At 42.1% G+C, this 63,437-nt stretch overlaps 1 protein-coding gene across 2 annotated transcripts; it reads left to right on the forward strand.

Moving 5' to 3' along the window:
* Positions 1–7,058: 7,058 nt before the first annotated feature.
* HECA (hdc homolog, cell cycle regulator) lies at positions 7,059–53,757 on the forward strand. Of its 2 annotated transcripts, XR_007128080.1 has the most exons (5): positions 7,059–7,627; positions 39,329–40,369; positions 45,930–46,084; positions 50,032–50,411; positions 51,656–53,757. XR_007128080.1 is itself a non-coding variant. In XM_047733258.1 (4 exons), exons 1-4 carry the CDS (start codon positions 7,357–7,359, stop codon positions 50,194–50,196), a joined length of 1,632 nt encoding a protein of 543 aa, XP_047589214.1. In that variant the 5' UTR covers positions 7,059–7,356; the 3' UTR covers positions 50,197–53,757. The 2 variants fall into 2 exon arrangements, 1 of the variants encoding a protein (XP_047589214.1); XM_047733258.1 differs by having other exon boundaries at positions 50,032–53,757.
* Positions 53,758–63,437: the final 9,680 nt, after the last annotated feature.

Raw genomic sequence — 63,437 nt, forward strand, 5'->3', positions numbered from 1 at the left:
CAGCAAGGAGCCCGATGTGGGACTCGATCCCAGGACGCTGGGATCATGACCTGAGCCGAAGGCAGCCGCTTAACCAACTGAGCCACCCAGGCGTCCCTGAAACAGTTTAAATAAAGATTATTTTGCAGGAGTTATTTTAGATGCATGAAATTGACTCATCCAAGATCACCAAAGATTAATTAGTTGAAACAGTAATTTAGAAAGGAAGAACCAGAATAAGTGCAGACCTTTCCTCTCTTCTTGTCTTATTAGCAAATAACAGTTGTATATATTTACAATGTACAAAGACCAACGTTTTGACATATGTATATACTGTGAAATGATTACCACAATCCCCCCTCATCTTATAAAATAAATCTGAAGCCCTTAGGAATTAGAATTTGGATTGCAAGCAATGCATTCACTTACCTGTAGTAGGCAGCTTCTAGGATGGTTTTCACTGACCTCCATACCCTGGTATTTATGCCCTTGTAAAACCCCCTCCCTCTGAGCGTGCGCTGAACCTGGTGACTAGCCTCTTGCTTCTTGCTTCTGATATTAGGTTACAGAAGAGACCGTCTTCTGTCTTGCTTATCCTTCTCCTGCTCACTTGTATGAAGCCAGCGGCTCTCTGTAGAGGCTCATATGATAAGGAACTAAGGGAGGCCTCTGGCCAGCTACCCTGAGGAACTGAATCTGGCCAACAACCTCAGGAGTGAGTCTGGACATGGATTCTCCCTGAGCTGAGTTTTGACATAACTGCAGTCTTATGAGAGATCTGAGCCTGAGGACCCAGCTAAACCATGCCTAGATTTCTGACACAGAAATTGTGAGATAATACATGTGTGTTGTTCTGAGCTGCTACGTTGCAGGGTAATTTGTAAGGCAGCAATAGATAATTAGTGCAGAATTAAAAGAGGTACTTTTTTAAAGGTTTTATTTATTTGAGAGAGAGAGAGAATGAGAGAGAGCACGAGAAGGGGAAGAGGCAGGCTGAGGGAGAAGCCAGCTGGGAGCCCAATGCCGGTCTCAATCCTGGTACTCCAGGATCATGACCTGAGCCGAAGGCAGTCGCTTCACCAACTGAGCCACCCAGGCACCATAGAAGAGGCACTTAGAGAGGGCCAGTGTTGTATTATCCAAGTCAAACCTTGCAGGTAGCCAAAAGAAGGACTAAAATGCTGTGGTTAAATTGTGCTTTTGAATGACAGCATAGAAAAATACTGATTTAATTGGGAAAGAACCTGGAGGATCCTGAAGATGAAATCTAGGTGATACAAATCTGAATTTTCAGTGCTACTTCCAGGGGAGATATCAGAAATACAAGGTGTAGAAATTGATAATTGCCTGGACACTGTGATTGCTGAAGAAGCTATTGCTATGATAGGGTCCCTTGCTATAAAAGCTTGCCTCAAACACAGCCACCCGTTTTGGTTTAAATATTTTAGCTACAGGGAAAGGATGTTATGTCTGCCCAAGCATAGTAGTGTTGGTTTAGAAGCCTTCCTCCCTCCCCGCTTTTTTTCTTGAGGTCTGGTTTGGATTATTTCTTTTGGGTGTCCTTCTATGTGTTCTTGAATTCCACAGCTGTGAATCAAACACTAGTGCTAGGTGCTGATTTAGGCACTAAGGATTCTTATTTTATTTTATTTTTAAGATTTTATTTTTAAGTAATCCCCACATCCAGCACAGGCCTCGAACTCACAACCATGAGATCAAGAGTCTCACACTCCACCAACTGAGCCAGCAAGGGGACCATGCACTGAGGATTCCATGGAAAAATCCTCACTCTCTTGAAACTTCCATACTAGTGAGGAAAGACAGAAAGTAACAAAGCAAATAAAAGTAATTAGGTAGTATCAGGAAAAAGAAGGAAGGGAGAGAGAGAAGGAGGGTGAGTTCTAGCTTCTGTACCAGTTATCAAGGTCTGGACTATAACCAGCTGTATGTCCATTGCTGCACTTTGCCCACTGTGATCTGCTTTCCAACTGTACCCAAGAACACCAGAGTCTCTATGGCTTCCTCTCTTCCCTCCGCAAGTGCTATAGTCATTCTTGCTTTCATGTCCTTTTATTATTAATTTATTTTTTAACTTTATTTATTTATTTTTTAGTAATCTCTACACCCAACGTGTGGCTCAAACTCACAGTCCCTGAGATCAAGAGTCACATACTCTTCCAACTAAACCAGCCAGGTGCCCCTGCTCTCTTGCCCTTTTAAAAGACTGATCTTCATGGCTTCCCCATGAAGACTTCTTTGATAATTTTGCCTCTATTAACACCTCTGTCTTCTGGGGATCTGAGGAGACCATTACCCCTCTAAAATAAAAGGTACCAAAACAAAACAAAACAAAACACAACTTACCTATCTTTTTTGTTTTCTTTGTTTCAGGTTAATAGTTGATTTTTACTTTTTCCTTTGTGTGTGTATGTGTGTGTGTTTTAAAGATTTTATTTATTTTTGGGAGAGAGAGATAGAGAAAGAGAGTGCATGAACAGTGAGGAAGGGCAGAGGGAGAAGCAGACTTCCTGCTGAGCAGGGAACCCAATGTGGGGCTCAATCCCAGGACCCCGAGATCATGACCTGAGCTGAAGGCAGAGGCTCAACCAACTGAGCCACCCAGGCACCCATCTTTTGTGTTTGTTGTTTTGTTGTACATCCCTCCTCTTCACAAACAGAATTTCAGGTTTTTGAGTTTGGTGAGTTTTTACACTAAAACTCAATATATAAGTATGTATGGAATATGCAAGCAAAACAATCTTGATGGTAGCTTCGTTAGAAGAAATATGAAAGATAAAAGATACGATGTCGGTCTTTGCAGAATTTAATATATATTTGGAGAGAGAAAACGCTCTTCCTTAGGTGGGAAAACCATGGAAAGACAGCTCATATAAATCAAATACTTCATGGTATGTTATGGCAAGTGGCTTCCAAATATTTTTGGGTTGCAACCACAATGAGAAATGGATTATACAACATGACTCTCTATGTATATACGTATCTGCATGTGTACATATAAATGGAATTTTACAAAAATAATATGTTTTACAGAACAATACTTAATTTCTATATGGAATATATTCTGATGTTTCCTCTTCTGTTCCAGTTTTCAAAAAATGCTGGTGGAAACCCTCTGAACTGATCTCACAAAGAACAAGCCCCCCATTTTGGAAAACATCGGTATAGCCAGGTTGTGGAAACACAGAGGTGTAAAGTAAAAGATTATTGAATGGTATGAGTCCAGGGATGTTGTCCTGGAAAAGATAATTGATATATCTCTTGAAAGGAGTGCCTTATTTAAATTACTGGGATCCACGACAGTGTTGATGCTGAGTTGGGACAATATGAGCAAAGAAGGCACAGAGGTTAGAGTAAGATGCAAGTTCAGGGATTTGAAGAACAGAATTCTGGTCTTCTATATGACTGCTTTTGTAGATTATGGAAATAATATAAAAGTCAAACTAAAGGCCTAGAAACAGATTATGGGATACATATTTGAGAAAAATATTACTATTGATAATTGGGAAAGTTTAATAGGAGAGCAGATATATGGCATTTAATAATTCATACCATTATTTGCATTAGTATTCCCTTTTGTAAAAATTCTTTATAATCAGAATTATTACCATTCCTCAAAGTAAACCTCTGGGCATAGGAAAAACTATTTCTAGAAGAAGAAACTGGTGCATACAGATAATAGGAATTGTTCAAGGTATGTTTACTTGAAGTGACTTTAGTAGATCAGGCTAATTCTAGCCCAAAGGACTTAGTTGACCCCAAGAGTTTAGAAGACAGGTATACATGTCAAGCAAAAATGGAAACAGAACAAGAACATTGAAACAATGACCACTTATTCTGATGCAGTCTGAAGATTGGCTTGTCTCTTTTCTCGGGGGTATAAATTGTTTACCCTTGGTGACCTGGATTGTTGCTGTGTTTTACTCAGTTTTGAGAAGAGCTGGATATGGAGTGGGTGATGAACTTTGGGGGAAGGAAACATTGGGTATAGGTATACTTTTTTTTATTTTTTAAAGATTTTATTTATTTACTTGACAGGTAGAGATCACAAGCAGGCAGAGAGGCAGGCAGAGAGAGAGAGAGAGAGAGAGAGAGAGAGGGAAGCAGGCTCCCCGCTGAGCAGAAAGCCTGATGCAGGGCTCGATCCCAGAACTCTGAGATCATGACCTGAGCCGAAAGCAGCAGCTTTAACCCACTGAGCCACCCAGGTGCCCCTAGGTATACTTTTTTAAAAAATTTATTTCAATGTGCATGGGTTGATCAGAGAAATTAAAAAAGGGAAGCCAGGTGTGGATGTACAGAGCATAGGGGCTCCCATGGTTTCCTAGAGTTCTTCATATTTCTTTCTAGAAGTATCTGAGGGGAGGGCTTTGTGTCACCCTCCATCTTTTGCTCTTTAGATAGGCTTTCTCCTTTTCTCTCTCCTTCAGAAATGGTGCGAAAAGAGAAAGATAAAAGGGTTAGGATTCCAAGGAAATTCCACATGTTGTATGGAAGTAGGAAATGGAGTCCCTAAATTTATTTAAAAATTTTGTTCCTAATATCTTCATTTTAGTACTTTTTTTTCCAGAATAAAATTGCAACTGTTGCCTCTGCATCAAATTTGGCTAAGGCTAAAAATAGATGAGCAAGGTTAAGCGTGGAAGAAGTGGCCAAGCATCTCCTTCCTCCTTTTGATTTTGTTTTAGTTTGAATGAGAAGGAGGTGGCTTACACAATGAACAAGAACAACAACTGGCTGGATGACTGTGTGCTTTGAGCCAATTATGATATTTTTGTGGGAAAGCTTCCAGTTCTTAAGTCTCAGTTATGTAGAGGTGGGAGGCAGCTGGTGTGAATATCTGTCTGTAGGGTACATGTATACTTACTCTGATCCAGTATGGCATGACAGCAACGTGCTTATTCAAGAAAATAGTTATCTCAATTTTCTTGTATTCTAACATAAAACTTCTTCATTCTCGCCACTCAAAATAAAATAAAAAAAAAAAGGCCAAAGTCAAGGTCACCAAAATACTGTGAGATTGCTCAGCCACCTTCAGTGAAGGACCCTAGTAATGAAATTAACCTGCATCCGAACTGGCCACATTAACTCATTATCTCTGTCCCCAGCTTCTCCCTCCTCCCTCCTGAAGTCTCCATTTAATCAACCGCTGGCAGCATTTCCTCTAGTTTTCAGAATTTTTTGACTTCACAGGTCCAGGTGGTGATCAAATCCTGCTACATACACCTTCAAAGCATTTGTCCATTCATTTATTCATGTACTTTTCATGCATTTAATAAATACTTACTGTGTACGATGCACTGTGTTAAGGACCAAGGATATAGTGATCACTAAGATAGACACAATTTCTGCCATCATAGGGCTGGTAGTACAGCGGGGCCCCAGACAGACGAGTAAACAGGCATTTTCAATACCTTTCTGTGCAAGCTGTTTTGCTGGGGAAGATACTGAGAACATAGGGGCCAAATCTGGCCTTGGGCTATCAGAGGAGACTTCCTAGATAATTGACGATTTTGTTGAGACTTCAAGGTTCAGAAAAATGTAGCCAGAAGAATGTAGGCATCCTCCATTCAACAGATTTGTACTGACTGCTTTCTGTGGGTCAGGCTTTCTGAGACTCTTAAGAGTTAGGTAAAAAGATAGACTCAATCCCTGCTCTTCTAGTGCTTAGAGGAAGTCAGGTTAGGGTAGAAATATACGTAAAAATATAGGAATAAAGTATCTATCTAATGTAACCATCAATATATACTAGGGAATTAAATGGTTCATCATTTTCCTGCTGAAAAGTCTAACAAGCAATTGCTCCTAAGTATCTACCATTCCTCCTTGCAGCTCCAAGCTCTGCTATGGGCTCTGTTCCTAGTCAGAATCCCTCCGTTAGGTGAGAAGCACAGGGAGGGTTCTCTTCTTTGTGCCTTCCAACACAGCCACCAAGCCTTTACTGGAGAGCTGGGTTAATTAAAAAAGATTACACTATAGGAGGGGAAAAACTGTAAATTGTCAGCTAAAATACTTTTTCCTTTATAGTTCATGAAAAAAGAATCTAATTTATACACTCAACAAATACAAGCTAGCTGTTGTTTCCTGAGGTGCCCAAGACTGATAAAATCTACTACTTATGAAGTTTCATGTGAGTAAGAAGGAGATGGATAGGAAATAAGTAAACACGTATATTGACAACTTAATGAGAGATGGATGAGACAAATAAACAGTGATACTTCTGATAGCTCCTCCGGGAAGGGGTTTCTGTTATAACATCCTGAAGGAAATGCGCTTGATTTGGAACCTGAGGTTTGGGAAGGAGCTGGTCTGTGAAAAGACAATAAAGTTGCAGAAATGCGAGCCCATGTAAAACTCTCCCCACGGGTCTTTCTCCTGCCCTCATGTCTTTGCCTCTTTTCACAGGTGTCACGTTCTAACCTTAGCCTGCTCACAACGCAGCCATCTCTTTTTCAGTACAGCTCAGCCCTATCCATGGGGGTTGGGTTTTCCCCTCACCCGCTTCGTGATCACAGGCAACGTTTAGTTTTATCCCTGGATGGTGGGTCCTGATTGTATGAACTACTTTCACCACCACACTGTACCGGGTTCTCATTCAGGGACTCTGCTGTTCGTTTCCATTGTCTGGGAACTCAATCTTGCATCTGTAATTACGGAACCTAGAACTGATGTTGAAGGGGAAGGTGTTTTGATGGATTACTAATCCAAAATCCTTTGTTTTCATTTCTTGTTCTAATTACCCTCCTATTTTTCCGGACCATATTGTTCTAAGACTTGATCACTGTGAAGGTCAGGAGGCGACGGAATAACTACTTGAGACGCTCCCGAATTGGCTTAGAGGGCGACTTCACGTAGCTCGCTTCGCAGATGCCCAGCAGCTCCGCAAGCCCGCGGTGAGGGCGCCAGGGTGACGTCACTCGAAAGTGGCCGGCTCAGCGCGAACGTGACGTCACGCGGGCGGGCCAGTCCGCCGTGAGGTCACCTGGTGGGCGCGGCCAGGCCGAATCCCCAGTGTCGTCACGGGCCGGGGCGGGGCCAGAGCGTGTCAGCGGAGCCGAATCAAAACAAGCTGGAGACCCGCCTTTTCCCTCCGGCTCGGGAGCGTCTCGCTCGCGTCCCGAGCCCGCGGCGCTCGCGCGGCTGCGAGCCTCGGGTGGCCGCGCGCCCGCTCCAGGAAGCCGGAGAGGGCGCGGCGGCCGGGATGGCGCGGCGCGGGCCGCGCGGCTAGACGGGCGCCGGAGGAGCCGCCGGCCCGCGCCCTCCATTCTCTGCCTCCCGGAGCCCGCTCCGCGCGGCCCGGGAGCGGCCGTGCGGCGGGGAGTCGCCTTCGCTGACGCCGGGCACCTGGACGTTCGCGAGATGCCCAACCCCAAAAACAGCAAAGGCGGCCGCAAAAACAAGCGCGCCAACAGCAGCGGGGACGAGCAGGAAAATGGAGCCGGGGCCCTGGCAGCGGCGGGCGCGGCGGGCGCGGCGGCCGGGGGGGGCCTGGCGGCGGCGGCCGGCTGCGGAGTGGCGGCGGCGGGAGCGCAGGGCACCGGGGGCGCGGCGGGCACCGGAGGCGCGGGGACTGGCGCCGCCAACGCCGCTGTCGCCGCGGGGGCTGCAGCCGCGGGCGACGCCAAGAACGGTAAGACGGGGCTGGCGGGGCGAGCGCCAACTTCCTCCCCGACGGGGACGACGCGGTGGCGGGGCGCGGGCGGTGCGTGGACAATGCGAGAGTCAGGAAGTGCTCACCCCGCCTCTCCGCCCCGCGGCGGCTGCCCCTTCCCGGTCCCCACGCCTGGCGGCGGCGGCGACAACGATTCCGCGGCCCCTTCCTGGGCTATCTGCCGCTCCCGGGTCGCGCGCCCGGGGTCGGCTGCGCCTCCGACTCCTCCTCCGACTCCGAGGGGCGCCGGGTGCTTGGCGGCCGCCGTGCTCCCCTCGGGCCCTGCGGGTCCTGGCCGGACTAAGTGTGTGCCCCGGGCCGTGGGGGAAGGGCGGGGGAAGAAGAGAGCTGCCCAAGTTGAGAAGAAGGATCCGATTGGAAACTTAGACACCAGTTCATTCTTCCCCGTGTCCCCCTCAGCTCCCCGTCTTTCCTTCCGAATGAGGAAGAGCCTTAAATCCCTGCAGATCCGGGCTTGCTGCGGCAACTGCCACAGGTGAAGAGGCCCCGAAACATTTTTACTATAGGGCGTGTGCGTGCGTGCGTGCGTGTGTGTGTGTGTGTGTGTGCTGGCGCGCGCGTTCTTTAATTCTCTTGCTCGCTTGAGGAAGGAAGAGAATCTGAACTTGACTTCCGTTCTCAGACCCGAGATTAAAAAAAATGGACCTCTGTATGATTCTGTTTCACAGTTTTAGAAGGAAGCCAACTAATCTTAGGCAGTGCCTGAATGCACCTTTGGAGGGGCACGTAGGGAAGAGTGGACAGGATTGCCGTTGTCACTGCACAGGCATGGCTTTCGTTAAACGGAGCCCGGCAAACACTTCTTTCTTGGACAGTTCTTGGAATTCCTCTGTTCAGGCGGTTTTTCAGGGAAGGGAATAGAGGTATATTTAATGAAGGGAGAATAGGATTTTTGTATCTGGCTTTTAATTTGTAGTTTTTCAGCTTTTGAAGCCATTCTTTATGCAGATCAGTCACTTTTTAAATGGCCACCTGCACTTAGAAGAACCCCACAGTGCTCTGAACATAGGAGATTGAAGTGTAGTCTGTTAAGAACCGAACCATAGGCCCCATTGGCTGTGTGTCTGCAATATTGAAATAAGAATGTTTTTCTTTTTTCTAGGAATGGACATCCTGGTTTTGAATGTGTGATAATGCAGTTTTTGGTCAGGCTGTCTTCTCCATGTTCTTTTGTTTTCTAAGCTCTACACTTCATTTTGGTATTGATGTGGCAGAGGGAAAGGAAGACAGACTTGTGGCTTAGCAGAGCTCTGCCTTCTTGGGAACGTTGGTCTTTCTCAGACTTGATTTCCTCAACTTTAAAATTGAAAACATATTATATATATTATTACATTGGCCCCCTCATAGGGTTATGGTGAGGCTTGGAGTGTCACTTTCTTGCCCAGTTTGCTGTTCTTGTTTAAAGTCTTGTTACGTTTCTAATGTGCTTACTTAAAGTTCCTCAAGGAAAGTGATCAATGAATGATAGCTGTCATTCACTCCTTCAAAAACTATTAAACACTTACAGTGTTACCACTACTGTGCTAAGTATTAAAAGGTACAGTGGTAATCAAGGGAGGACATCTTGGTCCTCAAGGAGCTTGCATTCCAGGTCTGGTGGCGGTGTGGCTTACCCTTTTTTTTTTTTTTTTTGTCTGTATGGAAGCCTCAAGTTCTCTGTTTCCTTATTCTCCGAAAGATTAGACTACTTTCACAGAACTCTATCTCTGAAACTAATAGTACACTCCATGTTAATTAAATAAAAAAATAATTCTTTAGAAAAAAGATTAGACAACTTTAAGGTGGTGTGAAGAAATTTTTTTCTTAGGCTGGTGATATCTCCTCCTTTGTAAACTTCAAGCTAGTTATGATGTCCTGATTATTTCCTTGGAAATGGCAAACTCAGGTATATTTAGCAGTTCTGTATATGTCTGTGTGAAGCTGTGTGTTTCTGATTTGGAGCTTGTTTTAGGAAATGAATGGGGAAAAAGGGAGGAAATGGGCAAAACATTGCCATAGTCAGGGTTAGAGAAGGTACAAACTTTGATCCGTGAGCTGTATTTTATGATGCCACATTTGGTTCTAACATCGTATCATGTCTCAATGAATGATCCACCTTAATTTGAAGAACTTCTCACCGCAGTTGATACCTGAACATGGATGCTAAGGCCTCTTGTGTGCAAAACTGATAAGTAAAGTAAGGAAATTATAAATGCTTCCCGCCCCCCCATGTAACGCTGTACTTTATAATGTTGGGGTGGGAGAAGTGGTATGGGTGAATTTTAAAGGAAGGGGCAATAGATATGCAGATTCTCAAGAATCAACCAATAAGGCCAATTATTTTTGAATTTTGGAATGGCGTCAGTTGGTCTAGTATAGTATTTCTTTTTTTAAAAAAGATTTATGGGGCGCCTGGGTGGCTCAGTGGGTTAGGCCGCTGCCTTCGGCTCAGGTCATGATCCCAGGTCCTGGGTTCGAGCCCCACATCGGGCTTTCTGCTCAGCGGGGAGCCTGCTTCCTCCTCTCTCTCTGCCTGCCTCTCTGCTTACTTGTGATTTCTCTCTGTCAAATAAATAAAATCTTAAAAAAAAATAAAATAAGAAAGATTTATTTATTGAGAGAGAGAGTGAGAGAAAAAGCAGGGAGAACAGCAGAGGGAGAGGGAGAAGCAGACACCCTGCTGAGCAGGGAGTCCAATCTTTATTTTTTTTTAAGATTTTATTTATTTATTTATTTGACAGAGAGAGAGAGAAAGAGAGAGTGAGTACAAGCAAGAAGAGCAGAGGCAGAGGGACAGCAGGCTTCCATTAGAGCAGGGAGCCCAATGGGGGGCTCAGGCTTGATCCTAGGACTCCGGGATCATGACTTGAGCTGAAGGCAGACACTTAACTGACTGAGCCACCCAGGGGCCCCAGTTTTTGTTGTTGTTGTTTTTTTTTTTTTTTTTTTTTTTTAAGATTATTTACTTAGAGAGAGAGAGCACGTACGAGCGTTGTGGGGTTGGGGAGGGTCAGAGGGAGAGGAAGAAGCAGACTTTCCACTGAGCAGGGAGCCTGACAACACGGGATTCACTCCCAGACAATTTGATCCCAGATGGCAAGATCCTGACCTGGGCGGAACGCAGACGCTTGACTGCTTAAGTGACTTAAGTATACCCCAGTATAGTATTTCTAAGTATATTCAATTTTTTTTTAACTGTGACATTAGATTTTGCAGTTATGAATATTGCAAATCAAATAATTCTAAGGATGTAATCTGAATTCTGTTAAAATTTTAAAGGGTTTGTTTTCACTGTGCAACTTCGTTGTGATCTGCATATGCAAGCATGCCAATTTCATGACGTTAATAGTAGTTGTAGCTTGTACTTGTTTGGAGTTTATAGAATTGTTTTATGTCTTGTAGTTCTTGGGCATTATGGCCACCAGGGAAGGGTACTATTAGTTCTTAGTTGTTCACTGCCTGTCAGTAGGTATAAATAGCTGCTTATTTGATAAAAGAGGACTGCTAGTTAGGGAAAGCTGGGGAAGCTATGGTAGGATTGTAGGTGAAGAAGTTGAACTGGTTGCAGTTGTGCATCTTGAGTAAGTTGAATATTAATCGTAAGGACTTTGTACTCCTAATAAGTTTCTTAGTACATTTTTTAGATCCTGGTTTATGAAGCTTTTTGTAGGAATTGGAGTAAGAGATGAAGTGCCATCCTATTCCTACATAGTAAACATCTGTGCACATACTGTAGCATTTTGATTGTAGGTTGACAAGATTTGCCAATCATTATTTTTAGGATCTAGTAATCATGCAGTCAGTTATAACTATGCAGTTTCATTCTGGAATTCTGGTTCCATTAGGCCACAGCTTTTTCGCTTAAGGCCTAAAAAAATATGAACCCTTGATCACAGTATCTAGTTTTCAGTGGGCCTGGATCTCAGATCCTTTTTATTAATTCCTGTTTTATGGATGACAGTGGTTCATCACACCACTCATTCCTGACTGCCACCGGAACCCCTGGGTAGCTGAATCTGCCTTTAATCCATTCAACAACACTTTCTAGTAAATGGAGCTAGTTTATATAGTGATTGGTTGTGCATTTGGTAGGCATAGATTCCTGTCCTGGTTCCTCAAATTATTTGCCATATGATCTCAGGCAAGTCATTTGACTTCTTTGAGACTCAGTTTCTGCATATTTAAAATGGGATTACAGTACTTACCCATACATATATAGTAAGACCTATAACATATATTACAGACACATTACTTATATACACATATATGGTGTTTGACTTAAAATATGAGCTTACTAAGTGTTAATTTGGCAGATTCTGGAAATAGTCTTTGAAACAGAGATTTTATGTGTAGGAATTTTACTGGAAATGCGCTAGCTGGGCAGTGAGGGAAGCAGGATTGAACAGAGTGAGGAATTGAACTGCTCTGCAGTTGCAGCTGAGACTTCTGGAGCTGGAATGGTCCTGCAGAGTTATCTCACCTTGAGACATGGAGGCAGGGCCTTTAAACTCACCATCCCCCCTTGACTGGTCATTTGGACATGGGCTGCCCCCAGAAAGAAGGGATATGACCTGGGAAGTGGCATCTCTTAGCTGGAGAGCATCTGGAGAGGTACTCAGCTGAGAGATTTCTGCTCCGAGGGAAGCTCTTTTAATTGCCCTAGAATTATCTCTTTCTTCACTTAGAACACTAGTGCCGTTCACCTAAGACACAGGTGTGGAATAGTTCTCACTCCCCTTTATGGATCAGGTTGGGAGTTCACTACCAGTCTAACATTTTTTTGATGGGAAACGTGTTCCGAATTCCATACATCTTTATAAGTAGGTTTTTGGAACCCTATAAACAAGATTTGTGCTTTTCTGCATACTTAGGCCAGTAAACACGTTTAATATAACCCCAGGTTTGTAGTATATTTCAAATAGTTTCTTTTTTTAGGTGCTTACTTGAATTCTTATTACATTTAAATTATCTAGTGGTGCCTGGGTGGCTCACTCGTTAAGCGTCTGCCTTCCGCCCAGGTCCTGATCCCAGGGTCCTGGGATCAAGCCCTCCATCAGGTTCCCTGCTCTGCAGGAAGCCTGCTTTTCCCTCTCCCACTCCTCCTGCTTATGTTTCCTCTCTCGCTGTGTCTCTCTCTGTGTCAAATAAATAAAATCTTTAAAAAAAATTCACACAAAAAATAAATTATATTTTTCAGAAGAAAAATGAGTGTTTGCCTGCTGTTTATTTTCAAATCAAGGAGTATTAATTGCAGGTCTAAGATATGTTGAGTGCAGTTGTCATCTTGGAAGACATTTTCTTGCCTTATTTAGAAGTTCCTTTTGTCAGGTCTTTAAAAATATCTTCTACTTTTGGACCTTGCCTTTTAAAATCCACCTTTGTAATGGGGGATTGGTAGAAAATATTGCCTCATCTATCAAAGATTCATCTTGTGCACTTTTAAGAACTATTCTGTGTTCTGCTAATGGAGTTTTGCGCACAGTCCTTACTCTTTCCTTCTTGTTAGAGGACCTGAGTTTAAATTCTAGAAACTAAACCTTCAATGTCAGCTTTCTTGCAAGTCCAAGAATATATATCATTCCATAGAGAATTGAAAACAGGAGATAAAACTGGGAAGACTCTTGAAGCTTAATCCTCCTATGAATTTACCCTAGGCTTAGCTATGAACAATTTAAAAGACTTGAAGGCATCAAAAGGAAAAATTTAGGAGAGAACAAAACCTGTTCTGACTGATTTTGTGAGGTCTTTGGCATTTTTAAGGGATTGATTTAATTAAAAGTGTTTTGTTATTTCATTATTTAACAGTAATAAAATGGCCATTAAAAAAAATGAAGAAGAGCGGTGAAGTTCTCTTTGCTCTTCTAGTCAAGCACATCCTCCTACCACTGAGATCACCATTGTTAACATTTGGATGCATATTCTTGGACACTTTTAATTTTTTCTCTTACAGAATTTTCAAAAATATGTATATAGTTTTCAAAAAGGATTATATATTTTATAATCTGTGTTTTACATATGCAGTATTTTGTAGACATTTTAGCAGAGTAGTAAATACACAGGTGCATTACCATTTTAATGACTACATAACATGCCATCATATGTTTGCATCTTGGATAATTTGATCATTCTACTATTTTCTGACCTTTAGTTTTTTTTTTTAAAGATTTTATTTATTTATTTGACAGAGATCACAAGTAGGCAGAGAGGCAGGCAGAGAGAGAGGAAGGGAAGCAGGCTTCCTGCTGAGCAGTGAGCCCGATGCGGGACTCGATCCCAGGACTCTGGGATCATGACCTGAGCCGAAGGCAGCGGTTTAACCCACTGAGCCACCCAGGCGCCCCTGACCTTTAGTTTCTTATTTATACATCTGTAGGCATTACCCAATTACCTGTGGACTTGCTGTGTCAAAGGATAGGCATTTTTAAAAAAAATTGCTTAATACATGGTGACAGATTGTCTCATAGAAAACTTATAGCGGTTTGATCCCACTGTGGTCAGTGTGTCCTTTCCCCATAGCCTCACTAGTCTCTAGGGACTGTTGCTTTAAAGGCATGCTGGAGAATTGATGGTATCCCTGACTGTCTCAGCAGTAAGAGGGCCCCAGTAGGATCAAGAGCCAGGAGAGGATGCTACCACACTTGAGGGGACTTTCCAAAGCTGCATTTATTTGTTTTGGGGACTTCTGTGCTCTTTAGTGATTTGGTGGCTAACAAGGATTCAGTAAGATATCCAATAGTGGTGAGTGGTATTTTAGCAGTTGGTAATAATGAAAGTGAAAACATAGGCTTTTGAAATTCTGACTGCACCATTATTCTAATCTTAAGAAATAAGGCCTAAAATTTTTAAAGTTTTAGTAAGCGTGTGGTCTGAACAGGCGTGGGTGCAAACCGAGGTGCCCCAGTTTACTAGCAAAGTGACTTGGGGCAAGTTATGTAACCTTTCTCAGACTTCCTTTTCCAAACACAATCCTTTAGAGTGTTTCTGAAGATGAAGAAAAACTGTATTAAAGATCTTGGCTCAGAGCCTGGCAGATATGGCACTATCTGTAATAGCTTTGTAAGTTTTGTGATTGGTTCAACTTTATTCAATTACAAGACTTTTAAAATTATTCTACGTTGAGAACAGACACCAGGAGACAATAAGGTGGTGAAGGGTCTTTGAACATTAATATAAGAAAAGACTGATTTCATACAGGTTGTTATTCAAGCCCTGATTTGATTACAAGTGATCTGTTCTTCCCTCATCATCTCTCTCTGATTAAAGTTTACCTGGAAAAATCAGATGATTTAACAGAAAAGAAAAAAAGTACAAAGCAAAATGTGACAATTGTTATGTCCTCCTTTCTTCACTTATTTATTCATCTCATATATTGAGGGCCTGCTATTTGTCAGGCACTGTGTTGGGCTCTGGGATTATAAGGACAAAAAAAGTGGCCCCAAGGGGCTTATGTTCTACTTGGGAGCCTTTATAGAAACCAGTACTAATAGGTTATTACATGTACACTACACATGGGTAGCTTAGAAATAAAGAGCTGGAGCTTCTGAGGTGATAAAAATTTGGACTAAAGATGGGGATTGTGGGGCCCCTGGGTGGCTAGCCAGTTAACTCTGACTCTTGGTTTCAGCTCAGGTTGTGATCTCATGGGTCATGAGATTGAGCCCCATGTCAGACTCTGCGCTCAGCGAGGAGTCTGCTAGAGATTCTCTCTCCCTCTCTCTCCCCAACCCCACAAATAAATAAATCTTAAAAAAAGAAAGAGATGAGATTGTATTACTAAGATATGGAGAAGTGAAATAAACATGTGGAGTTGAAGAGTAGCTGAAAGGAGGTAGGGAGCTCAGGGTATTCTTTGGGGATCAGTCAGTGCTTAATATTACTAACATAATAGTATTAATATCCCCTCTCTCCAGTCCTCAGCTAGAATGTTCATCAGTTTGAGTGTTTATTTGTTTGCTTATTCCTTGTTTTGTTTGTTCATCTGTGTACACCCATTTTTCCAAATATTTATTATGTGCCTATTGTCTCTTCTATAATTGGAAATTTAATGTTGAATTGTAGTTGAATGCATCAGAATCTTCATTCCTACAGGCTCATAGTGATGTTGGGACAGAGACATGTGAGCACCATGAGGTATGATAGTGTGCTATGGATGCCCAGTGGAGAAAATGATGTTTCCTGGAGGAGAGGATGTTTGAGCTGAGTCCTGCAGGAAGAGAAGCAGTTAGCTCTGAAAGCAAAGAAAGAGACTTAAGTTCTGGTTGTTGCCAGGAGTTTGTGACTGGTCTTAGGTGCAGTGGTAGGACAGGAGGCTGGAAAGGGAATGGGGCCTGACAGTCAAATCTGGATGTTTTGTAGCCAGGAAAGGACCATCCTGGAAGTTTGTAAGTAGACACATACATGGTCAACTGTACCTGCAAAAGGCACATGTTCATTTATTTGGTTTGCCATCATAGGTTGCTGACAAGCTGATAAAGTTGTAATTTCAATAGAGTGGTATTTTAGCAATTTTTCTTTTGATACAACTAGTCAAGGATTATTGGCCCAGCCTGCCATGGACCCTTGATTTTGATTTTTCAGTAAAGCAGTGGGCACAGTACCCAAGGCTGCTGTGTGGAGAGTCTGTCTTCATTGTGGGCACCAGCATCCCTGTACTTTCTCAGCCATGGGAAGTTAGCTACTTGAGGTTAACTTAAGAGAACCAACTGCCGATGGAGTGGTTGGGGCCATCTGAGCAGAAAGGGTTTTCTCTGGAGGGAGAGTTGTCCCTGTGGTTTATTTTTCATACCCCGTAGAAAGTGTATATATATCTCTGTGCCAGGGTGGATTAATTTTCTTGGTTTGTCATTCTATTTTTATCATCATTGGATCAGTTTTAAAACTCTGGTTGGGGGACGCCTGGGTGGCTCAGTTGGTTAAGCGGCTGCCTTCGGCTCAGGTCATGATCCCAGTGTCCTGGGATTGAGTCTCACATCGGGCTTCTTGCTCGGCAGGGAACCTGCTTCTCCCTCTGCCTGCCTCTCTGTCTGCCTGTGCTCGCTCGCTCTCTCTCCCTCTGTCCCTGACAAATAAATAAATAAAATCTTTAAAAAAAACCAACCAAACAAACAAAAAAAACTCTGGTTGGGTTTGGCTCTCATTGTTTTGTACAAAATAACTTTGTATATATGTGTGTGTGTCTTAATTCTGTATATTTGAGAAAGCTTCCAGTTCTCAGTGGTTGGTGAAATAGCAATTTGCTTTATTTAATCAACAGATGTTTCAGTTCAATTGTACTAAAGTGTTTTTATAAAATGGCAAAGGGTAGTGTTTCTAATGCTTTATTATATGTCCTGATTTATTAGAAGTAGAAAAGGGACACAAATTCTTTCTGCTAAATTATAAGGATAATACCTGAAAACAATCTAAGAGTTAGAAACAGATTCAGAGGAAGTTTAAAGAAAAGAGGAAGACTTAAAGAGGAAGTGTAAAATGTTAATCATATAATTGCTTTGACTGCAGTTAATAAGGTTAGCATGATTTTCGTAAACACTCATATGTAATCAGTAGATTTAATTGTCAGGAGGAAAAGATTTTCCTCCATTCTCTTAGGTGTAATGATTGGGGTCTGCAAATTAAGCCAACAAAAGATAAATTAATAAGAGAAAAGATGGATTTAATCACAGGAAAAGAATTCAACTCAAAGTGGGGGGGGGGGGGTTAGAATTTGTGGCTTATATACCACCTTCACAGGAGAAGGGGAGGGGAAAAGACAGGGGAAAACAGATGACTTCTTAATAAGAGAAGGGGAAAGGAAGATGGACACCTATAGGAAATGAAATAGCTTTCTGGAAAGATAAATGGGCCCTTAGAAAATACAGGGAGTTGATAGTTTTGTGACAATGTCTACTTAGGTGTGTGTGGAGACTTTTCTCTGGTAGGAGACTTTTCTCTTGATTGCGCCTTGGAGGAGACTTAAATCAGTTCTTTTGAGAGGCTCTGCATTTAGACAGATAAGAGATTTCAGGAACTCAAGTGTCTTCAGCTGAAAATAATTTTTAGGCTACAGTGGCACATTCTTGATCTCTTCAAAAATATTTTGCAGTTCAGATCACATTACCCCCATAATAACAATTACAGGTAGTCAGGTTGCAAAAGACAGTGTCATAATTCAGGATTTCTAATTTTTATTTGTTGGAAATTTATTAGAAATAGATGGTCTTAAAGCATATGCCTTTAAAAAACTGAGAAAAAGGGTAAGTTTAGGCAAAAGTTAACAGGTATCAAATTGCTTATATAGGTAAGGAACCTATTTGCCAAATTTAAAATGTAGATTTTTCCCTAGGGATAAGCATAAGTTTGATGATACTTCAGATCATGTCCTTTCAAGTTATAAAAGCATCTCAGGAGAGTCTTTTGACGCTGATATTGAAAACGAATCACAAACTTTTTAAGATTTCTAAATGAGCACTCTGGAATATGTTTTTTTCAGTATAATATTTAGTAGAACTCTAATACAACTTTTTTTTTTTTAAGATTTTATTTATTTATTTGACAGAGATCACAAGTAGGCAGAGAGGCAAACAGAGAGAGAGAGGAAAGGAAGCAGGCTCCCTGCTGAGCAGAGCCTGATTGGTGGTGGTGGTGGGGGGAGCGCGACCCCAGGACCCTGGGATCATGACCTGAGCTGAAGGCAGAGGCTTTAACCCACTTAACCTACTGAGCCACCCAGGTGCCCCAGAACTCTAATACAGCTTCTTAAAGTGACTCATTACTTGTTGTGTTTCAGTGCCTGACGAAGCTCAGTGTCTGGGCAGAAATGGTATATACAGAATCAGGTTCTGGCTATTTCTGATTGGCAGTGTGTGCAGTTTGTGATCTGAGAGGCTGAGCTGGGGTTGGTTGGTGATGGTTGTTACTGAGCCCACTCAGTGCTGCCAGAAGCCACAGAGAGAGCCTGGCCTTGAGAAATAGAAATGTGAACATCTAGCATTGGGAGCCACTCCAAGAACAACTCCAGGTGGTTTCCAGCCCCTCAGACCTGTTCTTCGTGGTGGTGCTCACATGTTGCAGCGCTGTTGGCCTTGTGATGGTATGGTGCCACTATATGAGGCCTTTAGTGTTAGGTCTGCAGATAATGTCTTGCTTCCAGAGCAAATTGGGTAAAATTCCTGGGTGCAAGTTGTGTTGGGGCTACAGAACCTATAGAATCCACAGAAAGGAGAAGCAGCTGCTTCCAGCAGTTGGAACAGTGGTGATGCCACAACTGCCCTTTATTTTATTTTATTTTTAAAGATTATTTATTTATTTGACAGAGGGAGATCACAAGTAGGCAGAGAAGCAGGCAGAGAGAGAGGAGGAAGCAGGCTCCCCACTGAGCAGAGAACCCGATGTGGGGCTCCATCCCAGGACCCTGGGATCATGACCTGAGCTGAAGGCAGAGGCTTTAACCCACTGAGCCACCCAGGCGCCCCCACAACTGCCCTTTATTGAGTGCTCTCTAGGAGTTAGCTAAGCACCCGGCAGTGGGCAGTCTACTTGAGGAAGAGGACACTAAGCTCCAAAAATGGTCTCGTTCCCTTTTTGCAGAAGAGGCATGTTTGGGTTACGGAGACATGCCTGACCCAGATGCCATAGTTTGATCCTGTGTGGTATCGGGCCCATCTTGATGGACACCCATGCATGTGTATAAATAATGAACACTTTTAAATAGAGGACTTAAATGCAGTGTAAAAACATCAAAGAAGCAAGAGGGCTATTTAAATTATTTTAAAAAGGCCTTATGCTTATCATTTGGGTACTTGAACTGAAATTAAATTTGGGAAATAAAACACTTGACCAAGGAAGCACTTCGTTCATGCATTTTCCATTCATGTTTGTCTGATTCCTTCTCTTTATGATGGAAGGATTTCCTGGTCTTGGAATTGTGGGGCTTGTGAACGTTTGAACTGACAGTCTTTAATGGACTGTAGTTCATGACTAGGGTGTGATTATCTTCTCTAGGCTAAATTCCTAGATGTGGGATCACTGGTCATGAGGCATTTTTTTTTTTAAGATTTTATTTATTTGAGAGTTGGGGAGCGGGGAGCACAAGCAAGGGGAACTGCAGGCAGAGGGAGAGAGAGCAGACTCCCTGCTGAACAGGGAGCCCAGTGTGGGACTCCATCCCGGGACCCTGGGATCATGACCAACTGAGCCACCCAGGAGCCCAGGGCATGGGTTTTTAAGGCTTCAAGACAAAGTGCCAAACTGTCCTCTAGAAAGCGTTTACCAGTTTGCGCGACCCCTGGGGTGCACCTTTCTTCACAGTCCTCAGCATAGGTTTTGGGTTTTGATGATCATTTTCATCTCCACCCATCAGATAGGTGAAAAATTACATCTCATTGTTAGTTTTATTTGCATTTGGTGGATTGTCACTGAGTGAGTGCCTTTATATGTATACTACTCATTTGTGGTGTTTTCCCCTTTGTGTTTTTTGTTCATTTTACTAGGGGATATTTGTGTCCTTACTGATTTGCACCAAGTTTTTATATATTCAGGATACTTTTTTGATGTATATTTTCCCTGGTTTATTGTTTATCTTTTGTCTTATTTCAGGTGTCCTTGCTGGTTAGAAATGGTACGGTTTTGTGTGATCACAGAACATCCACATAGAGAGAGAACTCGAGAGAAAGGTAGGGAGCTTGAGGGAAGGAGCCTGTTTTGATGGTACTCTCAGGAAAAGCAGTGTGGGCCTAGCACAAGGTTAATCACTTGGGTATCAGTGCACAGCAGTACTCTTATGGTAGTGAGGTTCTGTTTCCTTTTTGTATTTAATTTTTGAGGCTCTGTTTTCACAGAATTGGTTGCAGTTCCTGCTGCCTTCCCTGACCCTTCACTTCCCTGACCGCTGTTGTCCGGTTGACAGCTGGGCTGCAGTGCTCAACACCTGTCATGTCTTGCACATTTCTAAAATCCCTTGCAGTTTTTATTCTAGCTGCTTAGGACTTTGAAACTTGTAGATAAAGGTTATCTATTCATTAGTTACTTACCACCTCTTTTCAAGAATAAAGCTGCAAACTCAGTCCTCTTTTTTTTTTTAAAGATTTTATTTATTTATTTATTTGACAGACAGAGATCACAAGCAGGCAGAGAGGCAGGCAGAGAGAGAGGAGGAAGCAGGCTCCCTGCTGAGCAGAGAGCCCGATGCAGGGCTCGATCTCAGGACCCTGAGATCATGACCTGAGCCGAAGGCAGCGGCTTAACCCACTGAGCCACCCAGGCGCCCCCAAACTCAGTCCTCTTAAGGCTAAATTGCCCATAAGTTCTTTGTGATAACACACTTAAATGCCAAATCACAAGAAAGTTCTCATTTTTCTCATTGTGGCACTTGGATTGAAATTACATTTGTATATTAGTAAGATGAAGATACAGTTTTGAGTCAAACCAAAATTTATTTGCACCCCCATGCATCATGCTGATCTCGTCAGCCCTCGTGCTTCTCAAATGGCTGTGATTTGAGAGAGGTTCCCAAACTCACTACTTGTTCCAGAGAGTGTGAAATTTGACAGACATAGGTCATAACTTGAGATCTGGCATTTTGCAAGACCAGTGAACTTTCCTCAGTGCAAATGTTCTGTTTTTAAAGATTTTATTTATTTGTCTATTTACTTATTTGAGAGAGAGAGTGATCTCAAGACCCCAAGATCATGACCTGAGCCGAAATCAAGAGTCAGAGCCACCCAGATGCCCCTCAGGCCAAATGCTCTTATCTGTAGAAAATAAAGATTTTATAAAATACTGTTTGTGACTCTTTGCAAACGAAGTATGGAGCCATTTGAAAAAGTGAATTGTTGGGTCATGATTTGGGGGTCGTAGTGTTTTCTGGGTGAACTTTTGGTTCTTAGTTACCTTTGTGGTAGTGTGGCTGCTTCCCACTGTGTTGAATGCACACTCTGATCTGTTGAAGAACCCAGGGCAGGCCTTAGCTTTCCCCTCCTTGAGTTTGCAGCTAATGTTATTCTTCCAAAATCCTTATTCGGGGAGCCTTTAGTTTCTTTCCACATTCAGGTCTAGGAGATCTGCTGTGTAGATTTTCCAGGAGAATCTTTAGTGCTTGCCTCTTGTTCTCAGGGCAAGTCCAGCTCCTTGAGGGAGGAGCTCTTTAGACTTTATGCAAGGGCTTTCTGACCCCATGATGAGGAAGGACTGTAGTGAAGCCTTGGGTGGGGTTCTTTTCACTAGAGTGAGGGTAGCTGACTGGGGGATTGTTCTGTTGGGATCTGTGAATCATCTTGTCCCCAGGTTTCATCATAACAGCAAATGCCACTATGATTTTAACCATTTTGTTAATAGGGATTTGCTTTTGGCTATTGTGCTGCATGATTTATGTGTGTGCGCCTATATCTGTAATCATGCCTCACTGAGTTTGTACCTTGATTCACTCAGGCCTTTCTGCTTTTTGTTCTTTACCTGCCTCTAGGGTCCTATGGAGTGGGAGTTTAAGTGTCGCTGTAAAAGCGTTTGAAATGCTTACATGTGGCTTTTGTTTGTTTCCCTACCTCCCTTTTAGATTTTGCATTTTTATTTTATTTTACTTAAAAGATTTTATTTGACAGAGAGAGAGAATGAACACAAGCGGGGAGAACAGCAGGCACAGGGAGAAGCAGGGTTAGCACGGGGCCCAATGTGGGACTTGATCCCAGGACCTCGAGATCATGACCTGAACGGAAGGCAGGTGCTTAAGTGACTGAGCCACCCAGGTGTCCCTAGATTTTACATTTTAAATTACATTGAAGAATTTTGGATATATCAAACTATATTATGGATTTTATCAAAACAAGTTGTATAGGCATATGATGCTTGGTATGTGTGAGTATTAATGTATGCATGCAAATATATCAATATGTTTATATTGAATGATTGTTTTTCATGAGATTTGGTTGATTTAAAAACACTTTGTAAACTTCGTCCTTGAGATAATCAGATTTGAAACTTTTGACTAAATCCCTTTTTATCATAACTTTTTAATCTTCGATGAGATATGTGATGACTTGGAAAAATTTTTAAGGAATTAATTGGAAATGTTTTTCTCTTGACAGACTGGAAATACTATTTAGAATTCATTTAGTATATAATCATGTACATTTATATATATTTCAGTAGAATTATATTTACTCTGACAGATTCTCTAATAGCAAAAAGAAATTTCCAGATATTTTTGGTAACTTTATAAATGGTATATATTTTTTTCCCCTCTAGTTTAGAAATAAATAGTTTTGAGTCTTTGAGAGTGGCCATACTATAAAATTAATCTTTGTTCCATAGAAGTAATTGGAAAAGGATTGAATGTCTAGTTAGAATGACATCACTGGCTTAATATCTCAGTGGGGGTCTGTAACTTTGAGTTTGCTTAGCAGTAGAAAATCTTTTGAAATACCGTCTTGAAAATAATTCATATTACAGCAGGTTGTATTGAGTGTGAATATGTGATAAACTGCTGGGCCAGGACATAGACGTGACTGATTCTTGACTCTAGTTTTTATTTTTACTGAGGTATGTGTAAGACTTAGACATGCTCTCTCCTTTGACAAGTCTTTCCTTGTTGCAACAGATTCTGTAACTTGCTTGTTGGTTGCTGATGCAGCATTTCAGAAATAGACTAGTGTGGCCCCCAGGCAAAGGCTTTGTCTTTTCTCCTTGGATCCCAGCAGAGTGATTGCCCTGCTGGAAGGGAGCTCTATAAAGCATTTTCCCAGGTTTATTTTGAAGGGAATACAAGGGAGCAGAAAGTGTATTTTTCAGGGAACTCAACAGGGCAGAAAAGGCGTGTGGAAAACAGGGGAGTATAAGGATTTAGTTTAGTTCGGGGTTTGGGTAGGGTAGGGAAATGAATTTTGTTACAGTGTGCTGTGATTTTATGATTTAAATATACTAGTCTTAAATAATCTCGAGAGTTGGTATGTTGACCCAGTCTGTTGAACCAAACAGAGATCAAGCCAGACAGGCTGAGCTTCTCTTTCTCAACGTCTGCATGCTTTTTCTGCAGTAGTCTGCATACCAATAGAATGGATAGAAGGGTGTGTTTCTTTACATTTTTTCCAAGGAAAATTGCTTTATTCTCGTTAATGACAATGTAAGCCTTTGCTCATGACCTTTTTTTTTTTTTTGAGTTTAGCAATTCTGTTAGAGTAGATTTATCAGTCTTTTTTTTTTTTTTAAATTTTTTTAGGATTTATTTATCTTAGGGCCTATATGAGTGAGGTGGGGGGCAAAGGGAGATGGAGAGACTCCTTAAGTAGACTCCTTGATCCCAGGACCCTGAGATTGTGACCTGAGCTGAAATCAAGAGTCAGATGCTCAGCCGAGCCACCCTTGCGCCCCTCTCTATCTTTGTTTTTAAGGAGTGCAAAGATGGGGTCAGGAAACCTTTATATCGTAACTGGGTTTAAGCACTTGCTTCTTTAATTTGGATTTCCTTATACCTAGTTTTAAGGTAAGTCTGAGTGTTAATATGAGTATTGAACATTTTGAATAAGTTTTTGGGTCATCAGATCATAGTAAGTAGTGCTATAATTTTGAATAAGATGCTGTTCCAAATTATGGTACTATTTATGATCTGATTACACAAAGCTTATTGGTCACTGCCTCTTCTTATAAGGTGGCTTTATGCACTTTATTGATCTGTGTACAGTATGGGTAAGAGTGGAAGAGGGAAGGCCACGTACTAGCTGGATGCCCAGGGCAGGTCATTAAAGGATCCCGTGTAGGCTCAGGAAATATTTATATAATATGGATGAAGAGATTGCCTTATTTCTATTCTGTGGAACTTGGGTATTTTTAAGCAGCATTCTGGAAAATGATGGAACCATTATCTTTATTCTGATAGCCTAAACCAGGCATATTTAGTTCTCTGTACTTTGGGATTTTGACATGGCCCCTGTTAGAAAAGGAAGAACGAATTTTCTGCTTTATAGTCATTATCAATACAGATTTTTTGCCAATAAAAGAATGTGAAAGCCAGAATAGAAATAAAAAAATAGGTACAGTAGAAGCCTGTAGCTTTCAATTTAGTGTGAGCTTGAGGCTAGGTAGGCTGTGGGTTTTAATTGAAAGTAAGGAAAGAGTAGGTCTAAGAGAATAAACAGTGTATTGAGAGAATGTTAAAAACCCAAGTTGTTAAATATAGTTGAAGAGCTCTTTTTTTTTTAATGTAAAACTTACATGTTTATTTGTGTAGAGTGGATTGTCTGAGTAAAAACATGTGTTTAAACCCTATTCAAAGCATAAAAACATGTTTAATTGAATGTAACCGCCGTGTACTCAATTTGCTACCCACTTTGGAGCAGTCTCAGCTACTAAAATAACATAAGGAAGGATAAACTAAATTGGAGGTTAAGACAGATGTGCTTATGTGAGCTTATTTGTAGCTCCTATATTAATTAAAACAAGTTGACAAAATATTTTTGTATTTTCTCTTTATATATAAGACTTAGTTTTTTATGTAGTAGAGAAAAGGGTCTCAAAATACTTAAAGAAAACTTTTTAGTTTTCACTTAAAAAATACTTAATCAAGAAATGATAAGCGAACACGTAGTGAATTTGAGGTGTGGTATGGGGCAGTGGGGGCTGTAGTTAGCTTTTCGCAGTCTGTGTCCACTGGTTCCCCTCTAATCTGCTTTCTGTGCTGCAGCCACAGTGAGAGACCATGGCTGGAAGCAGAGTCTTCGCTTTTGGGCCTGTTGGGTGATCAGATGAGAAGGCCAGACTAGGGCCTAATCATGGAACTCCTTGACCACACTCAGAGGAGTTGGGGCTTCAGTCTGGGAGTTTCTGAGTTGCCTGAATGTGTGTATGATGTAATCATAGTGTGATTTTTCAGAGTGGTAGTCAGACATTTTTGCTTGTGTGACCCCTAAAAAAGTTTGAAAACACAGTTCCTCTTGCACATCTAATGTCATTACACCCAGTTTTTTTAAAAGGTTTGAATAAATGCAGAAGATACCATTTCCAAATATATTGTAAACATCATTTAAATGTATTTAAAGAGAATTTCAGTATCATAGTAACTTGTAACCATTTACCAGCTATTAAAAAACAGTAGTCAGAAATTTTACAACTTTTCTTGATTTCTGTTCAATTCTTACCCAGAATTTGATTCTAAGACCAAGTATTGTCTTTTATTGATTATTCTGTCGTATTTTCCTGTAACAAAGTATGCGTATAAACTTAAGTTTATATTAAGAAGCACTTATGTAATGGTAGGGTGAGAACCTCAAGAAATCTGCTTCTCCATAAAAGCAATGAGAACAAAGGCGAAAATGATTAAACCCAACTTTTTCAGAACTCTGGATGTTAATCATAGGCTTGTAGTAACCCTTGGAGTGCATATTCAAGGAAAAGGACTGAATCAGAGTAAGAACAGTGAATTTTGTGTTTTCACTTGCTCTATTCCCACTCCCTCTCCCTGGCTCCGTGGTAGCTTTAAACAAGTAGCCTAGTAGTCATTGGAGGGGTAAGAACAGGTTTGGAACTTCCCCAAAAGCCTGAGCTCCAGACTGTTGTCACTATTTACTTGTCTGGAAGCTTCCCACTAAAGGCTCATTTATAGGGCTTGTCTTTATTTGACCTGGCTCAAAGATTGCCCAGTGGTAAAGTCCTGTTCTTAGGATATCTGTTGAAAACAATCAGCAGCAACTGTTTAACATCACAACTGGCCTGTGTCAGTGATATCAGTTGGGGCAAACAACAGGTTGGCCAAAAACCTTAAAAAGAAAATCTTGGGAATGAGTTGTCCATAGGTGGCTCACGAAAAGCGCTGATATATTCATATATTCCAGTGCTCTGGAAGACTGTGCCCATGGGCAGGGGTGTATGCAGACCCAGGAAATACTGGAAGTGGGCTTCAGTTCTCACCTCTGGCCTTGAGGCTCTGTACTAGCAGCAAGTAATGGCTGAGACGGTTGTAAACTGTTGAAGCATTGAAGGCATGTCCCAGCACACACACAGCCCCTTGGTGAAGGGTGGGAGACTCAGTTATTACCTCAGTTACCACTAAACTAACTGAGCAGAGACTTCAGTGGCTGCACATGACCAAAAAAACAAAACAAAACAAAAAAACAGACTTCACAGAATTAGTCCAAGAAAATCACTAAACAAACAAACAGCGATAGTAATAACAGCATGTCCTGTGAGGAGAGGGAATCTGGTTTTCAGAGTTTCCACCTTATATTTTTGAAAGTGTTCAGTTTTCAACAAAAATAAAATACTGAAGTATGGCTTATGGTCTTGTTCACCACTTGACGTCTCCTGAGCTAAACTCTGCACTGGCCACATAACAGGTGTTCAGAAACATTATTTGATGTGCAGTGATTAGTGGGGTAGTCATACTTAGGTGATTTTTGAGAGCTGCTAGTATTTCCTTTCTTCCATTGTAAGTGTTTAACCCTAAGACAAACCCGGGTATTTTGATCACATCTCCTAGAACAGAGTCCTTGTTAAATGACACCATACATTTCCCCAAATGTGTGTTGATTTAGTATCCTGGAAAATTTGAAGGCTCTTTCTTTAGGCAATTACGTACAGTAAACCTGCTAAGAAAACTTGACTTATTCAGAAACCAGATCATTTTGAGATGTCTCCTATGTGAAATTTATCTTTATAGTTTGAGTTTTTAAAGCATTTAGAAATAAAACTATTATACTTTTTTTTTTTTTTTTTTTTTTTTTTTTGCGGACATCCAGATCTCTAGTGACCTACAGTCGAGTACTCACATTGTATTGTATTTGACGTCTTTATTTAATGATTCAGAGGATTTTGGCGTGTCAGACCTAGTGAATTAAGACTATCAGCACATGCTGATTTAAAAAATCTGGCTTCAAATCCATAATATTTGCAGATGACAGACTTTTACTATTTTCATGATCAGTTGTGATGTTGAAGATATTCAGGGTTGCCATTTACTGTATTGATGTTCCCTGGTTCATTCCAGGAGCAGGAAAAAGGAAACTGGAAATACTGATGTCTTCACTTCTGTGCACAGAGGGTTATCAATATTTCCCATTTCCAAATACTCATTTGTGTGTATTTTTCATCATTCTCTTTTACTCCAGCATCTGAAAAAAGATGAAATAAACCTGGTAGACTGGCAAGCTTCAGACTCCTGTGTCCCTGCCAGGAGAAGAGGTGCACTGATGTGGCATTGATGCCAGCCAGGGAGGCAGGGGCTGACGAGGGTCTTTGAGAATGTGGTCAGAATTCTGAACGGTGATGACCGAGTGCCGCAGAGGCTAATGCTGAGCTGGCCAACCTTCAAAGAGTGACACCTAAAAGAGAAGCCATAAAGTAAACAGTTGTTTAGTGGCAATTGTGAACAAGGCCAGAAATGACTGGGGTTCACAGTGGATTAGGAAGTTAAAACTTAATTGTTAAGGAACCTGGTTAGCAAAACCATCTTTCCCTTTCAAGGACTAGTTTGGGTTTATAATAGGTTGAAGGCCCTTGTCTTTCCTGTAGTTTCACAGTTTTCTGTTTTAAATGTATAAGAACATAAGCAGTTTTCCTATGAAAGAGCATTTTGGGTTTTCTGCACTAGAGCAAGTGAAAGTAAAATGGAAGGGCTTTTTTTGTTTGTTTTTCACTGTGGAAATAGCATGTAGATAGACGTATGCACATGGGCACATGTACATGTGTCTAAACTTACAAAAAGAAAGTTGTATCTATAGTTCTTCATAGATAAACTCATGCACATATGTGAGTGCGTGTGCCTTATTTCAGTGGACATCTGTTATAAATTTATAGTTTTTATATATGAGTACATGTAGCTGTCATTATATTCATTGTCAATGAATATAATTTTTTCTTATTAAAGCAAGTTGCCATTATAATTGCTAATGCCTCTGATGAAGACTAGATAGCTTCAATAATCTTTATTTTATATATAGAGAGAGTAAGTGTGGGGGGAGGGTAGGGAGAGGGAGAAGGAGAGAAGCAGACTCCCCACTGAGGGTGCAGCCTCAATCCCACCACCCCAAGACCACAGCCTGAACTGAAATCAAGAGTGGGACACTCAGCTGACTGAGCCATCCAGGCATCCCCTACATTGACATTTCTTAAGTAGTTAACCTAAGATGATGGAATTTGCTGGACTCCTATCGTTGTCATTGGTGATGTGATCCAGGTGTAGATTCAAGATTATGTGGCCACTTCTTTATCATGTGTCATTTCTTAGTTCATTGTTCTTTGTCTGCCTTTCCTCATAGATCTAGTCTCTGAGGTAAATATGAGACTCTCCTTTTCATATTTGTAGGACATGAATTCCCAGGTTTGATAGGTGAGGGAGGAGAATAGGTGAAGGTAATGGTCTTGAGAAGAGCTAAGTGGAGACAAGACTGGTCCCACATGAGGACGATAGCACCCTGAGAAGTCTGGCCTTGGTTAGAGCCAAGGAGAGGACCTTTGACAGAAGACAAGGCAGGATAGAGTTGGGAGCAACCTGAGCCCGTTTCACTATTGTCTCAGTTTTACCAGTGAGGCTGGGAGCAGGTAGGGGGAGGTAGGGGGAGAGGCACCTGCATGGACCAGGTGGACCGAGGGCTGGGTTGGTTGTCAGAGTGAAAGGAGCAGCCCAGGCTGTATGTGAGAGAAGAGAAACGCTGACAGAGAAACCAGGTGAGAGAAAAATACATGGAGACCTGGGTATGAATAGGAAAGTCTGAGGGTGAGGGAGCTGAGCCAAGGGGAGGGAGAGGAGGGGTGAGCAGTGGATGAGGTGAGTAGTTCAAGGATGGAGAGCACTTCGCTTGTCCACGAGGTACCTCTCTGAGGAGTAGAGCCCGGGGCATGGGAGAGAGGGTGGCCCTCCTGAAAGGTGCTGTGTTTGTGGGACCCCTGGGTCATCTGGCCTTCCCTCTCCCTTTACACCCTTCTCTGGTTGCCTTTGAAAAGTGAGGAGGGGAGGGAGTGCCTTGGCACCCATCAAGTACAGATTTTAATATCTACTAGGCAAAACTGATTGGAAAGTTAGGAGAGAGATGGCGAATGGGTTTTTTCTTTGTCATCATTTATACTCTCCTTCACTGTAAAATACAGTGTTTTTCAAAAATACATGTAACATTATGAGATAGATCATAAATGAGAATATTCATACTAGGAGCAGTATTATTAGGAAAATAATAGATATCCTGAGTCATTGCAAGAGGTAGGTCACAAATAGGGCTTTCATATTTCCAACACACAAAGGGAAGAAGCAAACAGAAGCAGTGCTGTACTTTATAGTGTCCATCAGGTTAAAAAACAAAAACATTCACTTAGCTGTTTATGAGACATTGTCAATAATACTAAGCAATGTCCACGACAGCGTCCTTTTATAAATAAAATACATTTATTAGGCTTGCTTGTGTCATTAAAAGCAGTCCAGAGAATGAAATAATGTCGTCTAGGTAACCAAGTCTGTGACACCTAGCTTAGCTGAGGGATGGCTTTTCTCTAGCACAGGAGTCACATATGTAGATATCTCCAGAGTCCTGGAGTGAATAAGTGTGAATGGGGCTGGAGTGGAGGCCTGGATGACCTGGAGAGGATGAGATGCACTTAACAGGCATTTGGGTTTATCTTCTATTACAAAAAACCCTGTGTGGGTTTAAAAAGTCATACCACAGGCCAAAATGCCCCACGGGAACTCTGATCTAGAGTGTGTGGACATCACCTATGAAATCCTTCTTAAAAGTTGTTTCTCTCAGTTGAACTTTTGGAAAATACCGAACAGCAATGAGTTATGGGTTGTATTCTCTGACAGGTGCCTAGTCTGTAGATGACCTATGTTTCCAGTTAATCATGCAGCTGTATGTTTTTACCTATTGGACAGACTAGGGAGGAGGTAAAGCCATTTGTCTTTTCAGCTGAGGCCACTGGAAATTATAGAGGAGGAAAACTTTTCCCTTCTTCCCTTCCAGGTTCTTTGGCTGGCCTAATAACTAATTTGATAGAAGACAGATTAACAGGAGAAAAACAAGTTTAATTACATATGTTTGAGAGCCCCACAAAGATGGGAGAGGCTCTCTTGCAGTCAGGCAATCGAAGTTTATATGCCACCCCAAGCTAAAGAGAGGTAGGTGTAGGAGTCTGGTACTTCAGAGGGGAGGAAAACAATTTAAGAAGATGAGAAGAGCAAATATTCGGTAAATGAATGTTTACCCTGCAGAGAGGTCTTTCTTAGGTGAAAAAAGTTATCTTTGGTAATAGCTCTCCTCCTAGTACAGACTCCGTTCTATTTTTTTTTTTTTTTTTTTTAGATAAGTGGGGGAGGTAAAAAGCTCTTCTTGAGTCTGTTGTGCCTTAGTTATCTTAAGCTCAAAATAATTTGCATGCCAAAGTGGCACATTATGGGGTGGCCTGCCTTGAACCACATTAGAATTTAGAGGTAAGGGGACAAGGCCGATGCTACTCTTTCATCTCCAGGTACCCTTTTGGGTTCACCAAGAGAGAAGAGGTGGGCCATCACTTTGGAAATGTTGTGCTAGAACTTAGATGGGAAATGGGTATCACATATAAAAAAATGTAAGAGTTTTGGTTATGGCCACCTTTTGAACATTTATGCTGGTGTAGGATAGGACATTGACAAAGATAATCAAGTTCTAAGTTCTTTAAAATTGGGAGTGTAGTACTGAAGGATGACCCGAGGTCTTTTCTGGAGTCTTTAAAAATGGGACTGTTGAAAAAGGCAATCGTCTCAATGGGAGAAGATATCTGCAGATGATATATCTGATAAAGTGTTGATATCCAATATATATATAAAGAACTTACACAGCTCAGCACCCAAAAAACAAACAATCTAATGAAAAAATACACAGAGGACCTGAATAGACATTTTTCGAAGAAGACATACAGGTGGCCAACAGACATATGAAAAGATGTTCAACATCACTAATCATCGGAGAAATGCAAACCAAAGCCACAATGAGAATATCCTTGTACACCTGTTAGAATGGCTAGAGTCAGAAAGACAAGGAACGACAACTGTTGGCAAGGACATGGAGAAAAGGTGGGAATGTAAATTGATACAGCCACTGTGCAAAACAGTATGGAAGTCCCTCAAAAAATTAAAAACAGAACGAATATGATCTATTCATTTGTCTATTGGTTATATACCTAAAGAAAACAAAAATACCAGTTCAAAAAGATATATGCACCCCTATGTTTATTGAAGCATTATCTACAATAGCCAAGATATGAGAGCAACCCAAGTGTTCATTCATAGAGGAATGGATAAAGAAGATGTGGCTAATATATACAATGGAATATTAGTCCTAAAAAAAGGTGAGATCTTCCCATTTGCAGCAACATGGATGGACCTATAGTGTATTATGCTAAGTGAAATAAGTCAGAGAAAGACAAATACCATTTGATTTCAGTTATATATGGAATCTAAAAAATGAATAAACAAACAGACTCTGAAATATGGAGAACAGACTGGTTAAATATGGGACGTCGGTGAAGGGATGGCATAATAGATAAAGGGGATTAAGAAGTACAAACTTCCAGTTCCAAAATAGGTCATGGAGATGAAAAGTACAGCATAGTCTGTAATGCTGTGGTAATTTTGTATGGTGACAGATGGTGACTGCACTTACCTGGTGAGCGCCAATTAATGTATAGAATTGTTGAATCACTGCGTCGTGCACTTGAAACTAATAAAAACATTGCATGTCAGTTATACCTCAATACTAAAAGAAATGGAATAGTTTAACAATTGGGAGTTTCTCTGCAGTTACATACAAATACGCGTAGACTCATGCAAATGCACACATACTTAATCTGGAGTTGTGTTCCCAGTTTATGATACTGTGATTTGGTTCTGACAGCTCTGGAACCTACCTGTTCTTCAGGGTCAGTGCAGGCAGTACATGTAATGCTAGGGTGCTGTGTGGTTCTCTGTGATCCAGCACCCTCAGGATCAAAAAAAATCTCCAAGCAAAAGAAAAGGCAGCCTGCTAATTTATTTCCTAATACAGTGTGATCCCATTATATGCAAATTAAATTATGCAAATTTCAAGTAATGACACAAATACTATTAATAAAAGCTTCACAGGATGTGCAGAATTTCAGTGGATACATTCCCCCAAATTGTGCATCAAGCTATGTCATATTTTCAAAGCTAGCAGGTCAACTGGATTGTAAAAATGCTTTTTGATACCCACTGGCATCACCTTTTCTTGTAAAGAGAAATATCTACTAACCCTTGGCAATATTATTTGAACTCTTTGTTGTTTATAGAACTTCTTTAAGGATTTTGGTGACATTTGTGTTATTATTTTAAAATTAGGTATTATAAGTCTTTATCTTGTAAAATATCCAGGTGTACTAGTACTGGTGCTGAAGAAATCTTGCAAATCAGTAACTTTTGAACAGAAATGTGATAAAACACAGTATGATATGCCATGCTATCAATTTATGAGCTACAACTGAGAAATGCTAAAGATAATGCTGATATTAAAAAGCAACAGTAAAGAAAAATATAACACAGTGACTGTAGATTTATGTGTTCTGAGAATGCATTCCTCACACCCTTCCTCCAGACTGTGGGATAATCAGTTCTGAATTATGTGAGTTCTTCAGGGATACATCCTATGAATCAAATGCAGCCATGCTTTATGAAACCCTGTTACCCAGGCTTGGAAAAGATTGCTTAGGTTGAAAAAACAGCAAGGTACTTATTTGTTTGATGTGCAGTAGAACATCTTTAAGGGCTTCAAAGAAGAAAATTTTGCATCTATTTCTTTAAAACTTGTCAGTAAATAAACTTAGTGAATTTTTTTTTGCATTCCACCCTGCTCTGTTGTGGGGAAGAAGTGCATTCTGGCACTTATCTATGTATGGGGAAAGGTGGATGGTCATTTCTTGCTTGTAGGTTTGCACTAAATGATTTCAAAGTTCTTTGGTTTTTACATCAAGTAATATAAAGTGATAGGGCTTTTCATAACAATTGCTCATGTTTAAATGGTGGCTGTCTGTGCCAGGCTCTGTGTGAACTGCTTTAATAACCCCTTTAATCCGCATGGCAGCCCTTTGAGATAAGTACTGTTATTTCTGCCATTCTACACGTTAAGAAGACAAGCACAGGGAAGTCAAGTGACTTGCCAAAGATCCTAAAACTACTAAGTTGCAGAGCTGAGAGTCAAATCCAGGCTGGTTTGCTCCACAGTCTCTGTCCTCATTGACCAATCTCGGTGGCCTTTCAGGAAGCTGGAGTTGAGGATCCTCTAGGCAGAAACTTCATACCCTGAGGAGAATTTGCTCTGAAAACCAGGGGATGAGGCTGAATGTGACCAAGTGCCCACCTTAGATTTCACCTAGGAAGGCTTGCTTGACTTCAGACCCACCCCCCCACCCTGCTGAACTCCCCACCTGCTTGTGATGCGTGCAACTATTTTAAGAGGGGTGAAAACATTTAATTTTGCAGTTAAAAAGCTGACAGTGGCTGTGTCTGTCTGGTGTTTGGGCCTCCTGTTAGTGTGAATGGGTGTGTCAAAGGGTTTGGGTTTGTTGGGCGGCCATGTAAATGACTGCTCTCAGATCCTTCCTTTTTTTTTTTTTTTTTTTTTAATTTGACAGACAGAGATCACAAGCAGGCAGAGAGGCAAGCAGAGAGAGAGAGAGGAAGGGAAGCAGGCTCCCCGCCGAGCAGAGAGCCCGATATGGGGCTCCATCCCAGGACCCTGAGACCATGACCCGAGCCGAAGGCAGAGGCCTAACCCCCTGAGCCACCCAGGCGCCCTAGATCCTTCCCTTTTAATAGGTGTGGGAGGCAGGGTACAGGATGAGAAGACTGGGAAGAGTGACAGACCTTGCCCAAGTGATGTCAGCCTAGCTATCTTCTTGTCCAGACTTGAAACTGTGAGAGACATCTGTCCGGAATGAGGTGATCCCTAATTGTTTTCACTTGGGCAGGGAGAGGTAGAAGCTGGGTCCTGAACACCTGACGATGGAGCTGTAAGGACGCACTGGACGGTTTACAGACTTTCGTGCGAGCAGTGCTGAAGTGCACAAAGGAGCATCTTCTCGTATTGCTTGTTCATCAGGCTGTCATAGCTTTGATGAGTGTCCTTAGGTGTGTACATGATACAGGTCCTCACTGACCGTGCCGTTCCCTTCTCCCCCTCTCTCACGAATGGTTTTGTTGTATCAGATCAGTCTATATTCTATTTAGACCTTTACCTTTGTGGGACTACAATTCTTAAGAGCTAGGAATTTTGTAAATGTAGAGACCATGTTCAGGAAGCAATCAAATGCATTTTTATAAGACCGCTCCTTTGTGGGGTAGCCTGGGTGGCTCTGTCTGTTAAGCATCTCCCTTCGGCTCAGGTCATGATCTCAGGGTCCTGGGATCGAGCCTGTTGTTGTGCTCCCTGCTCAGGGGTGTTTGCTTCTCCCTCTCCCTTTGCCTCCTCCCCGCTGCTTGTGCCCTGTCTCTCTCTTTCTCTCAAATAAATAAGTAAAATCTTTAAAAAAAAAAAAAAAAAAAAAGAAAAAGAAAAGACTGCTCACTTGTTATAGGTATGATCTGAAGGGCGCTCATGCTCTTTCTTAGAGTTCTCAAATCTTTTCCTGTATGTTTTAGTTAACTGTAAGATGTTGGAAATTAAAAAAGAGGCATGGCCTCATTCGTTACTTTCTGAACCCCTTGTGTGGGTCCGAACATTAGATAGAAAATGTGGGAGGTCTCTCGCAGCAGTTTGCCTTTAGTCATGGAGCATCTAGGATCCAGTTAGAGGAGAGGTGGTGGCATGGGAGAGCTGTCAGGGGACCTCACACAGTGCTTCCACGTTTATTTGCGGTGAAAGAAGGCAAGCATTTTTGTCCTCACTTTACAGATGAGGAAGCAGGAAACTGCTTCTTGTCAAACAGCTGATCACCCAGACCCTGCTCACACTCTTCCCAGCTGCCTTTCCAGTGTGGACAGTGGGAGAGTGAGGGCAAGTTTGAACTAAGCCTTGAAGTGTGGAGGCCAGCCCGAGGCCTCATCGGGAGGCTGCGTGAGCTGTGAAAGCCAGTCAGAAGCCAGTGCGCTACCCAGGGCCCCCCTGTTACTCACCCTGTTCCTTGGAGCCTTGCCCTCAGGCTGGAGGTGTGTAACAGGGTGAGGTGTCTGTTGCACATCGTATTTGGTCTCAAGCCCTTGTCTTTGTTTTTGAGGCCAAGCCACAAAGACCGCATCAGAGTGGCCGAGATGTAAACAAGCAGGCTGGCAGGTTGGCGTGGGAGCGCTTCACTGCCGAGCCCTGGAGGGCAGAAGGCAGGTGAGGACGGGCAGTGTAAGACAGGGACGTGGAGCCGCGCTGCCTCCTCTGTTCTGTGGGAGCTCTTAGCACCATTTGTGGATTCTTCCAGCTTGAAAGACCCAGGACGTATGGAGTGCTCAATATTGTTTACATGATACATTTGCAGCTTTTTGAGGAAGATAGAAATAGGACTTTCCTTCTCTTAATCTATCTTTTTTAATGCGAAAATACTTTAAAAGGAATTATCAAGCCAACCTCAGCATTTAAAATTTTACATTTTGGGTGTTGTAAATGCAGAGGTAGAGTTCGGCCGTCCTTCAGTTTGACTTCAGGAGGCCTGGCTTAGAGAGCGTTTTGGCTGCTGTCCTACATTTCGGAGACATTCCCTCCAAGGCTGTTTCTCTGAAGGATTGAAGATAAAAGCAACTGAACTTTGTTTAATTGACTTATTAACATTTTAAAGGACACTAAAGGTCACAGCCCAGGTGACTGCAGTTAATTTACTCAGTTTACAGACCATTCTTCTAAGTCTTGTGCTTAAGTACATGTAGGTCTTTCTGTCTAGGATTTCAGGTTGCTTTCTTCCTTCTGCTCTGCTGGTCACGTTGGGTTTTGTGTGCCTGTTTTAAGGTGACTTTATTTGGCCTGGCATGTGTGTCAGGCCTAGGCCCAGTGATGCCAGGAACACAAGGATGAGTAAGAGGCGTCCTCTTTGGAGGCCTCAACCTGGTGGGATCACAGTGGGGACTCAAATAAGGTTCAGGCCAGACCGCTCTGGAGAAGGGGTGGTTCTGGTGAAATCAGTGTGTAGAGGTAGGTCTCGAAGGATGGGAAGAAGGGGCGAAGGTTTACCAAGTGCCAGGCCCTGCTCTGGGTGCCACCTGTGTAGAATTTCTCCTTATAACAACCATATAAAGTACATTCAGTTGTTGTCTGCATTCTGTACAGGAAATTAAGATGAAAAAGAAGGAACTTTTCCAAGGACCCACAGCTCAACAGTGGTACTGCTGGGATTCTATCTCAGGCAGTCTGGCTGAGAGTCTATGCTGTGAGGCGCTGCACGAGGCGAGTGGGATTTGGACCAATGAAGAGTAAGGGCTATGGACTCCCAGGCAGTAGATGGGGGAGCCACAGTGATTGAAGGAGCCGATGCAGTTGGTTAGGGCCTTGTGATTGATGCCCTTGGGTCCCACACTGAAGGGGATGAGTGTAACGTCCTATTGTTCTAGGCTTTATGGGTCCCTGTGCTGGTGCAGCATTGTATTTGTAACGCAGTGGCCAGTGGGGAAGTTGTGAAGGTCTTTGAGTCCTGGAGTTGCAGAGCTTCTTGACTTCTACTCTTCACACTGGCCTGGATTTTTGGCATTTATTCCCTGAGTAGGTGAACGTGTAGGTCTCAGCCCTTGCTGGCCTCTTCCCATTGTTTTTCCTTCCTTTCCTTGTTTCTGGGAAGAGTGTTGTAGAAGATCATCTGAACTGCTTCTACTTCTTTACCTCATCATCCAGTCTTCACCATTACCTCCGATCTATCCTATGTCATCCCACTGGAACTGTTGCTACTAAGGAGTCTGAGTGGCTGACTGATCAGTCTGGTGAGGACTTTTTTGTCTTTGACTTGCCCAGTAGCTTCCGACCAGGGGCAGTTTTGCTCCTTCTCGTCTTCCTTGGATATCCCTTGGATAGCTGGCAATGTGTAGAGACATTTTTGGGTGTCACAGTTGTTTTGAGTCAGCCCTCTGTTCTTAAAACTTTCCAGCTGCCTTGATAGAATTCTCTCCTGGCTTGTCTTACAGTGAATCCTCAGTTCATTCCTTACCGTCTTCTGTAGAGGACTCTTCTTCAGCTTTTTTATGTTGCTTCTTAGGATTCTTTTCTTCTCCTCATATGCCTCTTGCGTGAGCTCCTCAGTCCAGGGATTTAACTTCCATCTCTGGTTGTGTGGCTACCCATCTGTTTGCAGGCTCCAGGTCTTTGGACTCCAGTCATGTCTTTCTCCACCTCATTGGTGCACAGGTATTTTCAATTCAGCAGGTCTAAAATAAGGCCAGCCCAAAGTTGTCTTTGTCCATTTGTCCAAACCTGCCTCTCCCATGTTTGCCGTCCGTCAGTGTTTGCTCCCCTCCAACAGTGAGCGCCATTTTACTCTGCTGCTGCTGTTGCTCAGGCACACATGCATGTCTCACCTGGATTACTGCCTCTCTGCCCCCTCAACTCTGCAGCCTCATGTCCCACACTGCTACCGGGGGAGCTTTCCAGAACAGAACTCTGAGGGTTCTCCGTTACAACAGATAAAGTCTGAGGTGAGCTTGGCATGTGCAACCTTCTAGACCAAGCCCTTTGGTTCCAACTAGGAGGTGGAGTTTCTGCTCTCCAGAAAGCCCTTTTGAAAATCTTATGGGTGTTGGAGTAACTGGAATCCACTGGAATCTCCATAAATCCTATTTACTTCTTAAGAGATGGGTTCTACTTTGTGTCACCAAATTTCCCTCCTTTTGGGGAAACTGGCCATTTATTTATTTATTTTTAAAAAGATTTTATTTATTTATTCCACAGAGAAAGAGATCACAAGTAGGCAGAGAGGCAGGCCGGGGTGGGATGGGGGAAGCAGGCGCCCTGCTGAGCAGAGAGCCCGATATGGGGCTTGATCCCAGGACCCTGGGATCATGACCAGAGCCGAAGGCAGAGGCCCAATCCACTGAGCCACCCAGACGCCCCAGAAACTGGCCTTTTAGATGGCCTGTGGGGCATGTGATTAAATAGGGTAGAAGTATCTTGGTGTTCCTAGTTTCTGTCCTGATAGCTTTAGGAGAATTCTGGTTTTTTCCTTCATGTCCTGGCAGTGCAATTCTGTGTAGACCAACAATTAGGTTGACCAGATAGATATTCCTGCCATTAGGTATCAGACCATTCTAGAAGGGAATTGGGGATGAGGGAATTCTGTTTTCTAATTTTTCTGTGGTATTCAGTATAACCTAACACTTGTGATAAAGGACTTCCAGGGTCCTTTTGGAGCTGGTAGGTTAAGTGGCTTCATCATATTATTTCCTAGTTCACTGGAGTGATTCCTCTCTAAGAACCTTGGAACTGCCTGTCATTACACCCACATCTTAGGAAAACCTCATAGTACACTACAATGTTGGAAGTACTGACATACAGCTAATTGCACTGTGAAGTTGGATTTGGACTTTTTGAAGCTTACTGGTGTGTTTTTCAGCAGATAACAAATATCTGAAAATAAATTCCCCTGGCACAACATAATACTAGAAGAAAGTAAGTGTTTTTTAATCCTGTCTGGTATGACTCTAGCGGTGGAAATCATGACACCATAAAATTGTTCTGTTGGCACGAATGGGCTCATGTGGGGATGGTAGCTTTGCGCTCCAGCGTGGTGCTGCTGGAATCCCAGCTCCCGCGTGCTGAACCTCTCTCTCTCCGTGTTTCTCCCCAGAAGCCCCGTGTGCCACGCCCCTGATCTGCAGCTTTGGGCGGCCGGTGGACCTGGACAAGGACGACTACCAGAAGGTGGTGTGCAACAACGAGCATTGCCCCTACAGCAGCTGGATGCACCTGCAGTGTTTCTACGAGTGGGAGAGCAGCATCCTGGTCCAATTTAACTGCATCGGCCGCGCACGCAGCTGGAACGAGAAGCAGTGCCGCCAGAACATGTGGACAAAGAAGGGCTACGACCTGGCCTTCCGCTTCTGCTCCTGCCGCTGTGGACAGGGCCACTTAAAAAAGGACACGGACTGGTATCAGGTGAAGCGGATGCAGGATGAGAAAAAGAAGAAATCTGGGTCAGAGAAGAACACAGGGAGGCCCCCTGGTGAAGCATTGGAGGAGGCCAAAAAGTGCCGGCCTCCTAACAAGCCCCAGAAAGGCCTGAGCCACGACCTCCCCCGGCGGCACTCCATGGACCGTCAGAACTCCCAGGAGAAAGCGGTCGGGGCAGCAGCCTACGGGGCGCGCTCCCCCTGCGCCTCCCCGGGCCAGTCCCCACCTACCGGCTACTCCATCCTCTCCCCTGCCCACTTCAGCGGCCCTCGCTCCTCAAGATACCTCGGGGAATTCCTAAAGAATGCCATCCATCTGGAGCCTCACAAAAAGGCCATGGCCGGGGGCCATGTGTTCCGAAACACCCACTTTGACTACAGTCCGGCTGGGTTATCGGTGCACCGGGGGGGCCACTTTGATGCGCCCGTGCAGTTCCTGCGGCGCCTGGACCTGTCCGAGCTGCTCACGCACATCCCCAGGCATAAGTTGAACACTTTCCACGTGCGGATGGAAGACGATGCCCAGATGGGCCAGGGCGAGGATCTGCGGAAGTTCATCCTTGCGGCCCTCAGTGCCAGCCATAGGAATGTTGTAAACTGCGCTCTGTGCCACCGGGCACTCCCGGTGTTCGAACAGTTCCCTTTGGTGGATGGAACTCTGTTCTTAAGCCCGTCGAGACACGATGAGATCGAGTATGATGTCCCGTGTCATCTTCAAGGTACAGGCGTTCATCCACCTTGCCTGTTTTCCGTTTGTTAAAAGCCGAGAAGCAGGGTGGGCTTGCTTTCCTCTGGCTTCAGTGTAATGGCGGGTGCCTCTTGTTCTAGTTGGGTGCCCAGCACTGTTGGGGTGTTTCGGCTTTGCCCCTTGAGGTGGTGGAGGGGGTGCTGGGCTTTTTTTCTTTACTCTTGATGTCACTGTACGAAATACAGTTGTCCTGGTGGGCCATTTTATGTTTTTGTTCTGCTGTCATTTGAAGGGAGGATTCCTCGTGTACAGTTTTCCTTTATTGGGAGGGAATTGAGTAGGAATTGCATAACTATATCACTTGGTGTAAAACAGTTGCCTTTGCAACCTGTGTTAATGTGCCCAGTGTATTCTCTTTGATCCTTGTAAATGTAAGGGAGTAACAGAAGGGGGTCAGGGAGTAACAGAAGGGGGTCAGGGAGGGCCAGTGTGTTTTTTAGATGAGCTGAATTAATCTTGAAGTTTATGGAAAATCAGGCTTTCTTGATAACAGCAAAAGGAAAGTGGAAGATTATTTTAAGCTGAGGCATCACCCTTCTGGCGAAGGCAGAGAGCTTAGTGCTGTGGATGACATTCAAGGGCGCAGGGATATTTCAGCCAGACTTGAAGGATGGGTGTTGGTCAGGATGAGTGAGCAGTTGGTCAATTTGTGTGAAATTACTGAGTTTATATAAAGGTGAGATACATGAAGTGTAACATGTTTATAACTTCAAAAGTGTGCTAAAAAACCCCATGGTAGGCACAATATATCCCTACCCGTCTTTGTCCCACACCCCCTGTTGTTTCAGTTCTCAGTGATAGCGTTTTTCAATTATGACTGATTCTTAGGTTTTTATTTTTATTTTTTTTAAGGAGTTTATTTATTTGTCAGAGAGAGAGAGAGAGAGAGAGAGAGAGAGAGAACAAGCAGGGGGAACTGCAGACAGAGGGAGAGAGAGCGGGAGAAGCAGACTCCCTGATGAGTAAGGAGCCGGTTGTGGGACTTGATCCCAGGACCCAGAGATCATGACCTGAGCAGAAGGCAGATGCTTAACTGATTGAACCATCCAGTCATCCCACCATTGTAATTTTAAAACTGCCATCTTCATATCCAGTTTTAGATATTGTCTGTTGACTTAAGGTGGATGACTATGCTTTCTTAAACCTTCCCATTTCTCTCAGGATAATGTATCACAATTCATGGTGAAATCCTTAATGTTTTTACTGCTTTGATTATGTAAATATCTAGTGTTGAACACGAAGTATAGGTGTATTTCCTATCATATAGTATTATTCTAGGATGTCTTTTGTTTTGTTATTATAGTTGATAATTGTTTCACAATTTCATTTGCTTATTAGTCTTCTTGGAAACATTGGCTGGTTGGTCTCACTCTCTAGCAGCTTCCACAAAGCTTTCAAATCATTTGCACATACCTGTCCTCCATTTAATGAACTTCTTTTTGTAGAAATTAAATTCCCTTCATGGAACCTTTCATCTTCCTGCTCCTGTCTGTCCGGCTGTACTCATTAGCTGCTATACTGCATGGCTGCCTTTCTAGGAATTCTTTACTTACTTTTCTGTTCTTTATCTTCTGTTTCCTAGATATCATGTTTTCTTTTTTCTTGGTTTATTTCCTCAGTTTGTTAAGAAACAGTCCCAGGAGGTTTCTGAGAAAGGAAGCATGGGAATAGGTATTTTCAGACTTTGAAAGTCTGATAATGTCTTGATTCTGTCTTCACACTTGATTGCTATTTGGTTGGGTAGAGTCTTCCAAGTTACAAATATTTTCCCCTTAGGATTTTGAAGGCATTTATTTCTTCACTATATCTGGTCTTCCGGTGTCAGTGTTGAGAAGTCAATATTTTACTGCTGTCCCTTTGCTCTCTCCTCTGATCCCCTGAGGTTTTAAGATTCTCTCTTTATCCCTAGTGTTCTGAAGTTTCACCATGACTCTCCACCCCCATTCATTGTGCAGTGTGCTTTCTTGGATTTTTGGCTGTGTAAACTCATGTCTTCAGTTTGGGGAGATTTTCTTCTGATTTCTTTCTCTGATCATTTCCTCTTTCATTTTCAAATACAGCTGTGGAACTGTTAGTCAGATATTGGACCTCTTAAGTTTACTCTTTTTTTTTTTTTTTTTAAAGATAGAGGGAGACCTTACACATCCCATTGCTTATCTTTCTCTTTATCCTGCCTTTTGGAAGATTTCTTTGGCTTTATATGTCAGGATTTTTACTGAATTCAAGATTTTCTGTTCTATAAACATATAAATTATACTTTCCAAGAGCACTTTTTAATAGCATCTTGTTCTTGTTTCATGGATGCAGATTCCTATTTTAACTGTTTCCTCAACAGGAAAGAAGAAGTGAGGTTGAGGGGAGTGATCTCATTCCTTTTCTAAAATTTCTCCTAACCTTTTAGCCCTTTAGCCTTTGTTAAAATCAAATTGATCCAGAACTTAGTGTTTGAAACCGGGGATGATTTATGATTTCTCACAGTTCTGTGGGTTGGTTGGTTCAGATGACCCCTGACACATGTCTGACAGTTGGCTGACTGGCTGGCCTGGCAGGGGCCCTCTGCTGGAATGAATGGCTCATCCCGGTTTGGTGTGGTCTTTTATCTTCCAGTGGGCTAGACTGGGCTTTTTCCTGCATTCAGGGGGTGAGAAAGTGGGGCCTGCTCTCTCAAGAGGCGTAAGCTTGGAACCGAGTATCATCACTTCCATCACATTGTGGTTTTCAAAATAAGTTGTAAGGCTAGCCCAGATTTAGGAGATGATTATTAAATAGACTACTTCTTGATGGAAGAAGTTGCATAGAATGTTTGGTTACTTGTCTACTCCCACTGTTTCCCTTTTGGCGCCTCATTCCACTGCTTGTGTCCAGTTTCAGAGCTAAGTCATTTAAAATTTCTTCATCCGATTTTGTGACCTCCTGTTTTGGTTCAGGTTTGCAGGTATCTCAGTTTCCCAGAAGATGGATCTTGTGTTTTGTATCTTGTTCTTTATACTGGTTGGGGTTAATTTTCGAGGGAAGTAGGTGGAAACTACTTTCACTTTAAGACTGGAAATATTCTCTGTGAAGATGAAAGGAGAGTACAGGGGTTCAGCATAAATGAGAGGACTGTTGTTCTTATTCTATCTGTGATGACGGATTCTTTTCACTTACATCAGTGAATCAAATTTATGTATTCCATGCCTGGGCTGGGTGCTATCAATCCTTGCCTTCCATCAGTTTATAATCTGAGGATGTAAGATACTCTTACAAAAATGGAACTACTGGGGCACCTGGGTGGCTCAGTGGGTTAAAGCCTCTGCCTTCAGCTCAGGTCATGGTCTCAAGGTCCTGGGATTGGGCCCCACATCAGGCTCTCTGCTCAGCGGGGAGCCTGCTTCCCCTTCTCTCTCTGCCTGCCTCTCTGCCCACTTGTGATCTCTCTCTGTCAAAATAAATAAATAAAATAAAAAAAAAAAAGGAACTACCTTTACCAGGCCTAACTTTACCACCATCTATGGAATGAGTAACACCTGGGTACGATGTACTTTAAGCATCCTGTAATTTCCAATGAGGAAGGGGCCACTTTGGCCTGGGTAGTTAAAGGAGGCAATGTGAAGGCAGATATCAGAAGGTGGATGGGATTTTGATAACAAGAGGGTCTGGCTGTGTAAGGCCTTTGTTGATAGGACAGAGGCAATCTGAGCAAGGGAATGGTGGTTTAAAAAAAAAAAAAAGTTGAAACAGAACTGGTGAGAAGAGATTGGTGAGAGTGGAGGTTCTCCAGTGGAAAATGAGTAGGGTAGGTAGGGAGAACGGATTATGGGTGTCCTTTCAAGCCACAGTAAGGGCTTTGTCATGTTCTTTAAGAACTGAAGAGTCTAATTTCTTTTTTTTTTTCTTTAGAGCAGATGATCACCTGGGGGCAGGGAAGTTGTTTGAAAGGATGGGGGGAACCTTTCTCCAGAGAGGTGGAACTTAAATCTCCTACCTAGATGGCAGGTGATGAGAGATTGCTGGGTGATGACAGTGGGAACTGAAAGGTGGGAATAGCCACAAGAGGTTGTTTTAAAGAAAAAATTGTGGCTTTGGGGATAACTTTCCTCTAGAGGATGAAGCTGCATCCTGGTTGGCTCACTTTGGCTCTAGAGCGGATAAAGGATGCTGTCATGGACGGGATTGGAGAACACTGTGAAGGAGACCTGTCTTAGGGGAAGGAAGATGAGGGCATTGGTGTGTGTTGGGCTTGAAGGGGTGTTGGGACTTTGGGTGGAGATGTCTATCTAGCAAGCACTGTTAGAAATAAGCATCTGGGTTGAAAACTGGGGAGCTTATTTTATAACAGGGGTGGTTCAGATCTTAAGATTGGAGCAACTCTTGAATAGGGAGAGAAGAGAAAGAAAAGGAAGAGTGTGCGACAGAGCCCAGCACCACGTGTGAAGGGTACCTTTCAGAGAATGGTTGGAAAAAGGTGAAGATTAGATAGACCTGAGAAATAAGAGAGTGTGTGTGTGTATGTGTGTGTGTGTGTGTGAGAGAGAGAGAGAGAGAGAGAGAGAGAACATGGTTCCCACTATTGAGGAGGAAGAGAGAGCCTTGTAAGCAAATGGAATGGAAAGTTACCCTGTAAGTACTATTTACCTCTTTCCAGAGGGTAAGGAGCAGGCTGGTCCTAACCATAGAAAGGTGAAGAGCCATGGTTTGGCTCCTGGCAAGGAGCGGCGCATTCTGAAGGAGTACGTGTTCTGAGTGTAGTGTTCAGCACTGTGGCGCTCCCTGATGCCTATGTAGAGAGCAGCAATGTTGCTATTGTACACCGTCTAGGTGGATCCTGGACATGCCCAATCTTTCCTAATGACTTGAATCCTAAACCTTCCCATGCAAACAAGGGTGACCTCTTTTCCTTTGCAAGCATTTGATGTTAACAAATGATGGAGAAATGGGGTTGTTTCTCTTAAGAGCCCAGTAGATAATAAGACATTGTACTCCATTTAAACAACCACTTACAAGTTAGATATGATCCTGGTTTCTAAATTAAATATGGTGAGGCTGAGCAGTTTTGGAGACAGGGACAGTTAACACAGTAATTGTGGCTATGGGATAATTCTGGGCCACCAGTACCAAGACAGACTGTTGACTTTCCTATGGTGGGACTTGTCAGTGGATGAGAGCCCGTGGCTGCAGACTGGTGTTGTTGGTTCAGGCTCTGTGCCACACACAGGCTTCTGAGCTGAGAGTCCTGCATGACCATTGGTTGGTTTGTAGGATTTGTGGCTTGGTCATTTGAATTTGGATGTCCATATTGTAAACCTGGCAGTACTTTTTAGAAAAGTGAATTGAAGCACTATTTAATAAAGATACAACTTTGAAGTATGTGTCCCATTGACAGTTGTAATTCATCATTATTCTAAAAGGACAACTTGGGGATATAGGCTGAATATGACCTATTTTGCTACTTATTTTCTCTGAATGGTAACATGTTTGCTTATAATTGATAGATCAGCCAGTGTTTTAGCCCCAATGATGGCCATTCTCAGCACTGTGTCTTCTGTGCACAGGGAGGCTCATGCACCTGTACGCGGTATGCGTGGACTGCCTGGAAGGGGTCCACAAGATCATCTGCATCAAGTGTAAGTCACGGTGGGATGGCAGCTGGCACCAGCTGGGCACCATGTACACCTACGACATCCTGGCTGCCTCTCCGTGCTGTCAGGTTGGTATCAACCCCCCAGAGCGAGCTGCGCGTGAACTCCGCCCGGCTTCTTTTCCCTGGTGAATGCAGAGGAGATAGAGCCGCACCATCGTTCATTCAGGGGAGGGCTAGGAAGATAGCTCGAGTGGCTCTACCACCTCATCCCCGAGTCCAGGAATGATGGCTAATTTACCATGGTGTGACGAGGGTGTTGTAGAATTAGGGGTATTGTAGAATAATATATAATTAATGGGAAATATTTTTAGGGTATCAAGTAAAAAAGGTAGTTTATAAAATGGTGTAACAGTATGCTTCTCTTTGTAAAAAGTGACTACAGAAAGGGATCTGCTAACCTATAAGCCCGAGGTTGTGTCTGAATGCTGGGATGCTAAGTGGTTCCTGTCGCTTGTATTTTCTTGTTTTGTGTGACTAACATATACTTAGGTTCTAATAAGAAAAAGTCATTTATTTATTTATTAATTACGATTTTATTTATTTGACAGACAGAGATCACAAGTAGGCAGAGAGGCAGGCAGAGAGAGGGGAAGGGAAGCAGGCTCCCTGCTCAGCAGGGAGCCCGACGCTGGGCTGGATCCCAGGACCCTGAGATATGACCTGAGCCAAAGGCAGAGGCTTTAACCCAGTGAGCCACCCAGATGCCCCAAGAAGAAGTCATTTAAAAGGTAGGGGCGCCTGGGTGGCTCAGTGGATTAGGCCGCTGCCTTCGGCTCAGGTCATGATCTCAGGGTCCTAGGATCGAGCCCTGCATCGGGCTCTCTGCTCAGCAGGGAGCCTGCTTCCTCCTCTCTCTCTGCCTTCCTCTCTGCCTGCTTGTGATCTCTCTGTCAAATAAATAAATAAAAAAAAAAAATCTTTAAAAAAAAAAAAAAGAAATAAAAGGAAGCAGAAACTTTTACTTTCTTTGGTGGACAGCATTTTCTTTTTGCTTCCTTTCTGTGGGGTAGCACAGTTACATAGGGACTGCCTTCTTCTACGGTGTTGGAGGCTATCATGAAATGTTTGTAATCCTTAAAGCATTGCTGAGAGGAAGCATTTTACAAAGTTTAGCTGTCACCAGAGGAAAGGGAGGTAGTAGTCTGGGAAAACACGTTAAATAAGTTCATGGAAACACAGGAGGCAAAACAAAATCCTTGGAAGTATCTTGGTTCATTTCCAAGTGCTTGGAGGAAAAGAGAGCCTTGTTTTAGAATTCCTTCATGTTCATGGGTGGGAGAGAATTTTACTTTGCTCTTTAGTCTCCAAGCCTGGCTTTAATACAAATAACTATTAAGCACTTCATTAGTTACTACATAGCTTTGTATCTTTAGCACTATGGTGTGATTTTTAAAAAAAGAATATCCTGTGATAAGCTGTGCAGGTTGAAGGAAAAGATTGGCCGAGTGGGTGCTTCAGCCATACTTTGTCTATACTAGTGTTCTCAAAAGAGAGCTATGGTGAGGAGAGACCTAAATGGCCATCCATAGCCTGTCGTTTGATTCCAGACAGGGCTGACTTTTCTCGTATGCTATTCTAATATATTGACCACATTTCCATTTCAAAATTCCATTAGCCTTGGAAATGAGATTTCAAAGTCTTTTTAGCTGCGCCCTGTAGCATTTTGTAGTACTCAACTGTGCTACAGCGCCAGCTCTTGGATGAGAGAAACAGAAGGAAGTGGCTCCTCTCGTTGACACACACAAGAGAGGATTCTCTTTTAAAGAACTAAGGAAGGAAAAGAGTTTGGGGCCGTTCATTGGTGCTAGAAAGGACGTGGGAGAGCTAGGTTAGCCTCCTTGTTTTCCACACACAGTGGGGGTCTTTACAAATGTGGCACTGCCATGCTAAAACCTCTAACTCCCTGTCTGCTATACCACTGAGAGGCAGTGGGATTATGTCCTTATCTTTAGGGAGGAGAGCAGAATGGCATCCTGCCATAGCCAGCCTGTTGGTATTTACTATGTATTTCTTCCTTAAAACAATGTGAGCCCAGACCTCTATTTTCTGGCCTTGAACTAAAAGTGGAAAACAGGGGCGCCTGGGTGGCTCAGTGGGTTAAGGCGCTGCCTTCGGCTCAGGTCATGGTCTCAGGGTCCTGGGATCGAGTCCCGCATCAGGCTCTCTGCTCAGTAGGGAGCCTGCTTCCCTCTCTCTCTCTGCCTGACTCTCTGTCTACTTGTGATCTCTCTCTGCCAAATAAATAAATAAAATCTTAAAAAAATAAAAAAAAAATAAAAGTGGAAAACAATGTTTGATTACTCTTCGGCTTTTAAAAAAAAAAATGTCATTTAACTACAGTTCACTCTTGAACAACATGTGGGGTAGGGGTACTGACCCCATGTGCGGTCAAAAATCTGCCTGTTACTTTTAACTCCCCAAACACTTAAATACGAACAGCCTGCTGTTGACCAGAAGCCTTACTGATAACATGAATGGTTGATTGACACGTATTTTGTGTAAGTATTTTATACTGTATCTTTACAATAAAACAAAGGAAAGAAAATGTTATAAAGAAAATAATAAGGAAAAGAAAATACATTTATAGTCCTGTACTGTATTTAATTTTAAAAGCTGCTCCTAAGTGGACCTGTGCAGTTCAACCCATGTTGTTCAAGGGCAACTGTGTATTCACTGGGAAGGTGTAAATGTTAGACGCTATTAAGGAATCCAGGAAGGTCTTCTGCTAAGACTTTGAGCCGAAAAGAAGCTTAATGGTTAATGATTTGAAAGGAATAACAGATTAAAGAAAATGATTAAAGAGAGAGGTTTGCCCAGAATTTCACTTTTTTTTTTTTTTTAAGATTTTATTTATTTGTTAGAGAGAGAGAGAGAGAGAGAGAGAGAGAGAGAGCATGTGGGAGCACAGGCAGACAGAGTGTCAGGCAGAGGCAGAGGGAGAAGCAGGCTCCCTGCCGAGCAAGGAGCCCGATGTGGGACTTGATCCCAGGACCCTGGGATCATGACCTGAGCCGAAGGCAGCTGCTTAACCAACTGAGCCACCCAGGCGTCCCCCAGAATTTAATTTGTTGTTCAGAGCGATTAGTCAGCTAAAAGGGAATTTATCTTAGCCACAGAAAGGTTGTCCGTGTCATAACTAAGAATGTGGGCTCTGGAATAAGCTTCTTTGGTCCAGTCCTCAGCCTTTCTGCTTCCTAACTATGTGGCCTTGGGCATGTTGCTATCAGTCTGTGCCTGTGTCTTCATCTAAATTCACAGACCACCACGTAACTCCCATGAGTATGTTGAGGACAAAATGAGATTATACTTTTTATTACATTTCTGGAATGTATCTAAATTGAGAGACTGTTGTATCTATCGTTTCTGGTTATTCCTTTAAGTTCTTGGACCTTGCGCTAAAAGGTTCTAGTCTTGTGCTGTTAGAGACCCAGGCACAAAGGAAGATCTAGTGTGCGGTGGTTTCCCGAAGCCTCAGGATCCACAGAGCACTTCTTCCAGGATTGTTAATTTTGCTGGAGTATTTTCGGGAAATTTTATTTTTACATCAAAGGAAACAAGTGTAGTAAGGAGCAGAATGCGAAAATGTGTATGAATTTTTAAAATAAACTCAGCCCAGTCCATGAAGTTTCATGAGGCTTTGACTGAGGGGAGTCAGCTTCAGCCTCTTCTTACAGTCCAGGGGGAGGGGTGTCCTGTTGTTAGGGGAGCCTCCTTGGAGCAGTTCAGGCCCTGCGGTTTGGGAATTTTGCTCCTGCCAGTAGGTGAAAGTGCTCAGGGTGCCGCAGGTCAGAGGGAAATGAGGAGTGAGTCTGTCAGACGGGTGATGAATGTGTGAATGTGTATCTTCCGCTCTGCCTCCCCTGCGTTTGCTAACAAGAGAGACAGATGCCCAGCTAAACTCCGGAGCAGTTCCTCAGACCTCACGGTGTTGCGTTTTGGCGTGGGTGGCGGTGACAGCATGGCGAGGCGGAGGGAAGGGCGCGGTGGCTGACGCGTCTGTGTTTCGCCCGCAGGCCCGCCTGAACTGTAAGCACTGCGGGAAGCCCGTGATCGACGTGCGGATCGGGATGCAGTACTTCTCCGAGTACAGCAACGTCCAGCAGTGTCCGCACTGTGGGAACCTGGACTACCATTTCGTGAAGCCATTTTCCTCCTTCAAAGTTCTCGAAGCTTATTGATGAAAGCTTTGCTTTAGGAATAGCTATTTTATTGACTTTTATTTCTTTATTACATATCTTTTATAGGGAAACATTCTGTGACATGACTTTCTTTTCTAATTTAAAGGAGAGTTCCTTTGTGTATGTGTGCCACTAAAAAGGGTTTGGCCCCTTGCCCTCTCTTGACTCCTGAGTGTTGGTCTGTGGTCCTGACCGGAGCCCAAATGGATAATCCCGTCAGTCTGGGGTAGAGGTTCACTATCACTAAGAGTCTCTGGGACAGCTTTTAAGGTGGTGGGGAGGATAGGGTGGATTTAGTTAAAGGGATTATGGGATTATCAACTAAAAGCCTGGTGGGAGTTGGAAAGAAACTCTTATTAAAATGTTAACTGTCTAAAGACCCACTTTTAAGATCCTGCTCTGGGCCTTGAGAAGAACATGGGACAGTAAGTCTGTGCCTGGAGCGCTGGGAGTGCACTACTCTGTCTTGGCTCAGTGTTGTGCCAACACACTGACCTGCAGATGATTGGAAAGCAGACACGAGTGGTGTTTCTGTCACCTCTGCGATTAGGCAGGCAGTTTTCACACTGAAAATTATATCCAAATTATAAGACATAGGAAAACTGGTGGTGTTGCAAATGTTTTTAGGTAAACTGACCTGTAACAGAGAGAACATACTGAATGAATTTGGAAGTGATGCACATGGACTCAAGGGGGCAAGATCAGGCGGGACCCTGTTTTTGGAATTGTGTCTTTGAACTTGGTCAGATGAGCTCTTAAGGAGAACCCATGAATGACATGATTTGGGTGGTACTGATTTATATAGGTTGCACTGTCCAAGTGCCATTTGATGTCAGATTCTTCTCACAGGTAAATCTCACAGCCAGAGACCCTAACTGGTGAAATTCAGAACCATCATCACTATGCTTTTTCTTCCACAAAATTGTTATGGCCACATTTTACCCATTTAATGCTGAGCTTCCCAAATCATAGGTTTGACCCCAAGAAGGAAAGGAAAAAATTGCTTTGTGAGGATATGAGGAAAGGAATAATAATTTTAATATTTCTTTTTAAAAGTGTGTTTTCATTTCTCAAAACCACAGACTGTAATATATAATAGTATTTTGAAAACAGATCAATCTGAAGCTCTCCATGATACTTCACCATTAGTGAAACAAGATGATAATTTGTATAATTTGATTAGTCAGAGCATTGGGCTTTCCAGAATACAGCCTTTTATAATTAGAGCTTGATGATTTAAATAGACTGACACCCTATACCATCATAGAATTGGAATTGGAATATGATTTCTCAAAAATGGATTTGGTAATTTCAAGTATTGTACACATATATGCTAATAGAAAGCTGAAAATACATCTGTTTTCTGGGTAGCCAAATTTGGGGTGATGTGAACAGTTTGTATTACTCATGTGGTTTATACCTTTTTTTTTTTTTTTTTTTTTTTTTTTTTCCTCAGAAGAACAGCTGTTTTTCCTCTGAGAAGTTTTTAGGTATTACTGTAAGCAAGTTTCAGTTCTACTGTATGAAATATTTGATGTTTTTTTTTGAAACAACAGAGCATTGAAGAACCAGTATATCAGCTAATGTTCTTATCTTTCAGTTTGGATGATTGTAATTCGGTTTATTGCCTCTCATTTGGTGTTTGATGGTCTGAAAAATATTTCACAGTGGGGGGAAATGCTCAGTGCGTCTACGAAGCAGCAAATCGATATTGGCCTGAAAAAGGCCTATAGGACAGAGCCCTTGCAGATGTGTCCTTAACACACAGAGCTGTATTTGTGAGTTAACTGGTGCCCCACTGATTCTCTCATGTACCCAAGTATAAAAATTCGTAGGTTTCTCGTGTCTTGAGGTAATATTTGAGTTTCAGTTCTGAATTTCAAATGGATAATAAAATATTTGTAATGCTGTTTTTTAATGCACCTAAAATTTTATAGAGAAACCTGTTTATTATTATTGTTCTGGATCTTAAAGTTTATGTATAAATCATGTTCACAAGCCCCTTAGTCTAAAACTGCTGTGAATGTGGTGTCTGATGCATTCAGTATTTTCTTCTTCCATTGGTTTGTACTCTCCAAAAAATAAATAGGAGGAGTTTTCCCTGTAATTGGATAAAATTTGCTTTTGGCCTTTATTTGGACCACAAAGTTAGGATTCTGTGGATGCTGCAGTTCTGAAAAAGGAGAGGGATAGGTATCATCTCTATAGGATGATTCTCCCTATAGGAGAATATTGTTTGCCGTTAAGGCATCACATTCTCTTCTAAAGCAGAAAATCTGGTTTATTTGAGAATGAAATATAATGAGTATGCAACAATGTGGAGAATAAATCTTATTTTGGAAATCTGCTATCCTTAGTATTTTCACCAGGTTTTCTCAAAGTACTTTGCTCTGAATACATCAGTGGAAATTGGAGTATGTCAAAAAAGATGACTATTTTGTTGTGGTTTGGATATTAAAGGATGGGGGAGCAGCGGCGTTGCCACCGCCACCGCTGCCGCCTCCTCCTCCTCCTCGCTCTTGTGGATATTAAAGGATATTAGTCACCCAAGAGACCCATTTTTCTGTTTTTCTGATAGACAGTGTTCAATAAAATGAACCACTCATAAGTGACTAATAATTTCAAAGTGATTTTTTCACCTGTTCTAACTTTTTTTAAAAAAATCATTTATTTTTTTAAGAGTTCTGTACCTGGAACAAATAAAATTTTACCTGCTTCAGTTCAGTGAGAAACCATTTCTGATGACTTTATCGATTCTCTTTAGGCTGACTCAGTTCTCCATTCTCTTCTGGTTGCACATGAAGCAAGTGATGATACCGAGTTTATCAACTGCTTGATTAAAAGATAGACATTGGCCATGAAATTGGGCGGTGGGATAAATTATTCCATTCAAACTAAGCTAGAGCTCTCCCCGGTCTTTAATTTCCAGGTTTTGCAGAAGAAGTTTATTTTCAGAGTAAAAAGTATTTTCATTGCTTTTGGGGGGAAATTAACTCATCAGGAAGGAATATTATTAGGTGTTTAAATACTAAAACTAACAGGCTGATGCATAACTTAGTAGACCATGAAGACTAATTTGCTGAAATTTTGTGTTTTGTCCCCTAAGACCAACGCCTCACGTACAGTTGGTTCTCCTGCGCCCGGGTCGGGACCTCTGCGTGGCTTCTCCTCTTTGGTCTCCTGGTTGCAGCTCTTGAGCAGTTTCAGTTGGTTGTTTGGGAGGACTTGAGGAGAAACCGCTCCTGTTCAGTGTTTTGGTTCCTTTAATAGGATGCTGCCTAACCCAGCTCATCTCTATGTCCTTTGACTTCATTATTACTCCAGGTAATTGAAAGAAAACATAATGGATGGGCATCGTTAAAACCAGCTCAAAAATATATTCTTGTCCTAAAGATTTCTTGTCAAGATGTCTTGGATTGCACTTTTGTTGAGGGAAGACAGTGTAAATAGTTAAAGAATGTGGATAAAACTGAAACATTTGGTTATGGAATTGTGTGTGGTGTTTGAAAGTTTCTGTTTGTGAAATGTATGTATTAAAAATAATAAAATCTCAGAAGCTAACGTTGTACTCTCTCTTCGGAGTGTCACTTTATTTTTTTGTCTGGGCTTCAGGGTTTTGGAGCTTGGGCCTATTTGATCAGAATAGATAATGGGGAAGCCTTTCTGGGGTTTGAGCACAGTCCGTTCTCGGTCACTGCTGCCGGTCATGGGAACCGCAGCCTCTTTATGCTGTTCGATGGCGGCGGGTCGCATGCAGCCTACCTTCGCAATACAATAAGCCTTCTATAGAACAGAGTTACTTCCATATAGATGGTCCAAAGTTAATTGTTCTGGTTATAGGGAGCTCTATTGAATGGGTAGACAGTCCTAGTCTACAGATTTTTCTTGGGTTCCCAGGCCTGTAACTATTTTTATAACGAGAAGACTTGATCATACGCTGCTTCATTTTAAGAAAATGAAAACTGAGTTGTGATTAAACCTCTTGCGACTTTGCACCGTGGTGAGGTATGTTTTAGCTTTTAAATCTCATTGTCCCTTTCATTTCCACTGTCACTCTCAGCTAGTGAATTGAAATCCACAAAAACACTGGAACACAGGAGAAGAGGTGGAAATGTGGGTGAGGGCCGCGTCTCCAGTCCGCCAGTGGATTCAAAGGCTTGTCTTCCCACTTACTGCAGACCTCTCAGGCGTAAATTTTATTTTACTTGAAGCCATAAGGACTCGGGATCTTATGGTTTCTGCTAGTGTAATTTACTCAACAAAATTCCTTCGCAGTTGTAAGAAAAATACAGTTCTTAACTGTGGCAGAGCAGAGAGAGGAAACGAAGTTAAGCAGTGATTGATAGGAATTAAGTTTAATGGGAGAAGAATCTTGTTTGTTTGTAGTGGTTTCCATTTCTTTAAATCCGGCTTATATTGTTTTCACTTAAATCTAGCAGCAATTAAATTCCTAATTATGCAGGCGGTTTTCTTGAGTGAAGAGGTAAATTTTGGGAGGAAAAAAAAGCTTGCCTTGAGTTTGTGTTCTTTCCATGTTTTGCTAGCTGGCCATAGTTGGGATAAACCTTACTTAATGACTATGAAATACCTTTGAAGATAGTTACTATTTTAAGTAATTTTTTTCAAGGAATATTTTTCTCCTGTAATGGCAGCCTGTAGCACTGTGGTAATGACTTCATACAAGCTCCATCTAGTATTGCTATGCCTCAGGGGTGGCAAAATAAAAATTAACAAAGTACTTTGATGGAGTTCAGTAGGACGACACTGTTTACATTTGTCGGTGCTCAGCGAATAGAATCTGCCGCCATTACATCATTTCATCATTTTCTGGTGAGGGATACTATGCCAAGTGGTTCTGATACACAAGATCAAAAATTTAGATCATATCTTAAAATCAAGTTTAGAGCTATCTAGTCACATGTCTCATAAACATAAGAGTAAAAACCCATAGCCATAAAAGTCTAGAATTTAGAGATGCCAGAATTTAGCACAAGGGTTATGTTTTCAGTTGTATTCACAATAATATATGTTTGTTAAATTGCATCACTGTTGTACTTATTTTAGAGAGAAATGGAGGCTTAGAGAATTTAAATCTATATAATAAATTCACGTAGTTAATGGCTGAGAATATCAAGTCTGGGTTTCTTCTCCTAGCCCTCCAAATAATATCAATGGATGGGTACTTTGCTTAGAGGTGAGAGATAACTTTGGGTTTATTTTCACAAGACAGTAGATGTAAAAGGCATAGCCCTCGTTTTAGCCAGACAGGTGCTAAAATGGCAGTAATTCTGAGCGTTTTCCCTGAGCCGTTGTATAAGGGTGACACGTACTTTTGAAAGCATCCCTTCTTTTTAGAAGAAAAAACCAAAGAGGAACACTTTTATAAAAGGGAAAAATAATATTTGAAATCAGTAATTGTGTCTTTTGCCTCATTTTTTGTGCACTAATTTCTTGACGTGTTCCCTTTTATTTGAGCATTGCTTGAGGGTATAAGGTGACATTTTAACAGTCTGCACTAAGAATTCACCATTTTATTCACTTTGGGATCTGACTTTGAGTTGTTTGATTCCAACATGTCCAGCTGTCAGATTTGATAGCATTGGTCTCCGCAATTTGGGCAGGGTTTTCCTTTTTGACTAACGTTTCAAACAGTTTCTCTTGGTGTGTTTCATTTTTGGTTTCTCACTATTTTGTCTGAAGCTCTGGTATCTCAGACTTTTTTTTTTTTTTTTTACGGTTTTATTTATTTGACAGAAATAGAGCACAAGCAGGGGGAGCAGCAGGCAGAGGGAGAGGGAGAAGCTGAGCAGGGAGCCTGATGTGGGTCTTGATTTCAGGACCCCGAGATCATGATCCAAGCCAAAGGCAGATGCTTAACCCACTGAGCCACCCAGGTGCCCCTCTGAGGCTTTTTTGAGTTTTATTTGTATTCCACACAGGCTTAGAGGGAAAATGCTGGTTACATGTTTCTTTTAGTGACTTAAGATTTTTTATGGTCTAGGAGCTATCTCTTGAGCTAATATGTAGCGATACTCCAAATTATTGCAAAACCGTGAGTTGGCAATCAGTGCCTTATACTTGTTTTCATCATGTTAACAAATCACATATTTTTCTGAAGCTCTGTTGACATAGCAGGGTGGTTGATGAAAAAGTAAAGCTAAGGTGAAGCCCCTAGGCTAGAGTTTGTCTGAGGCTTCAGACCCCCATGGCTCTAAAAAGAGAGTGGTTTGGGCAGGGAGCAAAATGGCAGTCCTGAGGGCTATTGTGAATATTTCAAAAAGCTTAACGGGGATGTAATGAGACTGCACAGGATACCTAAAAGGTCAATTTATTTTTGGCAGGAGTTACAGCAACCCTGGTTATCTCATCAAATGCTGGCAGTAGCATATGTCTCTGATGAATAATATATGAGAATACAAATGAATTATTACCCAATAAATGCTGTTCATTTTATAGACATAACCTTTCAGAATAGGATAGGGTCAAGTTAGGTGAGGGTGGTCTTTGGTGGAGGCAGAGTTGGGAAAATGCCATTTTTTAGAAGTGTCTACTTTTTATAATCCTTTTCCTTTTACCTATTGTGATACTTTCGCCTTATTTTTTCATACCTGCCCATCTCTTTCCTGCCTTGCCCTTTATCCTGACTATCCTATTGTATCAAGGTTCTTAACCATGGGAATAATGGTAAAAGCCTCCTGATAAACCCAGACATGACTTGGTCAATAAATTTAAAAAGCTAGTTAAAAATATAGATTCCTACAATTGCCATTGATACAGACAAGTTAGTTGATCACTGGAGGAATCAATAGACCTATATTTACATATGCGGCCAATTGTTTTTTGACAAAGGTGTAAAGAGAATTCAGCGAAGAAATGGCAGTCCTGGAATAATTTGATATCCATATGCAAAAAAAAAACCAAAAACTAAACCTGGGTTTTTACTCACACCATATTAAAAAAAAAATTCAAAGTGGGTAATAGATCTAAGTGTAAAATCTATAAAAAGATTCTGCACAGTAAAGGAAACAATAAGACTAAAAGGCAACCTACTGAATGGGAGAAGGTATTCACAAATGACATATCTGATAAAGGATTAGTATCCAAAACATTTATTTATTTATTTTAAATATTTTATTTATTTGCCAGAGAGAGAGAGAGAGAGAGAGAGTACACACAAGCAGGCAGAGAGGCAGGCAGAGGCAGCGAGAGAAGCTGGCTCCCCGCCGAGCAAGGAGCCGGATGCAGGACTTGATCCCAGGACCCCAGTCATGACCTGAGCCCAAGGCAGAGGCTTAACCAACTGAGCCACCCAGGTCTCCCTAGTATCCCAACCATTTAAAGAACTGATACTACTCAACACCCAAAGACCGAATAACCCAATTAAAAAATGGGCAGAAGACATGAACAGACATTTCTCTAAAAGAGACTTAGAGATGGCCAGCACACACAAAAATGCTCAGCACCACTCATTACCAGGGAAATGAGATTGGAAACTACAAAGAATTATCACTTCATATCTGTCAAAATGGTTAAAATCAACAACAGGAGAAAAAAAGTGCCTGCAAGGATATGGAGAAAAAGGGAGAAAAACGAACAAGTGCAGCCACTGTGGAAGACAGTATGAAGGTTCCTCAAAAAGTTAAAAGTAGGACTACCCTATGATCCAGTAATTGTACTACTGGGTATTAACCCCCCAAAATACAAAAACTAATTCAAAGGGATACATGCACCCCTATGTCTACTGCAGCATCATTTATAATAGCCAGACTTCGGAAGCAGCCCAAGTGTCCATTGATAGATGAATAAAGAAGATGTGTGTGTGTACACACACACACACACACACACACACACACACACACACACACACTAGCATATTATTCAGCCATAAAAGTAGAATGAAATCTTGCCATTGGCAACAACATGGATAAAGCCAAGAGTATAATGAAGGCTAAGTGAAATAAGTCAGAGAATGGTAAACTAATCACTTACATGTGGAATTTAAGAAAAACCAAACAAGCAAAATGAAAAAAAAAGATCAAGAAATAGACTTTTAGACAACAAACTGATGGTTCAGAGAGGCAGTGGGTGGGGGGATAGGTAGAATGGGTGATGGGATTAAAGAATACAGTTATGATGAAAAAAAAACTCCCACCAAAAACAATGTAAAATCTGAAGATGGATGATTTGGATTTTATTAAAATTAAGAACTTCTCAAACTTCTCAAGATATTAAGAGAATGAAGATGAACTACAGACTGGAAGAAAAGGACTTGTTATCCAGAATCTATGAAGAATTCCCAAAATGTAAAATAACAACAAAAAGACACAATTTTAAAAAGGACAAAATATTGGAACAGGCACTTTGCCAAAAAAAAAAAAAAAAAAAAAGAATGAGAAATGAATGAATACACGATAAAACATTCAACATAATAGTCATTAGGGGCATTCCAATTAAAACCACAACGAAACAGCACTACATACCCATTGGAAGGACTCTGATTATAGAGGGAATACAAATACAAGTTGTTGGCAAAGTGGCCGGGTCCTGAAGCGAACTCTCATTCACTGCTGATGGCAAACAGTCTGGCAGTTTCCTAAAAAGCTAAGCATGCCCGTGCTATATCCCAGCCGTTCCACTCTGTATTTACCCAAGAGAAATGAAAGCATGTCCACACACAGACTCGTTCACGAATGTTTATAGCAGCTTTATTTGTCACAGCCACAGAACAGAAACAACCCAAATGTCCGTCGGCCAGAGAATGGATGAACAGAATGTGGGATATGTATACAGCAGAGCATCGCTCAGCCATAAAAAGGAGCAAAGTATGCATAACATGCAACGACGTGGGTCAAAGTAATCACGCTGCAGTGGAAGAAACCAGAGGAAAAGAGAATACATACCTTATGATGCCATTTATATAAAACTCGAGAAAATGCAAGCAAATCTATAGTGTGCTCTCAGTAGTTGCCTGGGGCTGGGCTGAGGGGCATATATGGGGAGGGGAGAGAGAAAATGATGACAAAGGGGTGGGAGGAAACTTTGGGCAATTGATGTGTACATCACCTTGATTGTGATGACGATTTCACAGGTGTATACATCTTTTGAAACTTATCATATACCTTAAATGTGTGAGTTATTGTATGTTAATTATACCTTCATAAAGCAGAAGAAATATCCTCCCCAAGGGAAGACCTATGCCATAACATTTTATTTAAATTAAAATAATGAGTACACATTCAGGACAGATTCTGTTTGTTTTAAAGTGTGGTTCCTGCAATTATGGCACCTTGCTGCCTTTGCCGCAAAATCTTTTGTGATGCATTCTCTAAGAATACTTCCCCGGGGTTTTCTTTAAAATGGAACAAGACGGGTGCCTGAGTGGCTCAACAGGTTAAGCTTAAGCTTCTGCCTTCAGCTCAGGTCATGATCCCAGGGTCCTGGGATCCAGCATGGCATCAGGCTCCCTGCTTGGCGGGGAGCCTGCTTCTCCCTCTCCCACTCCCCCTGCTTGTGTTCCTTCTCTCGCTGTGTCTCTCTGTGTCAAATAAGTAGATAAAATCTTTAAAATAAATAAATAAATAAAATGGAACAAGAACTTCAAGACACATGAGTAACCCTTTACCCTTTTGGGATTTCTGTCCCATATTCTTTTTGTTTTATTCCAACATTTAATTCAACAGTGCGTGTGTGTGTGTGTGTGTGTGTGAGAGAGAGAGAGAGAGAGAGAATTGCCTTATTTCCAAATATCCTACTGAGTTATTGAAATGGTATTTTCTTTTTATAATTATATGTGATTGGTGCATGTACTATTTTTATTAAATTACATTATTGCAGGGACAAATAGAACAGGCACAAACAAGTTTGGGAATAAATATGGGCTAAGTTTTGGTTAGCACACAACTGTCCGGGGCGCGGCGTAGGGGTGCGTGGGAACTGTGTGCAGGGAAGCCAGGAGCCACAGGCATTCATCACGGTGTAGCTTTATGACATGGGCTAGAGTCCGTGCATTTGTCAGATTGGCTAAGCAAACGTCCGTTGAGAAGGAGTCTACCGCTCAAGATCTCAGTGCTTCCTTTCCCCGTCTGTAATGATGAAGAGTCCCCACCTGGGGCCAGGGGTGTTATGAAGAGTTAGGTGAAGCAGTGTAAATAAAGGGCTCTCTGCAGTCCCTGGCATGTCGTAAGTGCTGACAACGTGTCTTCTTATGGTCACGTGTGTTATTTCATTTTAAGTATTCTTACAATGGTAGGACAGGAAAGACCTCCGAGATTGGCTCATGCTGTGTATTTTACAGGAGAGGAAAATGGTTCAACACATCAGCATACAGGACTGCAGGCCTTGTATGTCACCAAAAGTGGGTAAGGAGGAGGTTCCCTGGGGGCTTCTCCCTAAAGGCTCTTGGAAACCTAGGGAGCAAGCTCTCTGATCAGGTGGAGGAATTGCAGACCTTATCAGACCCCTAAAAGAGCTTCTGAGAGCATCCTTCCTCGTTCAGAAGGCTGGTCATTTTCAATAGCTGTGAACATTTTAAAATCAGTGAGTGTGTGAAGCAAGGCAGCAAGGTAAGAAGGCAGCTGAGAAGGTTCTGGGATGAATAAACAAAGGAAATCTGACTTACGGAGGTGGATTAGAAACTTTGTGAAAGCTGTGTTTGGTTTTCCCCACTTAGGTTTAGCTTCACACTGAGACCTACGCTTCCAAAACCCACGTCTTCCTCGGCTGGAAAATAATTCATTTCTCCCCACTGGCGTGAAAAGGAACAACTGGCCATAGGTTTTGTTACAGCGATTGCTTCTTCCTTTGAAGCGTGCCCACGAAGGATGGCATCTACACTCCTGACTTAGTGCAGTGAATGCCACTTGCAAGTAGTCAGCCTTGCTTGGAATGCTGTAGAACAGATCATGGTCGTTCTGTGCTCATCAGGATAGCGCCTTCAGTGTCGGAGGTTTGCTTCTGCTTCCCATCCGTGGGGGATCTAGGTTACAAGATGCACCGGCTGAAACGCTGCAGGTCATTAACCCCTGACAGGCATCTGAGTTCGCTCCGCAGAGCAGGGCCGGTGTCTGCCAGCACTGATGCTGGTCTGAGAGGCAGGAGGCCTGGGTTTGAACTGTGCCTCGTACACTCAGGCAAACCACTCCATCTTTTGGATCCTGCTTTCTGTTATAGCATGAAAATACAAATACCAACTGTCTAATATTCTTAGAGTGAGATTTAATGAATTAATAGGGTAAATGAATTTATAAGCTCTTCAGTGAGACATAGACATGAGATTTTATTAAAAGGAGCAAGTCAGTGATATTCCATTTAATTCTACTTTAAATATTTTTATTTATTTGAGAGAGAGCATGCGAGCAAGAGTATGAGCAGGGGTGAGAGGAGGGAGGAAGAGCAGAGGGAGAGGGATAAGCAGATTCCACACTGAGCGTGCGGAGCCTGATGGGAGGCTCGATCTCAGGATCCTGAGATCATGACCCGAGCTGAAATCAAGAGTCTGATGCTTAACCTACTGAGCCACCCAGGCACCCCAATTCTACTTTAAAAAGAGTACCATTGGGCACCTGGGTGGCTTGGATGGCTGGGTATCTGCCTTTGGCTCGGGTTCTGGGATGGAGTCCCACCTCCGGCTCCCTGCTCAGTGGGGAGCCTGCTTCTCCCTCTGCCTCTCTCTCTCCCTGTCTGTCATGAATAAATAAATGAAATCTTAAAAAAAAAAAAAAAGAGTAGCATTTATCCTGGATGCCTTTGATCCTGGGTTAATTAGCTGTGACTGTGTCACTAATTAGTCTTTCATATGTCAACCTTGACATGCTAAATTCTGGCCAGTTCAACTTGTATTGAGATATACTGTTTATTGAACACATACTATGTGCACATACTTTTTGGTAAAAAAAAAATTATGACTGTTCAGAAGGCTGATCTTCTTCCATAGCAGTGAAAATCTTTTAAAAACTTACTGAATTCTACTTTTGAAGTGTCATCATTCCATGAGAGGTGACAAGCTCCTTGAGGTTATGTACACCTAAAATAGTTCTTGCTGAGAATTACTGTGTTCATTGGTGATCTACCCTAACACTGAAATGAAAGTTTAAATGTAGATCCTTTTTAAAAGAACTAATTGAAATTCTAACAAAGCATTTGACTTATAAGTTTTGCATTTTTAGGTTAAGAAGATTTTTATTAGACTGAAAGAAGTCTGAAAGAAATTTCATTCTTGGCAATCTGTCATTTACATTTTGTCAGGTTTATTAGTGCATATGCAGAACGTTGTGTGCAGAGAAACAAGAGTTTTTTAAAGAATTGTATTGGAATCTCAGTCATTTTCCAGATGCCTTTAATCTCGTGTCTCTATAGGTAGGATATGGGCTGTTTGTTCTTATTCTTTTGGAATTGGGATTTTTTTTTTTTTAAAGATTTTATTTATTTATTTGACAGAGAGAAATCACAAGTAAGCAGAGAGGCAGGCAGAGAGAGAGGAGGAAGCAGGTTCCCTGCTGAGCAGAAAGCCCGATATGGGGCTCGAACCCAGGACCTGGGATCATGACCTGAGCCGAAGGCAGCGGCTTAACCCACTGAGCCACCCAGGCGCCCCGGGATTTTTTTTTTTTAAACATTAAGCATTATATGATGCCTAGGGTAAGAAGCACTAATGTTTTATTATAGTTTTGGGGGTAAAAACATTGCAGAAGCGATGATAGGCAAATTCTGTTTCTATTGCTAAAAGCTTTATGATTTTTTGTAAAGTTGATGTGCATATTTAGATTTGCATTACTGAAAGTTTTAAGAAAATATCTCTAGCAAATTAAGCTATATGAGAAATCTTATTCAAAATTGCTAAGTTTTAAAATTCAAAAGAGACTATTTTATCTAAGAAGAATAATGTTTAAAATGGTCAAGTTGAAGTTTTTGTTATTAGAATGGCTTCTATTTTGAGATTGGAGCAAGTACTTAGGCACTTTTAGTTTTCTTGGTTTACACATAATTTCAGTTAACAAGATACTAAATATGACTCTGAAGATTTCAATATCTATTATTACACCCAAAAGAAAGGAAACCAGAAAGGTCTTGAAGTAAATGGAGTTCTTGGCTTGTGGAGATGTGCTCATTTTTGAATATATGTGCTTCCAGGTCACATTTCTAACATGGGTCAAGAAAACTTTAAACTCTTCAAAGGCAATACTGTCTTTGCAGCCGGTGGTGGGGTGTGGTGGGGAGGTGCAGGTGTGTGGTCTGGAGGGCAG

This window comes from Lutra lutra, chromosome 6, assembly GCF_902655055.1.
Source record: "Lutra lutra chromosome 6, mLutLut1.2, whole genome shotgun sequence".
In the NCBI taxonomy this organism is placed as follows: Eukaryota; Metazoa; Chordata; class Mammalia; order Carnivora; family Mustelidae; genus Lutra; species Lutra lutra.

Bases quoted from the DNA above. Each gene is read 5' to 3' on its own strand.
- HECA (XM_047733258.1), top strand. From the start codon at position 7,357: ATGCCCAACCCCAAAAACAGCAAAGGCGGCCGCAAAAACAAGCGCGCC. The intron at 7,628-39,328 runs GTAAGACGGGGC...GTTTCTCCCCAG, and splicing joins CGCGGGCGACGCCAAGAACG to AAGCCCCGTGTGCCACGCCC. The intron at 46,085-50,031 runs GTTGGTATCAAC...TTTCGCCCGCAG, and splicing joins CTGCCTCTCCGTGCTGTCAG to GCCCGCCTGAACTGTAAGCA.